This window comes from Chelon labrosus, assembly GCF_963514085.1.
Source record: "Chelon labrosus genome assembly, chromosome: 19".
In the NCBI taxonomy this organism is placed as follows: Eukaryota; Metazoa; Chordata; class Actinopteri; order Mugiliformes; family Mugilidae; genus Chelon; species Chelon labrosus.
The window spans coordinates 10,936,805-11,008,893 of record NC_140352.1 but is presented as its reverse complement, the minus strand read 5'-3'; the positions used below and the strand labels follow the sequence as shown (position 1 = coordinate 11,008,893).

General features: G+C 44.5%; 2 protein-coding genes across 2 annotated transcripts; both read right to left on the bottom strand.

Annotated features, from left to right (window-relative positions):
* Nucleotides 1-42,811: 42,811 nt before the first annotated feature.
* pmp22b (peripheral myelin protein 22b) lies at nucleotides 42,812-50,031 on the bottom strand. Its single transcript, XM_084566823.1, has 5 exons — nucleotides 49,905-50,031; nucleotides 49,163-49,253; nucleotides 48,836-48,926; nucleotides 45,888-46,028; nucleotides 42,812-45,092 (listed from the first exon to the last, which is right to left on the bottom strand). The coding sequence occupies exons 2-5, from the start codon at nucleotides 49,238-49,240 to the stop codon at nucleotides 44,932-44,934; spliced, it is 471 nt and encodes a 156-aa protein (XP_084422949.1). The 5' UTR covers nucleotides 49,241-49,253; nucleotides 49,905-50,031; the 3' UTR covers nucleotides 42,812-44,931.
* Nucleotides 50,032-58,205: 8,174 nt separating this feature from the next.
* tekt3 (tektin 3) lies at nucleotides 58,206-63,885 on the bottom strand (the record flags this gene model as incomplete). Its single annotated transcript, XM_084566939.1, has 7 exons — nucleotides 58,206-58,618; nucleotides 60,185-60,339; nucleotides 61,154-61,376; nucleotides 62,199-62,342; nucleotides 62,430-62,500; nucleotides 62,609-62,692; nucleotides 63,316-63,885. 7 exons carry the CDS (start codon nucleotides 63,883-63,885, stop codon nucleotides 58,402-58,404), a joined length of 1,464 nt encoding a protein of 487 aa, XP_084423065.1. The 3' UTR covers nucleotides 58,206-58,401.
* Nucleotides 63,886-72,089: the final 8,204 nt, after the last annotated feature.

Below are 72,089 nucleotides of genomic sequence, written 5' to 3'. Positions count from 1 at the left end.
TGAAGAGATGGAGCTGGGAAAAATCACAATGGAAGCCCGGTTCTCCTGCTTCACTGAATTCTTTCATTTCCTGGATTAAATGGAATCAGTTTTCCAGGTCTTAACGTGCCTTATGTTATCTATATTTAAAAGTAGGACACCAAATAATATGTTCTGATTTAGGCGGAATAAAGAGGTGAGAGGGGGAAATGTGTGAACTATGATGTGAATTGCTTCGTCTCACCACACATGTTACTCAACAAAGTTTTCTGATGATTGGTGTAGGCCAGTAGACAGAAACCAGAAGATGAAATGACTTAACATTACATAGTTTGAAGGCCAACAAACGTGTTAACTCCTGCTGTCGAAGTTGGTTGGTAGTGATTCTCATGCTGAATCAAGACTTCTCTGGTGCAGTTTGTCTTGGTTTAGAACGGGGTCAACCATAATGTCAGTGTCTCATCTGATCAGAAGTATGAGGCTGTCAAGTTTAATTTAATCCCTGACTCTGTGATCCAAAGATATTGGTGACTTGCAGCCTTCTGGGGTCTTCAGGTCTCCGGCCTCTGGCGAAACAAGGGTCAATATGGGGTTATGGCCCAGGCTAAAGAGAGGGCAAAGAACAGTGAGGGGTTAGCACACTCCAACCTCAGTGTATCTTTCTTTTTTTTTTGTGTGTGCCCTCCGTCAAAGGCAGCCAGATGTATCAGGCTTCAAAGCATCTTCAGAGGGCTGCCCTGGGATCCGTGAAGAGGTGGGGGCGAAACCCGATCTTTTAATTTATCTTCTTCTGTTGCGCCCATAGCTTTGGCGTTCGACGAGTGATGCAACCGAAGAAACTGCGCGGCTTGTGAACCTGCACCGTTTCAACAAGTGCACGTAAAACACACAAACATCCCCCCCAGACGCTTTGATAGCCGGGGCACTCAGAAATGCGGCTGCTTGCTCAAGGGGGCCTCCACGCCCCCAGAATGCGACGGCTCCCTCCGAATCTCTGACAGTGATGAGAAATGTGTCGCTGTTCGCTGGCTGACCCCAGAGCAGCCCCTGCCAGGAGGCGCAGCGGCCCCTCCGATGGCGGCAGTCATGTGCTGCGCGTCAGACGGAGCCGGTCCCCCCTCCTTTGAGCCGCGGCGATGTGATGAGTAGTGGCAGTAATCAGCCCGATAGCTGGTCATTCCTGTCCAATTAGGCCGAGCATTACCTAGCTTAGCTGACCCGGGCCGCACGCTCACCTCAAAATTAAAGCCACTGAGAAATGTGGACCACGTGGATCATATGATAGCGTCAACTCTTTGGGTAATCCACCGCAGGGCATAGAAGGGTCAAAACTTAAATTGCTGCCGAGATAGAATCACCAGGCATAATCTGTGTTTGTCCTGGTCTGAACCCTTTAAAGGCAGACATAGAACGGGGCAAAAGATTTTAAGATTTTAAGATAAGAAGCGCTCAAGTTCGGGTGCCATAATTGTTTCAAATCTTTGTTTTTCCCTAATAGAATGTAAATTTCTGGGCCTGTGTTTTACGTCCCTTTGTGCACCTATGTCCCAGTTGTCATGAATAATTTCAGGCTGTCTTTATTTCCCCACGTTTGCCTGTCAGGGACTTTAAAGGTTTTTGGCTAATAAGTCTCATTTCACTTCATTAACTTCTGGCTTGGGGGTCTATTCAGGCTGAGATGATATATTACCCGGCACCACACACACACACACACACACACACACACACACACACACACACACAAGTGAGCATGTGTACGCACACATTTTTTCTCCTCACACACACACACACACACTCTCTCCTGGGTAGCCTGAGGTGCGGTGGTTCGCCTGGCTCGTATGAGTGCGAGGAGACACACACAGGAAGCGAATGAGGGCCTGGGTAATCTGCAGTAATGGTGGTAATTGATGCTGGTACTCCAGGAGTTCTTTTCAGGCTGTGTCCGCGGTTTGCTGCTTTCCTCCTTACAAGCTGTGGGCCCCGCCTACAGCTACATCACAGCCTGGCTGCCTGCTCCTGGCTAGCCTTCCTGTCATATTATTTTATTGAAAGTTCAGTAAGTTTACCTCAAAATTAACCATCGGCCTCGTTTGGAAAGGAGTTTGGAAGGGTTGCCTAGAACGCACAAAGCTCTTTATTGCATTAGCGCTGCTCCCTGCAGGGTACAACGAGCTTCCCTTGTATTATTTGTGTTTTTTTCCGGCACCGGTTGTTATTGTTTGCCTTTTATCACCTTTTAAGACTCGCAGCATTTTTTTTTTTCCCTCCTGAGGAAAGGGATGTTGTTCGCTGCGGTAATCTGTAATCGGCAAACTAGATCTCCATTAAACGCAGTTGTTTCCTTGATAAGTGTAGCAGGGGAAATGAAGCTGTGGTTAATGCATGGGTTGTTTTGCCTCCAAGTGAGAAGCTGTGTTTGTGATCGTTGGTCTCGCTGCAACGAGGGAGGTGTCGAGGAACAGATAAGACTGAAGCTGCAGTGGACGCTCGGTTTCATTGGATCCAGATATCAAGGCGAGTGCCAGAACGGCACGACTCATTACTTTACTTAATGGTGACTCACCGCGTGTGTGTGTGTGTGTGTGCATGTTTGTGTGTGTGTTTGTTCTCATCGGGCACATTTTCGATCCAAACAATGAGTATTAAGTGACAGGACAGCCAATTAAACGGTGCGGTGACGGATTCGAAACTTTAATGTGCACATTTATTATGGAACAAGTTATTATCAAAGAAACAACAAAAACATATCCTGCAAAACAACCCCATCCCTCCAGCCAAAACAAAATCTGTCAAACAAATCATAGTTTTGTGTAACCTTTATAAAGATTCATAGATTTATATGCCAAGGTACAACATCTGCTGTGTTGCCTTCTGTTAGTGCAATCTGATTTTGTTGCCGTCGACCCTGGTGGTGTGGATGAGTGAGTCGATGTCTCGCTGACTCCTAGCATACAGCTTGACGTCATCCACAGAGAGGAGGTGGCTGATGGTTGCGCCATTCCTTCTCTGGGTTTAGGCCTACATAGAACACCAGTGGAAGCATCTCCTAGGTACAGTATATGTCGTCCTTCTCATCAGATTGCCCTGGTTCCCCAATGGAGACCTTGTTAAGCCGGTGATGTCTGAGCCGTTTTTGACTTGTGTGGCTCTCGTCGTTATTAATAATAAGGTAGGCAGATGGTAAGTTGCACTGAGGACTTTGCCTGAGGGCCAGTCTTGGCTCCCCCGCCCTTCCGTACCAAAGTCTGTTGCATTAACCAGTGAGCTAACCAGACGATTTGTCTGATATTGCATTTTTTATTTTATTTTTTTGGTACTTACTTCTACTTACTTCTCACATTCAGTGTCTGTGATCTTATCTGCATTGCAGAAAACCACCAGCCTATTTTTATACTGACCACGAGAAAGTTGCTGCTGCTGCTGCTGCTGTCTACACAAACTGTATTTTTGGAGTATCTCTCTACTGTTGTAGAATATAGGCCATCAGTATGTTTACTGGGTTAATTTAGCAGTCGGTCTAGATCATACAATGAAATATTGGTGTGTTTGATTTGAAACAGCAGTGCCTTGTTGGAATAACTCACCAAGCAAGTAAGTGCGGAGCGTACTACGTGGAAGTTTACTAATTTAAGTGAGAAAACTGAAATTTAAGGACTTCTTTTCAAAGCTGTATCCTCCTCTTCTGTGACCTATTTGGCCTCTCGTGGCGAACTGGAAACCCCAGAAGCGTGAGTGGCAGCTGGGACTGTTTGGGACATTGTTTCTTGAAGGAAATACAGCCGTGCCGGAATTCCTGGGATGCCCCGGTTGCATTTATATCATCTGCTAAGGAATATGAAATTGGAGCCCGTCACTGAAGACAGCTTCATAATGTCAGTTGTACATATAATCTGGAGCTCGGTTAAGGCTAAATGAGCACCACTACTTCCTGAAGCTGAATGAGCTGGCAAGGAAGTTTTGTAAACAGTGATGTCTCCTTCCAGCTTAAGGCCTAGTGCAAATACAATAAACACGGCAACGGAGAATATTCTGAAAGGACTGCCATCGCAGATAAAATACCAGTTGAAAGTAAACTACAAATGCCTTTCACAAATGAGTCAACTTTACTCTTGGAAAATTAGTTTTCAGGCCAATATTGTTAAAAAAATTAGTCCTCAAACCACTTTAAGATAAAGCCATAAAGCCTCCACTGCAGTTTCAAAGGTTACAATTCTGTTAAGTTCACACTTCAAGACTAGGAAAGGAAACTTCTCCTCTTTATGAGCCTCTAAAATGGCACAGTAAAAGCTGTTTTTATTTATTGCACTCTCTGCTTGTAAATTAACTCACTCAGACTTTATGTTTGCAAAAGTGAATTGGCTTCAGCCACGTGCTGCATGCAGCTTTTACAGCGATTTGTAAATATTGAAGTGTTCTTTTACAGGCTAAGTGGGTTCAAATGTGCCAAAAGCTTCCTCAATGGGCTTTTCAGCGGCCTCCTCTCCCCTTCAGCTGCTTTGAAGATCAGAGTGTGGAGTGTTAGTCTGTTATTAGTATGTCTAAAAAAAAAAAAAGTGCCTAACCTTCATGGCGTGTGCGCGAGTGACTTTGTAATTGTGTGTGTGTGCGCGCTTGCATGGCTGCCGTTTCTTCCAGAAATCGGAGAAATCCTTTCAAGTAGGAGGGGAAAATGTGATTTTACAAGGGGAGGAGAGAGAACTCCCCGCCTCCTTAGAAGAGAGGACTTCATTGCAGGGAGCGTGGGCAAAAATTCATAGGGTTTTAGGACATTTTCACACAGAATATGCAGCGTCCGCAGCCGTTAAAAGGGAGCTAAAAGTGATTTAAGAAAGCATTGATGGCGCAAATAGTTGCTATTGATAAGGTTTGTAGTGCCGGTCAGCTTCGTCACCTATTCACCCCCGCAGTTGTGAAAGTAGCCAGCCATCCAGTCACTAATGTGCATCTCAAAGCACAAAAGGACAGAGGGATGGCCCCGCTCCTTGATGAGATTAATAATGAGATTTATAGGCCGACACCGACACCAAAACGAAAGAATGCAGCCTCCACCTACGCCCGTTGTTCTCGCGATGGCTGCCTCACTTCTAAAGACTTGATGTTTAACAGGGAAATCCAACGGCTCAGAACTAATTTGAGTCAATTCTTGGAGCTCCTGGTTGGTGTGAAATTTCGATGGCATGAAGGGTGAGGGAGCGAGGTTTGTGAGAATATCTTGAGCGTCTTGGGGTTTCTGGGAGAACTGTGGAAAAAGGCTTTAAAGGCAGAAATTCCACTCAGGGGCTCACTGTTGAGAGGGACCTGATGATATATGTGCTGCAGCTAGAGCCATTGTGTGAGGCCTGCTGCCTCAACGCTTGTTTGCCCCATGGAGGAAAAAAATGACTGTCGCCACTAATTTACCTGATGAAGACATTTCATTTTGTCGTGGGCTCAGCAGGTCCTTGTGATGCATTAGCTCAACTATTCCCTCTACCGCCGGGTTTCCTTTTTCTGAAACCGCAAAATCGTCCCACACAAACAAAGGCATGCCCGAAACGTGACAATGATGAAACGGCGCACATAAAACTGGGGCCATGTGAGAATTTCACGCAGAGTGGCATATGCTTGCATGTTCGGAAAATCGGGATTAGACCTTAAGCGAGAACTTCACAGGGTTAAAACAACTGCGTCTTTTTAACCCCGACGTTATGCCCTGGAGTAATGCACAGCCACACATGCTCAGTCAGAAATGACTGACCCTTTTGACTTTGCGCACTTGCAGTTCAGTACCAACTGTGGCGCATGCATGCGTGCGCTCCTGCCAACCTGTTCTAGTTTAGCCCTTTGACTCTCCACCTGCCTCCTGCCCTGCTGCACCCACCACGACTTCACGCAACAACCTGCTCCACATACTCTGCACTCCAGGCATGCTTGACCCTTGTGTACCTATTATCCCCAGGTCAGTTAGGGCACTGGTCACGCACACACTATCGGTGCATATGGACAAGCAATAAACAGACACTCCTGGGTCAGGGCGGTGCACACAGTTTCAGACGTGAACCCTAATATGGCTTTTGACAATCTAGACTAATCTTTAGATCTGACCTCAAAGTAACCAGCAAAGCAACAACAACCTTTAAGGTTAAATGTTATTGAAATTAGAATGTCATTTAGAGAGCAGCTTCTTGACTTTGTCGGCTATCAATAGGAACTGACAATTTAACCATTACCATGCCTTCACCATAGCTTTTATGTTTTTGCTGATATTTGGCAAAGTTTCTCTTCGCTTTCTTCTAATCTTTGCATTGAACTGTGTTCAAGTCATCATTTTTGGGGCATATTCTTCTGTTTATAACTGCACATGTGGCTACCATCGTGTGGAATATGGCAGCTTGTTCTCCTGGTGGTGTATTGTTTAGAGTAGCATGCTCTGTGGTTTGTCTGACCTAACCACATGTTATGTCTCAACAACCTTTCTGAGACCAGTGGAGGTAAAAAAAAAAAAAGAAAAAACATGGACTTTGTTCTCATTCTCTTTTGAAACAAACCAGATCTGTTGACATTCAAGCCGGCTGTATCAAGTTGTGCAACTTTTCATTGACAAGAAATGAAAGTTAGTTTGTCTAAAGTACGTTGGTGCCAAGAGTTATGGCCAACCCGAACATGGAAATGAAGTAAAGTCACACTCTGACTTAAAAAAGTCATCCTTTGCATAAACTCAAGCCGCGTTTCCATCTCAGGAACTTTACCTGGGACCTAGGAACCTTTGGAAGTAGGACCAGGCTCTAAACTTAGTTCTAGAGAAGTTAAAAGTTACTGCTTGCATGACAGTATCTTTCAAATGTTCTGGAACTTTAGGGGTGGGGTTTTCAGCGCTAAGCATTTTTGATTGGTCGAGTACTTGTAGCGTTGAATCTATTTTTCCAATGTCGATTGAGCCCAATGGCAAGTCAGTGGTTGCTTGTCCATCGCTTTATATAGAGTTTTTGTGTAATCTTCTGCATTACTGCCACCTACTGGACTGGAGTGAAGCATGTGGATGTGTTCAGTTATGCCAAAAAAAAAAAAAAAAAAGGATATGGAAAAACACTGTTTCTTTTTCATATATCAGCAGACTAATTTGCCTGATCTTCACAACTCTTCAGGCTGCAATTAAAACACTGACAACCAGCTGTCTGAAGGAATCGTTTAGTTCCTTTAAAAGAGTTCCTAGGACAAAATTCTGCCATGTTTTCACTGCACTTTTGCTGGGAAATAGGATCTTTTGGAAGTACTCACTGCCTTTACACTGCAGGGACCAGGCTCTAAACTAACTCCTGCTTGCGTGACAGTACCTGTCAAACATTTAGGGGTGTGGTTTGGTCAAGTACTTGTAGCAATGGGCTGTTTATATTCTGGGCAGTGTTGAATCTACCTTTATTAAGCTTTTTTAAGGTTTTTGTCCTGCATTACTACCACCTACTGGACTGGAGTGTTGCACGTAGTGGTGTAGTGGTTAGCCTGATATTCACAAGTCTTCAGGCTGCAATGGAAACACCGACAGTCAGCTGGCTCGAGGAACCTTTCTAGTTCCTTGAAAAAAGTTCTTCGGACAAAATGCACGCAGTAATTTGTGTGGAAATGCCACTACTAACATACAGTACTTCTTTTTGGAGTTGTAGTCATGTTGAATGTAGAATATGTGAGATTCAATTGTACTCCATAGCCTATGAAACAGATATCGGCAATGAAACACACAAAAAAAATTATTTTATGCAATTATTTATGCAATTACTTTTGAATTTTGTCCAGTATTGTTGCCCATGGGGAAAACATAGCTATATACAACAAAGAAAACCACCTTTGCCTTCTTGCAAGACTGAATCATTGTTGTACATGCTATATTCTCATGTGGTCAGGCTTATCCAAATGGGTGGAATGTTTTTATATATATATATTTAAATTACACTTGGAAGTATGCACAAAAATCAGATCACAAATGTTCAAAACCAGCTTAAACTACATGATATAGACTCAAGTTAGCTTATGCATTTTCTGAAAAAAACACCAATAAAAAGGAGCCAATAGAAACAAAAAGCTGAAGAACAGAGACGTCTATCACTCAGTTATAGCACTCAGCCCATTTTCCTCGCATTTAACGGGGTCTTACAGAGTGTATAGGATGCATTGGAATGCAAAAAAAGGATGAAAGGAAGCCTCTTCCTTGAGGCAGGGGTCCCCGAAAGGATACGCGCATAAACTAAAGTGGAGGATAAACCCCTTTACTCCACCGCCGTCACATGCACAAATGCAACAAACGTCCTACTCTCGCTCCCTCTTGCAAATATACACGCATATATATTAACCTCTCTCTTTCTTACCCCTCCCCTACTTCACACACTCGCATTCACAAACAAAGACACATACTATTTCGTACACAAAAACAACACGCACACACACACACACACACTCACAAACATCCCACCCCATTGAAACGGCGCCTCCGCACCGAGACTGGAGGAGAAAATAGGGGGTGGAATTAAAAGTGCTGAGTGAAAGAGAGAGGAGGAATGGGGGGAAGAAACAACAACAACAATACAAACTGGGAAAGGAAGTGAGGCTGAAAGGGGGGAGATGTGTTTGAAAAGAGGGAACAAGGAATGGGGAGTGCACGGAGGATGAGAAAAGGCAGCAAAGATGAGGCTGGAAATAGAAAATGTTTTTATTCCTCCTCTGAGAGTTGTTTGATTCTCTTGTGTGCATACATGGGTTCCTATTGGCTGCAGGAGTTCTTGATGTCTGTCTGCGGCTGTCTGGCAAATTCTTCCAATCAGTTTTTCCGATGCTTTATCGAAATCAGTTGAAAAAAGTCTGCAGAAACAACATAATCACAAAATCTCTCTCATTGATTCTTGATCATTGGTTTCATTGCATTTTGAAAGATGTCAGGGTCCAAATTTGCTTATCTCGACGCAACTCTTTGTAACGTATGTGTATAAGTGATGCATTACTGAGGAGCCTTGCTGATGGGCCAGGACGCTTTGTGAGGCCTAGTGAAAGGCTCCCTGAAAGGAGCCGCCAGTCCATGCCCGGCGGATTTAGGGGAGTGAGTTTAGGGGGTCAGCACGGTCACCCTGGGGATAAATGCCTCCCATTGTCTGTTCTAAGGAGATGCTCTCAGTAGGGAGTCTATAAAACCCCAGTGGCAACACTAACACCCAGAACTCGGGGGCTCCCCAGGGGAACACCCTGGGACCCCCAGCCAGGGACTGGATCACAGTCTGTGGGGGAGAGAAACAGCTGGGGCGACCCCTGTGTGGTTTGTTAGTCTGCTAGGTTCATTATCAGCCTGAGAGTTGGGACAGGGTTGGGTTCGTTGTATTTTTTTTCATATCGTCTCTTGAAGACATGGAACAGTAGGAACAGGTCAATAGGTGCATGAGAGTGTAACCATTCAGAACACACATAATGGTGAAAACAAAACAGAATGAAGCCTTTGTTTGTATTAAGTTGGCACAAATGTTTCTCTCCATGTTTGGGAGTAGAGAGGTTTAGCTAAGCATATGGGCGTGCATGCCTTTTTTCTGGTAATGTATGTTTGCACACATTTACCTAGCTATAAAGAGTACGTGTGCTATTATGTATATGTGATGTGAGAGTGTGCAGGAAGTGGAGGGGGCAGCGTCTCATGGGGTCCTTTGTGGAATGTCTCTGCTCGCCCCTTCTCAGATCCATGAGATGGGCAAACATGAAATCAAAGTGGAAAAGCCCCACAAAGCGGTGGAAGGAGGATGACTAGGGTCTGGAAGGGGGTATAAGAAGGAAGGAGGGGGTGGAGGAAGGGTGGCTTGTCCCTGCACCCCAGGCCCCAGAAAGCACCAGGCCTCACAGTTCCATGAAAAGAGCCCTTATGAGGACCTGGCTGTTCCGCCTGCATTGGATTAAAAGCACCAAACCCACAGGCTGCCAGCACAATATATCTATGTCCTATTTTATCACTCACTCTCTGAGCACAAGCAACCACTTCAGCATGTTTTCCTTTGTTTACTCGCACGTTAAATGTCTCGTACATGATGACACAGTGTTGTCAGAGTGTATAGCACTCAGCATTACACTCTTAAAGATTCTATAATCAAAATTTTATTGTATATTAAAAGATCTAGTGACCATGTTTGATGTTGCTCATAGTGATGAACACAGAATGAAGACCTGGCTCTGTGGAGAAAAATAGTGTTGAGTAGGGGCTGAACAACATTTTTATGTGGTGAAAGTCGAGTCGACGTTGACTAGTCGCCAACGCCATCACGCATAAAAACACAGTAAGTAATGCTTTGCAGCGATGAAATCTGTATTCTTGACCTGAATTTATTGTAGCGTTTCACACAAAGGAAGCTACGAAGGATTTTCTGCAAGTTTATTGGAGGTAGAACATGGGTTACTGTTGGCCGTAGCCCACGGCAACACCATAAACACACATCTAATATGACACTTCTCCGTACGTCTCATCTCCGCCATAACTTCCGTTTCTCGCATGGTGCATTCACTGACATCAAGGACAAAAAAACAAGCGGTATATCCCTGAAGCCTTTTCCGTGTATAGCAGCTAAAGGTCTAATTGTCACATGATCGGTGACTAGTCAGCTTCGTGATTAAAGCTTCACGGCACAGCAGTCGACTAGTCAACTAGTCGGTACAACCCCTACTGTTGAGAGACGAGAACAGAGCTAGAAGCAAAGTGAATCGTGGAATAAGATACGTAATGTGTCATCAGCTGGACATGTAAACAAGCATATGTTTGCCACAGTAATATGTCGGAAATTGCAGTTTCGCTGCAGTCAAGTCATATCAGCCAAACGGTGTCAGTTTTAGCAATAGCAATTTAATATATAATGGCTTTTAATGTTGTAATGGCTTTTTATTGTCTATTATTGTCAGTGGAGTCGTTTCCTGCACGGGATACACAGGAGGGATGTTGAGGATGACTTTCAAACATGAGTTATTACTCTGTCTTCAGTCTTCTTCATTAAACTGGTATGACGCAATGAATCCTCTCAACCCAAGAAAGAAACTTTAATTCTTTTAAATCGCCTGGGTAACTATATTTATTTTAAATGTTAAAGGATCCTTTCAAATTCGATTCAGCCATTAGTTTGTGTTTTGAATTAGATCATTACCATCGTCTTATTTGTACATTCTCCCTATGATCCTTCCGTCTTTCTCGCTGGCATGCCCACGTCAGCAGCAAACAGCGTCTCTTGCTAGCAGCGAGCTACGGAAACCGCCTCAAATGTTAAAACACTCGGCTACACTCTAGGCTACACACCGCTCTCACGTATAATTGACATGTCTGTTCTGCTAACTAAATGATTACGGATCTGACAAGCAGACACAGAGAGAGAGAGAGAGAGAGTTCCTGAAAGGGGCCATGCACTGGGTATCCGAGCAATTACACTGTAAGATGTGTACCACCTCGCTGAAAGGGCTTTTGTGGCTTCCGCCCGCAGGGCATTGTTCTCTAGTCTGATGCACTGTTAGAGAATTATAAATGTCTAAATGTCATCTTCATTTAGCATGCCCCTGAATAATACACACTACAGTATGCATATATTTAACTCGTTGTCAGCTTCTTAGGGCCGCTTCCAAGACTTGAATAATAGGCCTGTCTTTTTCTCACACACACATGTGACAGTGCACACACATTCCTTGAACCCCTGATTCCAGATCCTCCATTTTTTACAGAGGTAATGATGTATAGCTAATAATGGGGGGAAAAGCTAGCCGAGTGCATGTTGTTGGGGAGATTGATGCCATATGTAATTGCACAGTTATGAATAAAAACAGACTGAAACAATGTGAGAGTGTGGGAGAAGAAGCAAAAGAATAATTTATGGATTGTGGAGAAACGAAAGCATAACCTCCACCTTTTCTTTTTCTTTTTTTTATATCATGTTTTAGAGTCTGGGTTCCTGTCTGCTCATTCTGTGTATTGGTGCCTGAGTGTTAAGGACTTAGGGCAGATGTTTCAAAACCTTCCTCTCTCTCCTTGTCACCAGGGTGGGAACCTCATCTCGGAGCGGCGTCTGCTGGGAATAGGGAGGTGCGAGCCGAGGTGCACGTCGTCTAATCCTCCATCCCATAGCTGCTATGAAATAACCCCCCCTCCCTCGAGTATGTCGTTTGAGGTGGGGAGGAGGGATTCGACCGAATCTTCTTTGTTCCACGCTGCCTTTACCACATCAACCCGTGTGACATCCTCTGTGTAACATCTGTGTGCAAGTGCGTGTCTGGGTGTCTCTGTTCGTGTCTCCATTTGAGTCTCTGGCGCAGACGTGTTAGCAATTCAGAGAAGTCCAGACTTGTGGGTCATGACTCTACATATATGAATTTCTCGCTAAAACTTTATACATAAGGTTATAAAGTTATGTATAAAATGACAGCCTTGCAGTTTTTCATGACTACATGAACTAAGTACTCCATGCATATAAAATCTGTTTGTTCTCGTTCCTCGGGCTACGAGAACAAAATGACGTCATTTTGTTCTTCCAGCATGTTCTCGACAGATCAGCCAGTCAGAACTTTTTTCTTGTGTGGTGTCCGGGTTACTATTCCGTGATTGGTCAGAAATTGGAAGTGGGCGTGGTTAATGCGGAAAAGCGGAAATGCTAGCGGCCTCTCTGTGAGCTCCTGTGTGGCCGCTAATCTCTCCTGGGTAGAGATCGGCATACTGTGTGTGGCTGCATGCTGAATGAACGGCGTGATCCGACGGAGCCGGTCATCACAACGACTGGCCGATATACAAAAATAATAAGTAAAGTGCCTCTCGCATCGCCCGTCTCCCGCATCTCCCACAAGTAGTATAAAGAAGTATAAATTACTTGGCCACAAAGAATTTTTTTCTTGTTCTCGCATCCAAATTTCTCGCTTCTTGCGAAGTATGTATGTAACAAGCTTATGGGTGTCAGACTGAAGCTGCAATATATCTTTTAAGACACAACTACACTACTGTGCAGTTGTTAAGCCACACAGCCAATGTAGCCTGAAAAAATAATGCAAATTCAGGCAATTTGCACAGAAAATTAAGCTAAAAATTTACTTTTTAGTCTGAACCCACCTTACAGTAACCCCACGTAAAGAACAAATAAATGCAGGTGCATGAAGTCGACGAAGGACCGAGGCAGAAGGTGCCAAAGACGCCCTACCTCCCCTCGCCTACCTCCCCTGGACATATTTTCCTTGCGGACACCCCATTAGGTCACCGGCATGAGGTCACCCCTGTTTACTGTCCCCCTCCAACCACCCCGTTCAGCCAGTTCAGCATGGCCGAGGCGTATATATGTGTGCATCGCTGTGCACGTGTACACTGTGTGTGCCAATTAGTGTCCCACTCCAGACTGATTACCTGTTTATTCTGCTGCAGAGGGGGAAAAAAAGGGGGTCAGGCCGCACTCTGAAGAAAAAAAAATAAAATTACCTGCGAGTGTCTCTGTGTGAGTGTCGTGCACGGGTGTGTGCGTGCGCGTGTTTATCCTGCTGGGCCTGTGATGTCAGCGCTGTCTGGCGACAGGCTGATTAATGTCTGAATGTTTTCCAGCTATTTACCCCGGAGCCTGCACACTGGGCACTCACACTCTCGCAAGGAGAGAAGGGCAGAAAGAGGAAGCACGCAAGAAGTAGAGAGGAATAAGGATGAGGATGTAAGAAAATAAGTGGAAGAAAAAACAAAAAGTGATAAAGAACTATAAAAGGAAGGTGATAGATATGTGGGAAAGTATCTGCGTTTATTAAGATGGACATTGCAATCACCCTGGCTTCCGCTCACTTGATGACTAATCTAATGTCCAAAGTATCACTGATAGTGGGGCTGTCTTGAGTAGTTAGCCAGGGAACAGGGTGACGCCAGCGTTGCAGCAGCTTGTAATAGGACCATCTGACTCATGTGTAATAAGGGGAGCGTTGCAGTGACAGGATTTCTGCGCAATTATTAATGGACTCTCCAGGCCTTGCTCTTTGTGTGTCTTCGGCACTAGAACGCTCTTGAGCGTTTCTTTTTTGCGTGCTCTCTCGCACCCTCCCGATTATTTCCTCATCTCTTCCACCCTTCCTTCTTCGCTGTCTGTCTGTCTTCTTCTTTCATCCTTCCCCTCCGCTTCGAGATTAATTCCCGGCAGCCTCTGGAGGGAGGTTCATCATTATCGGGATTTGAAGGATCTTTGGGTTCCCGACACCCAGGAACCCAGATGAGCTGGTCGTGCTAAAGGTCTCGTTACAGCTCCTCTCAGGGCTAAGGGATCATTATGGCTAAGTGAACGTGCTGTCATGGTGGCGGGGATAGAGGGATGTGGCAGGATAGATGTGGTGGTGTAGAGAAAGGGGGGGACGTTTGTTCTGCGATTAGCCAGGAACTGGCTCTCGACTCCTCCGCTGTAGTCTGGAGTTAATTAGCGAAGCTATTATCAAGCCTTGTTCATCCGCGCAGATGAACAGACAGCAGCTCTAATCTAACCGCACTCTGACGTAGTCTGGGGATCTAATATATTAGATTTGTTAGCAAGCACTGCGCAGTGGTCGCACCCACCCTCCATCGAATAAGCATGTCATAGATTAAAGAGTTTAGGGAGAATGGTGCCAGAGTGCCGTTTTGTTGCCTCCAATGAGCTGCAGCTTTTATCTCCTAGAAGCATTTGATCTCCCTCCATATACATGTACGGCTGAATGGATCTAAAATGGGGGTGGAATAAATAGAGACGTCATTATTGGAGAGTTTCTTTCTCTCTCTCTCTCTCTCTCTCTCTCTCTCTCTCTCTCTCTCTCTCTCTCTCTCTCTCTCACTTTTCTCTCCTTTTTTTTTCTTTCCTCGACTGCCACATTAGCAACTGTCCTGATTGTGCCTCCCCGGACTCACAGACATCACAGCCACACCAAATCTCCTGGAAGCACGAGGCAAAGGGGGAAGAATTCAGCTTAGCTAAGAGACGGCATGGATATTGGGCCCCTACAGACTCCCCTCCTCCTCCTCCTCCTCCTCCCGTCTGTTTCTCTCTCTCTCTCTCTCCCCCTTGCGCTAACTTTTCATTCTGTGCCGTGGAAGATTTACTGTAATCTGGCAGATCAAAGGCAAGCATCGCAATCCTATTCCCCTAATCCAGTTTGATGGTGACTTTTGCACATGTAATAACACTGGCAAAAAGAGAGATCGTTTTTAAGCCACGTTTTTTTTTTTTTCCTCCTCTCCCTCTGTTGTCACAGTAATAATCATATTTATGAAAAACAGAGTCGAAGGCAAAGCTATTTTAGTCTTACTTTAATAATCATGTCAAAAATTGCTATTTTTCACTCGCTTATCCACAAAGCACGGGCGATATTATCATCTCCGCATTTTAATTTAAACTCCAACCGGATCTTTTGAGCCATTTCCGACCACCGGCGTTCCTCGTCTTTATCTGTTAATGTTCACATTTCTCCGCGGTGAGTCATCAAATGGCTTTTGGCACATGACGGCGTCGCAAAACATCGGGTTATTTAACAGAGAAAGGAATACACTTCCACCCTGGTTTCCAGTGACCCCTAAGGGATCTTTTAAACGTTTTAATCAGGTCCCTGTTTCTATCTGACGGCTTATAATCACGTTCAAAGATGTAACTCATTTGATTTGGCTAAATAGGAAACAATCAGGACTGACAATCCCTTCGAGGCGTTTTCTCGCTCCTCTCCTCCAGCGTTCACTCGTCTACTCGGCGAAAGCTCTTTGAAGGGGCAGATGGCAGGAGGAATCGGGCAACTCATTAATCTGTACCTATAATTTCTGTCGCTGAGAGGCGAAAACTATAGAAAATATGACACAGAAACACACCTTCTGATCAGTTAAAACCAAAGAGACAGTAGTGGATTTCTGGAGGTCCAGGCCCCATCTGCAGCCTGTAAGCATCAACGGGGAGTATGTAGAGGTGGTTTAGACCTATAAGTACCTTGGTCTACAGCCTGCTAGCATAGACTCGGTATACAAAAAAGGTCATCTCTATTTCCTCAGGAGGCTAGGGTCATTTAACATCCGCCGGAAGCTGCTGGACATGTTCTGCCCTCTTCTAAACTGTGGTGTGCTGGGGAGGCAGCGCCAAGAAGAAGGTTCACCTTGCAGCTGGACACACTGGTACAGAAGGCGGGCTCTGTGTTAGGGGCAGAGCTAGAGTCCCTGACATCGGTGGCAGAGGCAAGGACCTTGAACAAACTCCCGTCCATCATGAACAGCGTCCACCGCCCTCTACACGACGCCATAGTCAGGCAGAGAAGCTCGGTCAGTGACAGGCTGCTGTCTCTGTCCTGCTCCACGGACAGTTTGAGGAGGTCGTTTGTCCCCCAGGACATAAGACTCTACAATGCCTACCTGTGAGGAAACAACTGGACTGTGGTCATTGCTATATAACTATTAAATAACTTCTATTTATCTCAGTTCTTCTTGATCAACGATGACTTTTCATAAAGTTCTTATAAAGTCCCCCTTTTTAGCTTGGTTTTCCACCTCTTTTAACATCACAGGCTACTTTTACAGCAAAAAGAATGTGTGTTTCTTTCTGAATTCAGAAAAAAATAGATAGTTAAGCTCCAAATTCATATCAGCTTAGCTGGCTCTTCCCCAATCCAGTCTTTCTTTTCAGTAATTTGGATTCTTTCCCCCTAGCCTAGCCTCTCGTCTCCTTGTGAATCACTTCTTGCCGATATTGTCGCAAACAAACCCACACATTCTCGTGAGCTGCGATTGTTGCACTCACTGCCACAACCGGGTGCACATCTCAACAACGAAACCTGCACCACATTACCTGTGCCTGTAATGTGCATCCAGTCGCAGAAAACATCAAGGGGCGCAATTTGCTCTCTGGACGGTTTTCGCCCGGCAATTGTTGTCCCGTTTGATGAAAAAGAAAAATACACATACATCCCTCACTTTTCACACGGGAATCAAAAGCAGCTGAACGGCGGGGTCGTGTGGAAAGCTGCGGTCGTTCCGCCTAAAATTCCAAAATTGTCTCTGTTCGACTTTCATTCACTCCAAACTTTGATGGTTCCATTAGTGAAAGGCGTACAGCTGGTTTAATTCACGCCCTGTAATATGTTCGGCCTCTAATCCTTTGTCATGAGAAAGTGGCTGTGCTGACTGGAGCTCTGCTTTCCAGAGGAGAAACCTGTGGAGTAGGCAGCCCCTAGTGGTGGCTTCGGTGATAGCACCTTTATTAACTTGGGTCAGACTAGAAGAGTTTATTTTACTAAAACTGCTGTATCTTTTTAAATCTATAGACCTCATTAAAGGGTAAATAATTTTTTAGTAGTCACATGAAAGGAAACTTGAAGGTTTTTAAATAGAAGCCGCTTTCTTAAAGTCTACAAACATCTATATAAACACAGTCTCTGCTTTAAGAATTTGTGGCAGTTGTCCTTAAACCGAATCTGGAGCTGTTTGCAGTATTTTTGCATGCAAACTCAAGCCAGAGCAAAATATGATGCATTTAAAGACCAAAACCTCCATTAAAGGCGTCTCTTCAGCGAATAACGCGGGTCTGTGAAAGTGTCCTCGCTGAAAAACCGTGGTTTACTGTTTCGAATTTCTGTTTTGTTTTCACGTCATTCCACGGTTTATACAGCGTTTCAGCCTCAGTTTATTTTCCTTTGGAGCGATACTGAAAGGCGGAGAAAGGAATGAAAGCAGATTTGATGAATCGCGAGTGGTCGCCATCGCTTATCAAAGAGAGAAGATGGATGGATAAGACAGACAGTCGCGGAAGATGGATTACTCGGATGGATGGGCGCGTGGGCGCGACGATCATTGGGCATGTTTCGGTAAAATCGGGGCGTACTCCTCCAGTGCATGTGGCAACTGGGGCGGAGTTTTTTGTGTGTGTGTGTCGCAGAGGTCCTGTCGGTGAACGGGAATGATTAATGGGTTTCTGCCACAGACTAAACCCAGCAGCCTGAACTGGATAGCATAGCATGCCGCACCTCTTCCTCCTTCCTCCATTCTTCGCTCCTCATCCTTCTTTTGTGCGTCCCTTCCTCTTTGCCATTTGCTTGTTTTCACACCTGCTCTTGAAGCCGGGGAGCTGTTTTTCCTGCAAGCTGTGCATCTGCAGGTTGGTGAGACTGGGCGGCACCACGGAGAATCGGCAGCTAAAGGGGAAGGAAAAGGAACTGGGGAAATGCAACAGAGGAAAGTGTTAAAATCATTGTGGGTGCAATACGATGGAGTGTATGGGTGCTCAGTTGGCCAGTTGTCTCTATTTGAAAGTAGGTCAGAGTTTTGAATGACTGTACGTAGGTGTATCGGTGACGCAGGGATATTTCAGTAACTCCACAGCAGTGTGTGGTAGGCGTCCTATACGCCAGAGAAGTGACGATGACAACCGGTAGTCTGAGTCACTCTTGGGCAGACTGGCACTGCGTGTCTCACCTGACACAAGTGATTGATGAGAATTTAGTTGAACGTAGACAGGCATGGAAGTCTGTGACAGATTAGCACCGTAGACCCCTGTCTCTCCATTCTGTGCACACACAATGTGAAAAAAGTGGTGCCAGAGGTGCACCTGTGTTTTCTGTTTCTCTAGGGCAGTTCTGCTGATGTGTCAGCTGCTGGTATTCATTTATATACAGTCTAATCAGGAAGCGGTGAGACTGCAGTTCCCGTTGCTTGGACCAGCAACCAGACGACGGCCTGCAGACTAAATAATCAGCATAAACCCGGTGAACCGGGATGTTAACCAACGGGGTGCGGATTGACGACGGATCTCAGCTTAAGTGAGAAACAGTGGCTACATTTACATGGAGGATATTTCTTTAACACAATTAAAGTAGGAGGTTCCAACTTAAGTTGGATGCTGATGAGACATACACCGATCAGCCACAACATTAAGACCACTGACAGGAGAAGTAAAGACCATCTTGTGACCATACAATGTTGCTTAGACATGTACCACCCACCTAGACCAGACCAGGCACCCCCACCCCATAGCAATGACACTCCTTGATGGCAGCAGCCATCCCCAGCAGGATGCAGTCTGACACAGGAACGCACACACAAAAGCAATTTAAAGCACCTCCGTCTGCCTGAAAAGTCCCTAATGATAAGGCCAGTCTGTTATTAATGGCATCCCAGTGTCTATGAGACGTCAGCAAGTGGCGTTGTCTTTTCCCTTTAAGTGAACACTCCTGTGCCATATTTAAATTTGAGCTTCTGCAGGTGCATTCTATTTGGAACTAGAGCTAATGCATTTTCAATATCACTTTTTTTTCTCCTTTGCGCAATTAGCACTCTATCAAGCCTAATTCCATGGATTGCTGGGGACTGTGCTATCGAGACACTCATCTTGCCACCTTATTTTATTACTTATTATTTGCTTTTTCACTTTTTCAATTCTATTTTATAATTGCTTTCACAGTATCCACCCATGCCCAGGCAGCCTCTCTGTGCCAACTGCGCACCGTAAATCTGAATGCAAATAACTTTCCCTGCATATCCTCTGACCTCACTTCTGAACTTGCGTGCATGACTCCAAGTCTAGCTCTCTGCTGTAAAGTGTACATTGTTTATAGTTTCCACGTGCAGCATGCGTGCATTTACGTCCCACCTCCGTTCCTCTACGTGAACCTCTATGACTGCATGTCTCCTTCTTCCAGTCCAGAGTGTTGAGGCCTGGCTTTTTGAGCAGGGCTGATAAGCGCGCGCGCAGAAATGTGAAGGGCTGGAGCTCATTGCCCTTGCACAAACAGCTTCCCTCCTTCATATCCACTTTGTAAATTTATTGAATCAGCCTTAAGATAACCGCTGTTATTGGTTTGCTAGTGCTGGAGTCAGCCCATGCAATTAGCGTCCAGTAGGGCAAATGAAAGTTGTAGCCAGATCCTCTTCTGTTTCAGCAAATTAGAATTTTCCCGGGCTTCTTTTATTTAATTTGGCATTGTATGATCTGAAACTTTATTGGAATTCAGAAAATCACTTGAATCCAGTTTAAAGAACTGATGCAAGCTAGACCGCCCTGACATTGTCTGTCGTAGTAATGTCGTGTCTGTATTCGGTTGCAACCTTGTGCTAATGATTATGTACATGATGTCACAGTGAAATTTCACACATAATGTAACTCGAGCGGGCCCAAAGGTCACAAACACAACACACGCACTCTTCTCAGGATACGGTGTCCATCTCTGGTCCGCGCTCAGAAAATGAGCTCATGGGGTCGTAGCGGCGCTGGCACACCGCAGCGCGTGCCATTCCTATCCTCTGATGGAGCGAGCTTTATTTTAAGGGAGGTGGGCTCATAATCGCAGAGCCCCTCCCCCCCTTTGCCCGCTTGTTATCCCGCCGCCACCACTGACAAGCCCAATCCCACCTGGGCCCTGCCAGGTCACTTCTGCTCCTCCCCAGCTGGCATTAGAAGGAACGGTTTCGGCAAAAGCGATAAACGGGAAGGAGAGAGAAATTAAGAGCGGCCAGGAACATTTGAGGTAATGGGTAGCAAGAGAGAGAAAGAGAGGGAAGCGGATGAGAATTTAATTTGGAGATACACGCGTCATGTGGCTATTTCTGGCTAGAGACAGTGAACAGTCCTGGTAGCCTGCAGGCTGGGGTTTCTCTTATCTCCAGTGCAGTACACTCTGCAGCGATAATGGCCTCTCATTACAGAGCTGCAGCCCTGGGGAGACTTTGGATAAGTTACCAGCTTTAGCCACCACATCACAGAACGCTATCACCCATCGCACAGTGGGAGAGTAGTAGATGGGAGGCCCATTTCCATACGTATTTGCTCGCCTGTGTGCAGATATCCGTAATTGGAAATGAGCACACGGTCGAGTCAAACAGTAACCGACCCACTGACTAAACAAATATTAGCACGGGGGACAAAAAAGCACACCCACGCATGCAGTTTTACTGGACGCCTGAGTGTCTGGGGCAGAGCAGGCAGGAACAGCTGTGCGGCCAGTCCAGCCCGGGTCCACAACAAGTACCCGCAAAGAGACAGACAGTGCCCCCTGCTTAGCCCCATAATCTGGCGTAATGCCTTCGCTGAAACTCAAGCTCTCATGTACGGGGATGGACACGCAGCCAATTCCCATTCAGTCCCATCTTCTGCTCCTCCCCAGCTGGCAAGATCTTCCACCTTGCCGGTAGTTAACACATTTCATCCGCGCCAAAGCGCCATAAAACATGCCACAGACGAATGTATCCGCAGTGTGACCGAATGCTTGCGCCGCCTCGCTGACGATGACTAAAGGCACCTGTCGTCGTACCCGTAAGACTGGCATGTGCAGTGACACAAAAAAAGTTCGCTCATGTCGTGCAATCGAGTGCAGATCAGCACAGGAGGAGGGAAGGCTTTCCAAAAAACCTTCGTGCACACGCAGTTTTCTAATAGTCCTCAATCAGGGCTAATCAGATGCGTGTTTATGAAGCGGCTTTGAAAGCTGCTCAGCCCTCGACTGGAAAAGGTTATCTCCTGCTCACCAATTGCAGAAATGTGAGCTGAAATGGATCTTTTTTTTTTTTTTGCAAGGCAGAGATGCACCTGTCCCACACAGCAAGCAGCATCAACCTGAGCAAAGGGCATGCTCAAGTATAAACACCACGAGGTCATAAACGTGCACACACACATACGCGCACACACTGTGCAAATACCGACATACTGCATACGGCTTTTATTTGGTTTACCTACAGCCCGCCTACGCGCATGTGGCACAAGACTAGCCCGCTGAAATAAGAGTTGCGCCCTCCTCGTCTCAAAACAGGTTCTTGTTGTTTTCCTGACAGGCCTCCCTTACCACCGCCAAGCTGTCCCGCTGAGATAAGCTGGCTGGCATTTTCATCATTCCGGCCATACTGATTGGACCATTATCATAAGAAAGAGGCAGAGAATCCAGGAGGCCTCCCCCCCCTCCCGGATGCTGATTCATGTTCAAAGTTGGGATTAGCAATCTCGCCCCTCAAATCCCCTCAAACAAGGCAGGGCTGAGCGGGCAAATGAAGCAAACATTCAACAGATAAAGAAGAAGACTGTCACGGCTCAGAGGATGGATGGATGGATGGATGGATGGATAGTTAGTGACAACACCTTAGAGAGAGCCAGGGGTAAAACTTTGCTGTAATATACAGCTACATCCAATCACATGCCGAAAAGTGGGTTAAGCACTATTAATCATATTTATAGTACTTACTTTGAATTGCACCATAAAGGCCCCATACTGGAAACGAAGCATTTCAATCCGTACTGCTGAGCAGTTTTCCTGGACGTCAAAATAAAAGCATTGGTGGTTTTCATCAAACCTTTCAGAACCTCTTTGCAAACGTCTGTTGGGACGTAGGCTACAGTGGTTGCTAGCTTCATTTAGCCCACTGAATAGCAGCACACTGTGATATTTGCACCGCGGTGAGTGGCAAGGAGGCTAATGAGATCGCTTACATTCTACAAGTCTGATTAATGGGTGCTTTTAGATGGCGTTCTTTTCACAGGAGGGATTCAGTTTTTCGGCCCTGCGATAGACAGGTGACCTGCTAGACAGGGTGTACCCGGCCTCTCGCCCGATGACAGCTTGGATAGGCTCCAGCGCCACCACGACCCTTCACAGGACAAGCGGTTACAGAAGATGAATGAACGATTCAGTTTTTCATTTTGTTTGACAATGTACAGCGTCTGTCACTCATTCTGTAACTGTGTTGTTACAGTCCACATCCACAATGAAGCCACAAAAGCTGCCGTGTGTGCACAATTCACACAATGTAGCAGACATTCTGTTGTGTGATTAGCATTCACATGTAAATGGTAAAGGTCTAGCACATACATAACGCTTTTCTGTTTTACTGTTGCAACAACACGTCTACTCGCCGGTTCACACATTCACACCGTGTGGCACAAGGACACTACGACATACGGTCCATGCACCTTGGATTCAAACCGCTAACCCTCTGATTTGTGGACACCTCTGTTCTGTCTTCTTTTTTTTTTTTTATCACAAAAACACAACAATTTTATACCCTGGACAGGTCACCAGTCTATCGCAGGGCTAACAGAGTACAGAGTACCTGGACAGAACCAGAACCACAGAAAGGGCCCGGTCGGCCAGGATTTGAACCCGGAACCTTCTTGCTGTGAGGCATCAGTCCTAACCACCACGGCACTGTGCCTCCATCAGAGTTTCTGTGTCAAAACTGTGCCCCCTGTCCTCACTACCTGCCTTTTTCCCTTTAAGGGGAATCAAGGGCATCACCAGACATGAGTAGGCCTCTTATAATGTCGTTTGGATTCACATTTCACAACATGTTACATTATTCTTTTTATAATTTATCGTCGTTGGGAGAATTGAGTGCCGTTTACTCAAATTTCTACTGGCGACTACGGAATTGCATAGTTATTTATACAACTAAGAACCATATTAGAGTGTAATTTTGGACATGGAAACTTTCATTTTTTTTATTCTATATGCTTGTTAACAAATTGTAAGCAAGTGGACGCTAGAAAGCAGCGTTACCATAAATACATTAGTACATTATTGGTCATTATTGGTTATTTTTTGAAACTCGGCAGGCTCTGGCAAATCAGGCAAAACTCTCTGTAATCCAATCCACTGCTGTCTGGATGTTTTCTGTTATGATGCTCGCGCATAACTTTGCAGTGCAGCGAGTTTTCCATCAGTTTTCTCTTTAAAGAGTTCCCACACTTGTTATGATCGGGTTTAGACATTTTGAGGATAAAGTCTCATGTCCAGACTGATCAACAGCTGGAGCCACCATTACCGGAGATGAACCCGAACAGTCTGACACATCAAGGAACCAAGATGCGACGCGCCGAATCCTCTCCGTCCTTCTGGCTCCAATGTAAACACAGTGTGCCTGCTTTTAGTTTGCTATCCCCCAGTGGCCGATACAAGTTTTCTGCAGACACTGGTTCCGTTGCAGTCCGTAAGCAGTACTAGGTAGCATTTTGTATAAGACTCTTCCAGCACTGTTTGCTGTATTAAACACATCATTGCATCCATTTTTGGAAAGTTTTAATCATGTCTAGTGACAACAGTTTATGATGTAACTACAAACTGGGAGGTTTCTGTGCTGCACGGATGAATGGAAGGAGGAAGAGAGTGCACAAAGGAGACGGATTTGTGTATCCCGAAGTGGAGATGCTATGTGGGTAAGTCATGACTCCTTTTTTTTTTTATCTCTCTTTCTTTACAGCATTTTCTTCATCCCAACTTTCTCTCCCCCCACCCAACCTCATCATAAAGCTTTAGGGATGTTTAGTGCTGCCTTCCTGCCGCGTGCCGGTGCGGTAAAACTGCAGCGTTAACAGTTTCACCGTGAGACAAACCTTATCATTCTCCGCCAGTGTTTATTATAGACTCCCTGTCTCTGCTGATTACAGAAGTCGAACAACCAGGGGGCTACAATTCACGGACCGGGGGGGCCTGTGTGCGCTGCCATTCAGTCGGTTTTTATTTTTCAAACTTATCAAATAGATCCAAAATAATGACAAAAAACAGTTTCCTGGCAAGCGCGCCGCACATAACTGCAGATTTTTCTGTGCAAAACATCGATTGAAGTCTTGTTTTGATTTAGCACAATAGACGTGCTGAGAGAAGCCTGCATCGCATTTCTTTTGAAAAACGAGCAGTCATGACGACTTTCAGCTTTCAACTCGAGTCTGTTTAGTCTTTGCTTTGTGTCATCTGACGTGATCACTGTCTCTAAATCTGTGTCTGAAAATAAAGGCAGCGCTCTTAAAAGTCTGCAAATGCTAGAGGGAGAGGATATCGACTTATCTTCAGAGGGCCGTTTGATCTCTCTGTGAGCATATCTCCTCATGTGAGATGTGCGCTCTATATTTGCATGTTTCCATTGTTACAGAATAGGTGGTTTTGTCTGAAATGCAAATAACACGAGTCCAAGCAAATGCCAGAAACATTCTCTAAACATTCTTCCCCTCTAAGGAGATGCAGCGCTGGGCTTGAGGAAACTCGGCCTTTTGCAATCGGCACTCGCCTCCTCTTCCACGCCGACATGAAAACGCTCTGTGATATCAACCGAGAACAAAGCACGGCCCTCTCCAGGTAGCTAAGTGATAGATTATTTAAATTCCAGCCCCATAACTCACACAGAAGAGGTTAGATATCTGGGAACATTGTAATTACACTCTCACTGGGGGAGCTTTGGCTCATCAGCCCCCGCAGCGCTGAGGTTCAAAGTGAAGCGATTCTTGGACCAGGTTAATAAAAGGACAAACGCTGTGAATCTCATATAACCAGACGACTTTCCGTTTCCCTTCGGGTATGCAAAGTCATTCTAAGAAAAGTTTTTAAAGAAGCGTTTCACCACAGCGTTATAATTTCAGTATTAATTACTCAATCTGGCGGCTTGAAATACCCAATGAAAATGCAGTCACACTTGTAAGCCTTCGGGGAGAACGGAGCTTCTGAAAGACTGTAGCCACCGACTGGATACTCAAAGTGCTAAATGAAATTATAATATGAGTAAAAAGTCCATCTTTATTGACTAGCTTTAAGCAATTCCTGCACATATGTATGAATACTGTACGTCTGCATTGGATCTACAGCGTAGGCAGGCCGTAGTTCAGTACCCTGCAACGTAATATACATGTCGCAGTCACGCAACACAACGACTGTAACTGGTCGAAAACGCTCTTACAAATTGATGGTATGCATGCTCCGATCAGGCATAACATTATGACCACCTTCCTAATATTGTGTAGGTCACCCTTGTGCCTCCAAAGCAGTTGTGACTCATCAGGGAATGGACATGGGCCTTCTGAGGGTGTCCTGTGGTGCCTGGTAACAAAATGTTGTTTTTTTTGGGGGGGGGGGGGGGCTTTGGGTCCTATGGATTGAGGGGAGGGGCCTCTGTGGATCATCCCACAGATACTTGATTGGTTTGGGATCTAGTGAATTTGGAGGCCAGGTCAACACCTTGTGCTTCCTCTCCTGTCAGTGGTTTTAATGTTGTGGCTGATCGGTGTATGTTATTTTCTCCTGGTAAAACATTTTTTTTTCTTCCTGGATGAATAAAAGATATCCAAACCATTATAATTCTTTTGTTCAAAATGATCAAAATTAAAATGATTATTATTTTTGTTAATCTCTGGACTAGCTGCCCAATCCTCCTTAAACATATCCACAAAAACAGAAAACCGTGACATATTACAGTTTGTGAAAACACACACCAAACCACAGATTAGGCTGAATTATGTCCTTAGAGCACACTTTAATCAGTGTAGTCTTGTCTCAAGTAAGATTGCAATTAAGATCACAGAAAACTGACAAATCCAGTAAACACAGTGGAAACGGTTCAAACTGTTTGCATATTAACGTTTATTTTTTTGCCAGCAAAGGTAGCTCAAGAGACCAGATGCAAACAATGCAAGAATAAAAACTTCCAAAACAATCTTTTTGCAAATCTATCACGCGGTAAGTAAATTTATTCACCGTGCGTGACCTTTTATCTTGTTTAGTTTCAGTCAACACTGCGCAGGGTTGTAACGGCCAAAGCCACAGTGGCCATTAATCCCGCCACAGAATGTGATTTAATATTTTCATTTGAGAGAAACAACACAATATTGATTCCTGAGTTGTTAGCACGTAATCAACACTATAATCACTCAGTTAACATGTTTATTTATTTATTTATTTTTAGCTCCAGCAAAACCAACGAGCAAATCCTGGTGCTATTCAGAATAAAACACCAAATTAATTATATTAACGAATGGAACAGCTTGCAGCATGACAGTAATTAAAGCCAGAGAAGGAATATATGATTAACATTTAGTGGAGGAAAATGAATATGATTATTCATTCTGAGTTCATTAAAAACCATGTAATCCAAGGGGGATATCAATATTGAGTGATAATGCAAATGCAAATGGAACAAGGGAGTGTGCTCAATTATAGCTGAACGCGTGAAAAAAAAATACGACAGTGAGCAAAGCTTAGCTTGGAGTACAAGTAGTAACTTAGAGAATTAACAGTTACGATTTATGAAGAGGAATTAAGTGACTTGATTGAAGACAACTCGTGTAAAGAATTTGATCTTGTGCATATGCATAAATATTTGTTTTCAAGCCAATCTGGAAAAAAAAGAACCCTGCTACATGCAAGTTCTCCACTAGTGGTGGAATAATTCACCCTTTTCTGGAAAAGGTTGCTATTGCAATCTTGCAATCTTGCAATCGTGCAAATCCAAAACCTTGTTTCAATGCATCCCACAGATACTTGATCAGTTTTGGATCTAGTGATTTTGGAGGCCAGGTCAACACCTTGTGCTGTTCTTCATGTTTTTTCGTCTGCCTGGTCTGGTCTAGGTGGGTGGTGCATGTCAACAAAGTTTCACAGCATAACGTTGTATTGTTACAGGATGGTCAGTGTTATTTACTTCTCCTGTCAGTGGTCATAATGTTATGGCTGATCGGTGTATACATATCCAAAGAATGCTTTCAAATCCTGAATGGTATCAACTTATCTCATGTGCCTAAATTGAAAAATGCTGCCTTCATGTTAACCAAACAGAACATGCTGTTTATATGACCTGTATCAAATTTGAAATATCACTCAATAGTGGAATATTAATATCCATGTAAACATACTCTCTTTTTTTTTTTTTTTTTGGCATATGTGTGTGTGTGTTTCTGCCTATCTGACTCTGCCTGCTCGACTATTCTCTTTAAATCAATCCAGATGAGCGTAGTTGCGACCCCGGCGTACAGCAGCTGTTTTGTATTGGTGATTTATCATTTGATTAACTAGAACAAGGCGCCCTAACATATGGCAGTGCTGCCTTTAAGTACACCAGCACACTTAAAAACACATTAAACCAAAACAGTAAATAAGAAACACTTGGGTTTATTGTTTCATATTGTTCCCCAATCAGCGGGGAAGTTAAATCCTCTTGCTCTCCTCTTTTCATGGGAGGCGGCTCCCTTGAATGAGAAGAAAGGAGATTGCACCTGATCCATATTAATGTGCAACGGTTTTTGGGCAAAGCTTATCTTTTAATGTTTGCCTCCCCCTCGTTTTGCAGTCGCATTAAGAGGCTCTGAAAGCCTCTACACGATGTTTGCATTACGGTTGCACATAAGAAAGTATCGAATGGGCACGGATTAGAGTTAAGTGGAGGCTTAACCCATACCTGGATCACATTAGACATGGCATAGCAGCCTGGGATCACATGACATTTCGAAGCAGAATTATTTACACGTTAGTCCGTTCAAAGAACAGGTGGGACGCTGTACATTGCCAAAATGGCGATTATTAAAACAACACCAGCATAATATGCACATGTGCATCGTGTAGTGGTGGTCTTCAAAGTAAAAGTGATACTTTAGAAGCTTGCAAATCCTTATAAAGTCAAGGTTTCTTTACACGTGCAGAGCAACGTACAAAAAACTGTCTTTCTGTATGTGTGTGTGATTACTGTTGCTCAGTGTAATCAAAATGTAACCCAAAAATCCTTCAGCAAAAACAGAACCGACACTGATGATGTGTTTTTGCAGCTGGTTGGGTGTTGAGTAACCTGACGGGTGAAATCGTTTATAGAAAATGTTTGGAGGAAAACAGGCACTTCCAATGGAAGACAAAAGAAGACGATTAGCGGTCTGCATGGCTTTGAAAGAAGCTAGCAAGCAGTCATTGTTGCTAGCTGTGTTGGCAGTGTGTCCATAAAGGATTTACCGTTGTCAACACCTAGAAACTTGCCAATAGTTCCTCGTGGGAATGTGATTGGGCTTCACCTTAATAGATCTGTCACAAATGCATCACTGGGAACCTGGCAAAATGTTTTATGTTGTGTGTGTGTCTTGCGAAAATCTTACGAAATTCGCTGCCTCACCAAGAAAAGTGTCTAATCCTCTCTCATGAAACAAACCGGTTGTTTGTGTCAACCAAACTAGATTCGATTTGATATCAAATGTTCCTGCTATGGTATGCCAAAACGGCATACCATAGCAGGAAGTGTACAGTTGTAAAGGGTGGTATTAAAACGAATGCTTTCCATTTTAGTGAGCCAACTCCCGGATCCTATTGCTGTGATTGCTGGCTCACATGGTTTTGCCTTTGTTATTCTTCCTATGTCAATTCAGAATGTCTTTGAAATAGGTCTACTGGAAATTACCCAAAGGAAGTTTCAACATATTGGTTAGATACCGTAATCTGAGAAAAATATCCATAACATTAGGCGGTGTTGGCTCCCCACACACTCAGGACTTTGAAGTCCTACACACATGTATAGATCCTCCTCCATCTTAATCAAAGCTTTACCGCTGATGTGTGCAAGAGTGTCCAATCACTTTTATGATCTTCCAGTTTTAACATCCTTTGTGTAGTCACTTGTGCTCCACTTGTTAAAACCCTAGTCCTCCTCCTTTCTTGGTGAATGGCGCCATCACCACCTGGTCTCCATTCACTTATTGATTGCCGCGGGCTATGGTGATCAGCTGGGTCCGGCTTGGTAGTTAGCATTTATAATGCCCCTGTGTTTCAAAAGAGGCCTCCATAAAACACTGCCAACCTTTTCTGCACCCCCCAAAATATCTGCATGATCCTCCATCAGCATTCACAAGAGATCAAGTTAACCCACAGGAGAAAAGGCCAAGCAGCACATAAGGTAGCTCTAGAGGGATTACTTTCTTTATCATTATGATTATGCATCAACACTATGCCCTTTGCACTCTTTCCTTTTGGGATCAGCCCATTTAGGTGTAGCCTAGTTATTCCTGCCTTCACTCTTGACAGTTTGCATATCCAGAGTTGCCAATCAAGCCTATGGAACTCTCTACGGTCCTCATTTTCTTCCTAGGCGCCAGAATCCATCACTCATTGCTCACAAGGACAAAAGGGGGCTGTACTGCTGGAGGGTAGTTGGTCTGTTGGGGAAGATGGTGTATGAGGTGTATGGGGCAGGGTGTTACGGTGGAACTACCCCATTCTCTCGCTTCCAGAGCCGAGCTGAAGGGTTAATGACGGGATGAATGGTTCTCTGCCCCTTCTTCTGAGCTTGTGTTATAGCTTGAGATAGGGCTTCCTTTGTTTCCTTGTGTCAAAGTGCACTTAGACAATGAGAACCTCAAAGTTCGGGGCTTTACCTCAGTTTTTCATGTGCAATGGGGTGTGCTGGCACTCCAGGTCTGTTCAATGCACTCTTTGATTCTGCTCTGGGTTGCGGGGACAAAGGAAGAGAGAGTGAGTGTGCATGTGGGAGGAGATGGGGATTAGGGCAGGCATCAATCTTTAACCTATGTACCGTGAACCCCAAACACAGCTGAACTCTGACAGCGGATCACTCTGCCCTGTTTGTCTCCAATAAGGCTAAAGACGGGGGGTTAACAAATTTTTTTAGCAAACCTACGCTTTTGCTTTGCTTGTTGCACTTTCCTGAGCATAGCTTGTTTCCCCCAAAAAAGCAACTCAATGATATAAAGCTGTTTTAATGACAATTAAATATCATCTGGAGTTTGCCAGCATTTGTAGAAATCCTGTACTAATAGCACCACTGCTGTGCCAGAGTATCATTCTGTTTCTTTATTTTAGTATCAGTCATAATTGGCAGTTTTCCGTAGCCAGTTGGTAATGGTTTAAAGCATTGAGTGGCGTTGAGGCTTACCTTCAGAAATAACAATCGGTCTGCAGCCTTTGCAGCGCTTAATCAAATCCTCATGGTAATAAATTTTACACTGCAAGGCCCATTACTTCTAATCGGGGCCTAATTTGTCAAATATACATCATGACTGACGTTTGCTAGTTTGACTTTTAGGCAAAGGTGCAACTGAATAATTAATTTGGCTGGTGTCTCTTCCTCCAGTCAAGCACATCTTTAGCGGTTGTCTTCTCATCTGGAGCTAAAAGTACTTGCCGCAGACAAACAAACCCAAGGGAATACCACCTTTGTATGGCGTGTACCTGCTTGCAGGAGTTTTATACCCGTTTAATGATCCTCATTTGTTTTTTTTCCCCTTGCTCCCGTCAACCAGAGTGTGCTGACATCTGATAAGTGCAAATTGTTTGTTCTCTTTTATGGCCATGCCAAGTTTCGGCATTTTGACAGGCAATGATTGATGCGGCTCTAAACACATTCAGCCAGCGTTTGAATACGAGCAAAGGGCCCTTAATGTTAGTCTGTCTGTGGGTTGAGGGAAAAGATGACAGGCACTCACGGCCCTCCTTTCAGCCGTACCCATTTCTCCTTTTACAAGTACATACATTTTAATTTATGTGGCTCTTACTTTAATGCTCACTTTCAAGAGTAATTGCTGGTGAATGAAACACAAATGTATTGTTGGCTGCTGAGCCAAGTAAGGCTCTTACATTGTTGACATGTAAAAGCAATTTCCTACTTCACTTAATGAGCACAGAGGACAGAGAAAAATTGCAAAATATTGTCAGAAAAGTACGGCAGGTAAAGAATTAGTCTATTAGACCTTATCAATCTGCCATTAACCTCTTTTTACTGGCAATTTATATGGCAAGGAACTGAGTAGGCCCAGGTCAGAGTGTATACTTAACGCTATTGTCTCTGCGGCCCTGCTACAAATCCATCCGTCCTGAAAATTACCCAGAAGATTCACTAGAGTCACCAGAAGGTCCTGTGTCTCATCCTTTAAGAGGCAAATAGCCCAATTATTTTTCTTCTTGCGCGCCCTAATTGGAGCCCATGCAGGCTCGGATGGCTGTGCCAGTGCAGACCTGAAGAGGAGGTGGAGGAGGGAGGAGTCCGTTGTGAAGAGAGTCCTTTACAGCGAAAGTTTCCTGTCAGTGGGAATTTCTTATCCCACTCGCCCCCGCCGCCCCTCATTCCCACTGGCAAAGACAATGTGTTTTTACAGCACCTCATTAATGACAGAATGACTGATTTGAAGGGACTTTGAAAGGAAGCCGAGTCCCATTGTCGGAGTAGCTGTCTCCAGTGGAAAGTTGGTTCATTTTGAGGGGATTGTTGTGGATTAGGGTACTTGTGGCCTTTCAGAGTTGGGGATAACCTCTTTCATTCTCCTTATTAGCATTAGCATTCAAATATCCTCAAGTGATTTACTGGATGTCTCTTAAAGACATTACCTGTCATTTGCATTTGACTCGTGGTAACTCCAACACAGCGACTAGCGCCCGCTCCTCTGTTTAGAAGCAAATAACATTACCACAGTGTAAGTGTTTTTCAATATAATAAATCTCTCAAATTCTTTTGCATCTCAATCTAAAATTAATAAAAAGTTACACATGGGTCCCAAATAAAGCTAAAATTCTTTCAATCTCTGAAATGTTAAAGCATGACTTGTTATGAATTAAACACAAGAGCTCTTAATCTCAAATTACACTTTCAAAATCACAGAAATGCATCCTAAATAACATGCATACACAATTTGCTTACCCCTGAAAGTCCATACTTCATGCATATTTTAGAAGAATAGTATTTCACTTCTTTATTTTAACACTTAAAGCAACTGGGGACATTTATTTAAGGTTTTTTTCCCATTTATTTTGTGTATATCAGTGTGTATTCTTTTGACTCAGTTTTTTTTTTTATGTTGTTTTGTTCACTATTCAACTTTTAAATGAGACCGGGATTGCAATAGGTTTTCCTTTACATTAAATAAACAAACTTTCATATATAGCCTATTATGAATCAGCTATGAAATGGGCGTAAAGGGAGATTTAATTACTTGTAGTTGTACAACAGATTAGTTCCTGATGGTTTATTTGATGTTTTTCTTTTCAAGCCTGTAGGTCTGAACCAGGTAAAGTGACCCCTCCGTGGTGGTAATCTCGGGGTCATGACTCGTGGAGCTGGGACACAGCTGGTGCCCATGGACAGATGAAGGAGATGCGGTGATGGGACAGGAACCAAACGGCCCTGCTGTCCACCTGCTACCTATAGAACTCATCCCGGTACCAGAGCACTCCTGCTGAGCTGCGCCATGGCAACCGAAGAGTTCCCCACTGATTGGCCAAGCTGTTGCAAATTAGCACATCGGACAGCTTCATAGAGTCATTAGCATATAAAGAGGTGAGCTGAGGGCACAGAGGGGAGATCATGTGGGGTGTCCCCCTGCAGTGCTCCCGGTCCCGTATAATGACCACTGAGCGACGTGACAGGCTCCCTGAACACAGACAACAAGGTGCTTGCTCTGTCAGTCATTTGTCACTACTACCTGCAGGCTATGGTGGGTCACTGGGGACGAGGGAACTGCGTCTAGGAAGGCATGGACTGGGCCTGTGGGATCAGCTGGGAGACAGCGCCCCAGGGCGAAGCGAGGGCAAAGAGTGCAACTTCCAAATCTTCACTTTCGCCATCATCATCATCACCCATTAGCTGCATCTCCAGCCTTCCCCCTCCTGAACTTATCATTATAATCCTTACCCCTTTCCACCTCCGCCATCTTCTCCTCCCCGCTTGCTTCATGTGTGGGCCGACAGAGACGGATGCAAAGCGGCCGACCTCGCGCGAAAACCGCTCCGGCAGGCTTACAGTTTAACCACTGTAACTCTGGGTGCAGAGGTCAAGCAGCTGGGCAAGGGGCAGAAGGGAGGGGGATCAATTCTTATCATCAGTCTTAATGAGGGAGGACATCATTAAAAGCTAGTTGCCGTTAATGAGAAGCACTTCCCAGGGTCCCGCTGCATTCGGCTCAATAGTGAATGAGCTCTCATTGATTCCCCACAAATGAAGAACATGAGCGCCATTGATGATTCCTGATCCTGTCAGTAATGACTCTCTGCGAACGCGTAGAGGGATTATCGATAACAGTTGCCAGAACGGAAGAACTCTGTTCATGTTACGTGGAGAACTGGAAAAAAAAAAGAAATGGAAAGAAAGACTAGAAAGAAGACAGTTTTGTTGTAATCCACAGAAGCCAGAACATATGTGGTGCCCGAGGCAGAGTGTGAGCTATTACATGGTAATACGAGGTGTGGTACCACTTGCATCCCTTTCCTCTCTCTACTTTCCTGAGAATTAATGACTGTACCATGTTGATTCTATTTCCCTTCTATTATGTGGTGATTTGCTGAAGGCCCAGTGAGCAACATGTAACAGATCGCCGGCATTGCGGACCCTGTCTGTATGTGGGTGCATCCCATTCAAAGGTTGCGTTAAAGGGCAACTACTGTTTTTTACATCCTGGACCTTATTTCTGGCATAAAATACGGTCGTTTACTCACCCATATAACTTTTGTGTAATTTCTATTCCTTCGGGAGATATTTAGATCTGCGTATATCCATATAGTGGGAGTGACTGGGGCAACGAAATGCAGCCTCTCAATAACACATTATCTGCTGCGAAACTCGTTCATTTCACCAATATTTTGTTATCGTACGCTAGTGCTATTCCCCGTTGAGTCCGGAGTTAGCTGTCATCATCATCCGGGGTCTGTAGGTCAATCAGTAGCAAATTACAGGTAAACAAGCCGACTGTCGCGGGTGCACGTGGCACTCAGAGATGACATCATCCAGGTCAGAAGACATCATCTGGGGTCTGTAGGTCAATCTACGATGATACAACGATAACAGGTAACTCCGGACTCAACGGGGAATAGCGCTAGCGTACGATAACAAAGTTTCGCGGCAGATAATGTGTTATTTAGAGGCTGCGTTTCGGTGCCCCAGTCACTCCCACTATATGGATATACGCTGATCTAATTACCCGAAGGAATACAAATTACACAAAAGTTATATGGGTGAGTAAATGACCATATTTTATGCCAGAAATAAGGTCCAGGTTGTAAAAAACAGTAGTTAACCTTTAAATTTAAATCTAGGGTTATAAATACCTAAACTAGTTCAAATACTTCCTCACAGACTTCGACCAATTGCTTTATCGGGTTACTATGTGATGCCATTTTCTTGATTCTTCAATTATGAGAGTGGGAGATGCAGCAGCCACTGAACAATAGCCCCCAGTGACTGCACCCTCCCATGGTGCAATTAGCTCTGGATGCAACATCCTGGTGTGCCCTGCACCTGAGACTAACGACTCTGCAATCTGTTATCAATTATCACTCCTTCAGCTCTCACATCCTCTCCATCCCCTCCTGTCCTTCAGCGTCCCATCCTCCCTTGCGCTGCTCTGGCAAGCTTCCTCGTCATTTGATTAACGCCCTCCTTCCCTTTGACTCAGTAAACACGCACTTTTATCTCTCAATTCATCCTCTGGGTCTTAAACATCTCACCGCGGGCTCTGTTTACTTCCTGCGCTATCCTTCATCCTGAGCATGGAGTCCACCCCGGGGCTCCGCAGAGAACACTTTCAAGTGTTTCAAGTAGTTTAAGGCAGCTCCCTCTTCACTTCTCTCTGTCTTTTCTCTTTTCTCTTGCACTGGCCTCTGCGCTCACTGGCAAAGGCCGTATCATGTTCATTCAAGGACACTTGTTTTCTATTTGGTGTGGAATGTTTCTCTTGATCCTTCGCCCTCCACCAGAAGCTGTTTGCATATCTGAACACAGAAAGATGCTTTCAAAAGAGAATGTCAAGAGGAATTGGAGAATATTTTTGGAATGATTGCCCCCGGGGAATAGTGACTAATGACATGTAATCATTTCCGTCTTCCCAAATTATTAAGTAGACCATAGAATTTCTTAATAGATGGCCCGTCATGCTTACTGACAAGTGGTTTGTGAGAGAGCATTTAATCTTCCACAGTGCCGAATATGCTTTATGATAATCATCACCAGTTACAATCAGCTCCTAGTTTTCTCAGCTAAGCACTTTTTCTGGCCTGTTCTACGGTTTAGTTTCTCCTTTCTTTCTTTCTGCCTCTGTTTTTTTTTTCTTTTCGTTTCCCCACTGCAGCCGCCCGCTTCATCACCCCTCCGCACAGTGACCCCTCAAAGTGAAGGAGGAAGTTTCCACATGGTTTAGCACTTGTCAGGGTGACTCCACTGACCCCAGATACTGTCCAGATGCAGGTCAACGTCGGGGTGCAAGCTGCTGTCCAAGTGACTTACAACATGCCGTAAAAAGCCACTATGGAACGAAAGGAAGGGCTAAACTCTAAACTCCACCTTGCAGATTGAGCCAAATAGGCATGAAATGCCTTAAAGATTGAGTTTCTTATAACAGTGTTTAGTTTTTGGTCTAATGTTGTGGCAGCTCGTTTTTGAGAAAGCTGACACGTTAGTCCGAGGGCTGTCACCAGAGGTTCTGTTCTGGATCAGCGGGAAGCATTAAGTGGCAAGTTAAGGTTTCCAAACGCTGCTGAGTTATTGCTCCCCACCAGCAAAGGAAAACACGGCTGCAAATATGTTAACACCTCTGCTGTGTTTTAACTTTGGTGGCACTTTGCTGTCTTTGCCGCTCAAATACTGCGGCCCATTAACTTTTGAATTACCTTTATGCAAGCTTATTTAACAGAAGTCCCAAAGTCACTTTCATGAATGATGGAGACACTTCATGCAGAATGTAATCAGTTTTTGTTTGGTCATTTGATAACTGCTGAATCTCCCGTCGAAGCGCAATTAGCTCCAGTGAAGTGATCAAATGACGCATAAATGGACCGATGCCCGGGGAGCAAGGGCGGAAGAAATCGGCAGCGGCGTGCCATCCACTTTGCTGTAAAACACGTCATGTGCTTATGTTTTCTTTCCTAATTAACTGGGGTTGTTTGAATGGTCCCAGAGTGCCTAGTGTCTGGACTAATAGAAATAAAGGCTCCCTAATGGACTGAGGGCAGACTATATTATTTTGCCCTTCAAGCTGGCCCCCCGGAACACCCCTCAACTACGGCCCATTCTTTAAGCAACAGCCATAAAAGCCAATGAACCGTAGGAATATGTTTGCCATATGGCCTTTGATTGTTAGGGGGAGAACTGGAAGGAGAAAGCAAGAAAGCATAAAGTGGCTGTGAGGTTTGTGTGCGAGCGTGTACCGAGGTGGATGTTCTCAAAGGCCCCAGTGCAGCACGGGGTTACGGCAAAGCCCGCGGCGTGAGCATCGGTGGCGGCAGCGTGAACACTATCCAGACGCGCTCGTATTTGCGCGCGCGGGTGTGATTTACAGCGCTGAACTGCGAGTGCAGCAGTGTTTCTAGGGATGAAGGGTGAGAGGTTTCATGCGGCCTCGGAGGGTCGGGGCAACAGGGGGCTACACAAACCGACATTCCTGCGCCGAACCATTCAGACTCGGATACATATGGAGGCGCATATACCTGACTGAGGCCCATCAACATGTCTTTTTGACAAATTATCCGCTATAAAATTTAGTTTTTGGGAGACAAATTAAAATGGTGAATGAGTTTTTGTGCGTCCGCCTGTGGGCTCTGACTGAAACGGCATTGCGGTTATTAATCCTTGCCTTTTATAAGACAGCGTTATGCAGAGTTTATTTTGCAGTTTTCATTGGTCCTAAATCTGGATCTAATTCTTCTTGTGATTAAAACAAGAACATGACATGTAACTGTATCTGACAAAGCCATCACCCCTTCATCTGCTCTACTTAGGACATGGAGTGTGTATTACCCGGGTCCCAATCAAGTCAGGGTTACATTTAAAATGATGGGAGACCCTCTTGTTTTCGTCAAAGGTTGTTTTAAGTCATGGCGTCCTCAGCAGGCCTTTGTCATGTGGGATCCCGACACAACGGTGTTCAATTTTTGTCGTCAGTGGGCCTTTTCTGGATACTGCATGCACCCGAATGATGCACAGGCTTTGGCACGGTGAGGGGACGCAACTACGTCGTTGGCAGCAACCAAAACATCCCCACCAAAGGATGTCGTAACAGTTTGCTGCCAGAGTGGGTTGAGCGGTACTTTGAGAAAGCTGCAAGCCCGAAACCAGCACATTCTGAACAGACACGAGCTCTGTACTGGTTAATATGAACATATTTTGGACATAGGTGCTACTAAAAGTGAATCAGCAAGGCGTGTCTGCAGATAGGTGATAATGGAAACACTGTTTAGCTTGATAGTTTTCACATAAACAACACAGACTGCATTTCAATGCCGCCTATCTTTGAGTAGGCTTGTCGATTGTGTACTGCATCCATATACAGTCTTGCTATACGTTTCCTCTTTGTTCTTCGTTCCATGCATGCGTAATGCAGCATGGCATTCGCCGTGGATATTCAGGCCGCTTGCTTATCTTCTCCTTTGTCCCTAGATTCCACAGCTTCCAAACTACACGAGCACTCACCAGCTCGACCGTCCCCTCGCTATCATCCCGGGCCCGCTATCTCCTGACGGGCCACGGCAGACACTCCACCGAGAGAAGATTACAGCGTTTCGCCTTTGTTCTACTAATCACCCAGCCTCTGTTCCACATACATGAATGGCGATTTCGCAACATGCGAAAGCTTGGAAAGTAGCTGACTAATTAGGTTTCACTAATCGTAGTTTCATTAGCCTTTAGGTCCCTATTCTTCTGTGTGTGCGTGGACAGTGAGATCTTTCCTTTTTCTTTTTGGTCAGCTCGATTACTGTAAAGAAAGGAGAGTGATATCATAATTAGGGGGTTGTATACAGGCCTTTCAGAGATGTAAATAAATCATTTCGGTATTCATCTCAGGGTGCCCTTTAAGAGTTCTAGGACATGCTTTGTTCGGGCTCCTGATGCCATTTTGTCACTGCAAAAAAAGGCATTTGGTGCCGTCATACACACTGTCCAGATAGTATGTTAATAATAGCAGCATTAATATAGTGAAGAGACAGCCCAGACAGGTTGCTACAATAGCTTCCTGACAAGGCGTTATTCTATCTCCAGTGTCTCCAAGCTTGCTGGCTGTGAAGGCAGCGACCATTTTGCTGAACTTTGCAGAGTCAGAGTCGTGTGGGACTATGCAGGAGAATACACGCCGGGAGGAATTTGATCTTCTAATTCTACATCATCCCAGGACTGTTACAACATTTCTGTATATCTCTGGCTCATAAAGCTGTCTGCTCCTGCTCCATCTGCCTGATTTAAACTTGCTGCACTGTTGATTCCAGTGTTGTGGTTGCTCGATGTTATTACCTACATTCCTACATCTTAAAGTGTTCGCATCTGTGCGCGCACAAAGAAAGTATCTACACGACACTAAAACGATGGAGGCTCTCAAATCCCCCCCTGTTTAAAATGCAGCATAGCTGCAAAATAACTTGCTGCTGAGTATTCCATTCCCATAGGAGGCCCTGTTATTGCCCGGGGAATTTATGAGGCTTCATTGACACCATTCAGGCTGCTTTTACTGCCGTCCATCTGACCAGAATGAGGCTTTACTGGACCTCATAAGAGCCGTCTGTGTGTCTGTCTGCGGAGATTAAAAGCAGCCTTGTTCCCTCGCTTAATTCCAGGCCTGAAACTTTTTGTCTTCTCCAACTTTCGTTCTCCTCTGTGTGCCTTTGTATACAAGTATAGAGCGCGTATTACACGCTATAATTACAATGACATATTGCCTGTGTTATTTCCTCCATATAGAGCTGAGAGATTCCTGTCATGCCTCTTTCAGCGCTGGGTATGAAAGTCCAGCGCGGGCCCATGCCTTTGCCATATTGTGTGGCATGTGCACACGTTGGGCCTCGGCCATTAATGTTACGATACCTAGCATATGACAAACGCTGCAGATGCTCTGCCGTCAAGGTAACTGATCTGATTTGTGTGTGGCTCCACTTCCCCATCAATGCAAGTGTTACAAGCACTACTTCAGTTTCACAAGGCAGAAAGTGAGCCCTTTTGTTGGCTATCGTATGTTGTGTGACGTTCCCCAGCTGCTTAAGGGGCGTTCACTGCTGCTAAAGTCATGGTCTAACCATATTTACGGACCAAGAGGCGTAACGTCCTTCCGCCACAAAGCTCCCGGACATCTGATTGTGCCACATCAAGCACGCCGCTTCATCCTCGCTGCTCTTTTATTGTTGATAAAATGATTAGGCCCTCAGCGTGAGTGCGTGTTGGCGTAAGTGATTTTGATGTATGGTGCAAGCTGAAGTTGATTTAGTCCCTGACTACATCAGCTGCCAATCTTTGCTTTATGTCCTCAGCGTGATGGACGCCCACGGGGTCACGGGTCAGCTATGTGTGCTGATGACCTTGACCCAGTCTTGACCTTGGGGAAACGGGTTGGTACGGTGGGTATTGGAAAGTGTTAGGTCTGTAGGCTCAATACGGTCCTGTGCTTCCACATGACAAATGAATGGCTGTGTCATTGGGGAGAATGAAAAAAAAAAAAAACACACAGTGTCCACTTTGACCCCTTCAAACAGAGCTCCAGGGAGAGCTGGGGAACCTGAATCTGCTTTCTGGGTTATGGCGTGGCCTCCAGCGGCCCGGGATCATGTTCCAAAATAACCTCCAGACGTCCTCAGGGATTTATAGGGACCCAGTGGGCCGGGAGTACACCTTGGATAAGGGTCAACTTTGATGGAGTATAGGCAAGTATTGTGCAGAGGTTTGGGCGTGAGTCTGACCGCACGTGTGCGTTTGCCTGCATGTGTAGCTCGCATGCGAACGTGCAAGCGTGTTTATGCCCGCGCTGAAGTGTAAGAGGTCAGATCTCCGTGTGATCCGAAAAGCTAATCTAAATGTAATCTCAGCCAGCTGCATGTCCTCGGCCCCTCCAGCCTCATCTCCTTCTTTCTTCTCCAGCTGAGGGAGAAATTATTAAAGCTACAAATTACCCAGACCCAGAGGTTCTTCCACTGGCGGTGATGGCAAGCAGATGGCAGCAAAGCCAGGGCGAGCCCGAGCCCTCTTCCCCCGCGCTGCCGCCGCCCTCCCCTCCCCCCGCCCCAGACCCCCTTACATAAAGCACCATTTGCATTTCATGAGCCTTAATTGCGTCTGTTACCCTCCTCCCCACCGGCTCTGCGATTTTGTGCCTGTCACCGTGCACCCCTGCACCCTTGAAGGAGCCGTGATAGATTAAGGTGGGCCTTCTGTTTGCAGCCCCCTCATTGTGTTCCAGAAATTAGAAAATATTATCTCAGAGTCGGCTCAAAGTCACAAAAAAAAAAAAAAAAAAAAAAAGGGGGCGGCTGGGGGTGGGAGTGCAGGGCGTGATAGTGACATTGGGTGTGATGGGACAAGACAGGGGGGAATTTTTAGGGCATTAATGAGAAAAGTGATTATTTTAAAAGCCCATCCTTGACCCAGTGATGGCAAAACAATGATGTGCGGATTCCCCAGACACCTATAAAGCCCAGAGGTAATGAACCCTATCAGTCAATACTCGATAGACACAAAACAATGATTTGGTGCTTTGCTGCTTTTACACGTCCAGCAATTAAAATGTGGGCAAAAATACTGGACGGAGGGCTTGTGAAAGGGCCAAAAAAAAAAAAAAAAACAGATGGTGGCTACATCAAAGCTATGTCATCATCTGAACACTTAATATGACAGAGACAGGACTGTTCGTTTCAAACCGGTGTCGGCTCAGCACGACGTGACAAATTTATCCGTCTGCTCCGTTCTTACAGACGTCTGCGGACGTTTTTCAGTGTAGACAAGAAGGGGCATGTATGTGGTGGTAAAATTTAGGCATCAGTGAAAGTAAAAAAGGAGAAAATAAGTAATTATTTAGCTCCATCCTATGCATTACACTTGTGTTTTCTTACATTTATCTGATTCATTCTGGACAATATGCTCCAAAGACATGGTTCACAGCTAGTTTAGGACTATTCTGATGGTAAAATTAATAACACTGAGCACAGTGCAATCAGTTGAAGTAAGTCTGACACTTCAGTAAAGAAGAAATTAATCCAAAACACTGAATAAATGAATAGAATAGAAGCAGCTTGAATCTTAAACCTGTAAACTACCACCAGAGGGGTTGATTTTGTGTTGCACTTTGCAGAAAAGAGGAAATCAGTGCCCAGCAATGTGCATAATATGATATATATATCTCATTTAGACGTACATCTAAAAGGGAATCGGTAACATGTTTTGGTAAGAAACACTTCAACCCTGCACTATTAACGCTTATTTTATTTTGTGACATGTTCAACTTTCATCTGATTTTTTTATTTATTTTTTTTTCTTTTCAAAAAAAAAAAAGATATATATAAGTAATCAAAGCCGAAAAAGTCATTTGTCTCCCGTCTTTACCTCTAATGATGTGTTTTGTCATAAGATCCCTCATAATGGCTCTGGAGGAGGAGGAGGAGCACTCATTAGACTGTCTGAAGGGTAATAGAGAGTAGACAAGTAGGAGAAATCACCTCTCTTCGTCCTGTGTGCATGCTAATGGCAGAGATGCACCCTGGCAAACAAGCTGAGTCCTGCACAACGCTTAATGATCATATATGGAGTTAATGAGGTTTAGGACACTTCAGTTAGAAAAAAATAAATAAAAAATGATCTGCTAAACCCAAGGGAGACATTCTTGAGTCTTTTTAATCCCTTTTGGGTGAATTTAAGTGCAGTGCTCGTATTTCGCCACACAGGGGCAGTGTTCTCTAATCTAGTGTGACACATATGGAGCTGGTCTGTTACTCTGTGCCACCACCAGGTGGTGCTGTTGCACAGCAGCTGATGTTACTTAAAAAGTTTGCATATTTAGATATTAGGAGATCGATATACACGTGGTACAACTTGCAAACAACGTGGCGACATAAAATACAGCGATACAGCCGCAGCACAACCACACAAACAGACCAGAATGCAGTGTCCCCGTTTCACCCAGTGCTAGAATGTCAGAGGAGGAGGGAGTAGGAGGCTGTGACCTCTTGGGCCTGCAACAAGAATCCTCCTTCTGAGCATACTCTAATCAGTGCAGAAGTGCTGCTAGTGGAATGCATTTTAAAAGGAATAGGTTCATTATAACGCATTAGCTAAAACCCTGTACACATAAGATGTGCACAAGTGTTTTGTCGTGAGCAGTTTCATGCAGATTGATTGTGTGTGTGTGCGCGCTGCAGCTGAAGGACACAAACAAATCCGTCATGGTGGTAAGAAACATCCTTTAATGAGTAAAGTCCAAGTGTTAATATCATTCGGAAGTTTAGGTGTAAACAGACAACTTGAAGGCTGTAGCGTTTCACAAAAAGGGCAGTTGTCATTAGAGGCGCTCTCTTCTAACTGAACCCTAAGACGAGCGTCGTGCTAAAAACCTACAGCGGATTAGCTTGTTCGAGCTCTGAATTAAATGTTTTATTCCACCACAACGTAGCCGTGCTTTGGGAGGGGAGAGGGTCTCACGGGGGTGGAGGAGTGTCAAGCGGAGGACAGGCGCTTCACAGAGCAAAGCAGCGTTTAAAACACGCCCCAGTCCTCTCATTTCTAATGCCACGAGAGACACTGTTGACACTGAAACGCTAGCCGCGTGTTTTGAATAATTGGCACCGGGCGCCGGGCCTTTGCCCCAGTGTGGGCGACGTGCACGCAGCTTCTGCAGCCACATGCACAAGGAAGCTCATCTGATCTAGTGGAAGAGCATTAACACGTACTGTAAGGCAGATTGGATTGGCTGGACTGCGCACAGAAATGTTGGGTGCTGGATTTCACTTGCTCTCACGGCCTATCAGCAAGCATCAGCAAGTTGTCTTTTCTATCAGTTCCCATTTATCGGCAGGTTATCCACACTACGGTTTTTGTCGAGCTTAGTAACGGACCACACAACATCCAGTCAAGTGCATCGAGCGTTAAGTGTGAATCCATTCCCTTGTTAACAGCGGAACACACGGCATCACGTAATGTGTGAGTAGTTTTATTTAGTGAGAGAGTTCTGGGCTAGATTGTCATGGACATCCGTTATGCACAACATATAAACAGTGTTTTATACAGTAGAAGAGAGAAACAACATCAGAGGGCAGAGACTGCAGCATGTCAAACTTCAAGTATGTGAAACAGACATTTGTATTATCACTGCAAACCTCTCTGTCCTTCTTCCCCCCACACTTACAGTTAATACTAAATATCCTATCTGGTGTCTTATTATATGGCTTCAACTCGGTGGCATTTATTTCTAGTAATGTTAAATGCTTTTTCTTTTTTAAATCTCCTTCGGCTTTGACGCCCCACAGTGTTGTTTTCTTTAAGGTGTTCGACTGAAAAGGCAATTTGGTTTCTTGAGTCCTACACACAAACATCAAAATCGATGAGATTTTTAAGGCAGGCAGAGCGAACTCGCAGAATAATACTGACATTCCAAGTGACTTTTGATTTCACCAAGGCACCACTTCAACCTTAATTAGTGTACAGTAGCTGATGAACCTTAAAAACAACAAAAAAAAAAATTTAAAAAATCAGACACCGCAAAGTTAAATAAGGCTGTGTTCCCTAAAGAAGCAGTCAGGCACCGTCTCGGCGTGCCTCTGTCTGATTCTCACTTTAATTAAAAGGCAAAAAAAGCTGTTTGACTTGAAAGTATCTCCGCTGTAAATGTTTGCTGTCAGTAATAGGAATGATAAATACATAGCACCATCTCTTGTTGAAAATAAGAAATAGAAAAGAAAAAAAAAAAACACATAAAAACACTTAAACTTGCAAATTCACAAACAGAACAGAGGACCAAATTTAACGGCTGCGCTGCTACGTCCGCGGATGACGCCACTCCTTCCGTATAAAGCAAGCCCTTCACTGAAGCCTTTACTTCTGTTTCTATACATGCACTTTGGTTAATATACTTCAAGAAACGTTTTTTGTTTTTTTTCCTTTTCTTTTTTGGCTAAACTTTGGCGAAACAAAAAAAAAATAAAATGGCAAGAAACACAACAGAACAGTGTGTAATTAACTTCATCATTACAAACAAAGACTGAGGCACTTAATCAGCTAAAACAAAGCTCATAGTATCCGTTGACAGAGCAACACAAAAACTATGTACATATATGTAAAAAGTGTTATAAATAGGTTTTAAACCGTAGATACTATATACATCTTTTAACTGAGACAGTATTGGTGTTTTTGTGTTGGTTGCTTTTTGCTATTACTCCTCCCTCGCCGTGATCTGGGTGTCTCGGCCTTGTGGCTCCACTGACCGCTTGTACGCATACACTTTAGAGGGGGGCTGATAACACTTGCAGTTGGGCAGGGGGGCGGGGGGGGGGGTGTTACTGGGAGCACCGGGGTGGAGTGACGTCTCATTCTCGCTTCCTCAAGATGACGTAGATGAGTCCGCTGATCAGCGCCAACGGGAAGGCCACCCACGCCAGGATGTAGGAGTAGCCGAAGACGTCCGTCTCCGGCACCCAGGTCGGACTCATCACCGTGTAGATGATGGCTCCGCTCATCACAAACAAACCTGCAGGGGTAGAGGGGGAAAGTGAGCACTAAATAATGCTTTTCAATTATCAGATCATGTTTCCCTGCAGTATTGCTGCTCTCTGTCTTGTGTCCCGGGGTGAACTCTGTCTGGCCGTGGAGGCGGAGAGGCCAGCCTTTCCCAGAAGAAGGCACCCCAGTCTGGTCGGCCTCTGCAGGCCTTCCCACCCCCCGCCCACCACCCTAGCCTGACACAGCATGATCTGTTTGTCAGACCCCCGCACCGCCCGGCCTCCCTGACATTTAAAACTGCCCGACTGGCAGCGTTCCCAGCGTCATTCCCGATCGGCTGAGTGGGCACCTGGGTGCCAGGCAATGCGCTGGAGCAGTATAGAAAGCGAAACCTGGGATTCTGCAAAGGGCTGCCAAGAGGAGAGAACACAATGGACTGGCAGTTGGGCTGCTCCCTAGCCAAAGGGCACCGAGCACAATGGACAAGAGGAGCATTAAAACCATTAGTAACTGGCTCGGACTCGACTCTCCTAATTTAATTCTCTGCAGCAGAAGATTTTGCAGAGAGAATGCTTTGTCACTGTCGGTGGAATATTTCTGTCTGTGGTGTATTTTAAGACATCTAAAATGTTTTTGTATGATTTAAACAAAGCAAATTCTTATGCGTCTGATACAAATCTGAACTGAACACTGAATCTGTGCAAAATAACGGCGCATTTTTGCATTGTGTGTTCTAATACACCCATGTAGCATCTCTTTTTGATCTCCTTAATGTCTACCGTTCCTGTCGTTGGTGGATTCGTGTAAAAATGTGCAAACTCACTGGCAAGGATCTGGAAGGTTCCAGTGAGGAAGAAGCGTCCGCCCTTCTGCAAAGTGAAGAGCTGGCAGAAGAAGAGGATGAGCGACAGGCAGCTGAAGATGATGGAAAGGATCATGAGGGCCTGGACTGCCTGGATCCACTCTGCAGGAGACAAGGGGGGGGAAAGCAAAGAGAGTGCTGTCAATAACTGAAACTTGGTCATCATTAGCCAGAGCTTAAGTAATCTGTTTATACATATATAGAGAGATAAGATTGACTTAGTGAGTGCACAAGAAGATGAGAGGAGACAAGTTAAAAAATCAAATACCAGAGTGTGCTCCGACTAGCCCTGCCCCTGCCGAGTTTAAGCATCCTCGCAAATAGAACGTAATGAGCTGGACCCGGCCATGTTTACTTCTGGGAATGTGTAATGGATCCACGGCAACGAGACCTGGGTATCTTGTTCCTAAAAGCTCTGCGCACCCCTCACAGCTGGACCTATGACTAAATGCACCGCATCGATCGCTAACTGCTAGCCCTCCAAGGCCGGGCCCGCCAGAAGCCATTAACCCATTAGACACCTGTATTGACGAGGAACACCGAGCACCAATCTCCTGTGTCCGTGCCGTCTGTCTGAGCGCGTGATTGACCGTGCGTTTCATCTATGGCGCCATTGCCGGGAATCCTAGGATTTCCAATCACCGTCTTGTTGTTATTGTGCCCGCTGTGTGTTTACTACGCCCATTTCTACCATGCCATATCACTAGGCGCTTGACCATAAAGGATTGCAGTCATTGCATAACCCTCTCCCCTGGCTTCTATCCTGTCCTGATGCAACAAACACTGGCTTCTATCAAAGTTCAATCTGCGCCCCGCCGCCGCTCTGAAAAGACGCGTCTACTTCAACATTCTCGCTTGTTTGCGGCTTATTGATTGACGCTTATTGCATTACGTGAATCAGACAGATGTTGTGGTTTTAACGGAGGAGCACTTAAAACATTGGTGGAGAAAAATGCGCAGTGCATTATTTATTACGTCTCAAGAACATAAGCGATCATTAAATGACAAGACGGCTTACTTTGCGTGACTAACCGCATTTTGACCCTAGTCACTCAGACTTCAATCTGAGAATGAGAGGCTAGTGTGCAAAGTTTACAAAGGCCCGTGCAGTTCTCCTGGAGAAACACTCTTGCATCTCTCTTATAGATCCAAAGAGAAACTGTATTCTGACTGATTGAACGGGGTTGCCTGTGTGGAGTCGGGTTACATACAGTAACGGGGCCCTGATGAGCACAGGCCTCGGGGATGGGATATGGGAAAGAAACATGACACACTGCAAATCTCCCTTCCACAAAATGTAGCCGGCGCAAAACCACACCAGAGCTGCAATTAGATTCCACAGCGATGATCTCTGTGTAACGCGGGGACAGCTCTGAGAAACATGTAACGACAATGAGTCGCTGCTTTCTGATAAACAGACATCTCGCTCTCCCTCTTTCCTTCCCTGGGCGCCAGTAGGAAACAGTGACATCGGGCATTTCCTGGCGTGAGGCGCGCCTCGGGGCCTCGGCATATCACGGAAGAGCAAGTATGACTCGCATTCAGAAAAATTGTACATGATTGTTTATTGTCGCTGGAGTACAATGCGGAAAGCTGAAGAACTAACACTGTTATTCCAAACGGGGAAATGACAATGACGTTTGCCGTCTTTCTGGTTACTGTTCTGCCGCTCTGCCGCGCTGGAGAGCAGTGAACAAACTGTAGTATTTACTTCTCTGTGTTTATGTACTGTGGGCCTCTTTGGGAGCAGAACAAATTCCTCCACGACAGCTAATTTTAGCCCAAGAAGATTCTGTTAAGTCATTTTCCTGGCTATATGGAAGTGACGTTTAACCCCCCCCCCAGCATGTGATAACTGTGAGGCATGACTACCTCTCACCCAGGCGTCATAAAAACCAAATGCAATATTTCTGTAACCAAGGCGACAAGTTCCAGATAACCCTAAAAATAACTGAATATCGCCGAGGTTATGAGTCACTTTGATTGCTCAGCAAAGCCTCATGCAAGGGCCCCGGTGTGAGACTCTCTTCCATCTCCCGACGCAGGAACAGGAACAGCACATGCGCCTTCTTAACTAAACACCCTGCGTCAGCGCGCTAATGAAAGCAAGTCAAACAAACTGGCTGCGCCGTCAAACTACCTGGCAGAGTGTGCAGGCGCTGCTGCCCTGACAAAACACACACCGGCTGAGCGTGGCTCATTCTAGTCAAATGACATCACCCCTCTGCAGCCAGCAGCTCCTGCACCGCAGTGGCGGCAAACACACACAGCTGATCTCACTTTGACTCGTTTCTACACGATTGGTTTTACGGCAGTGGAAATTATGCTATATTTAGGCTTTTAAAAACGGTGCAATGTCTATATTCAGCGCGTGGTCTGACTTTGAGGGCATAAATCACTTAACGCTGCAGCTGCTGCCTTAAATTGTCCTAATGATCCCTGCAAACTAACACTGGACGCTATGATCTGACACTGGGCGTGACACGGCATCAGCTATGTCCTGCACGAGGTGCTTCCAAGGTCTCCCTGCTTTCAAACAGGTTTAAAACTTTAAATACTCCGTGCGGGCCCCACCCCGATCATCCGCGGCTCCCTCGCTCCCTGTCGCTATGGACTCCCAACGCCGGACCTGAATATGGACATCACACCACGACTATTTATACAGTGGCAGCCTATCAGCTCTCCCTCCGAAACAGCACTGCCACATTCTCTGCCCTAGATGGCACCAGAGTCCCAGAGGAGCTGCGACACACCCACACCAGCAGCAAGGTAGAAATGTTGGGATTCCAGCTAGTCCCTTTTCTAAAGTTCAGATCTGTGGAATGGCAGGCATTAGCCATTGTACTGCAGATGCAAGTGAGTCAAGTGGATCTTATTAAAAGCAAACAAATAAATGTGACATGTCTGACCTCCGGCTGATGCTGGGTCACAGTATCCTCCACTGAGAATAGAACAGTTTCTCCAGAGGTCTGAAGTGTGGCTGTCACTTGACGTCCATACCTGGTGACAATAACAAAAAAAAAATAATTAAAAAATCAGCAACAACTGGGTTAGGAAAAAAAAGCCATATTCAAATTTGTAAGATACAAACCTATGAAGCCCAATACAAAAAGTGCAGGTGTAACAACCCCTCAAAGCTATGCAGGGTCAGTTATTTAATCATCTAAGATACTATTCAGTCAGGATATTGAGTGCATGCCATTCTAATTGCTCTGTTGGCAAACAGTTCTACTCACGCTGACAATTGTTGACACAAACAGGAGAACCAGTGCAGCGACGTGCAGGAGGATGATTCCCAGTAGTAGGAGCAGCATCTTTTCAGGCGGACTGGAAAGTAACGAGGAGAGGAAGACAGCCTGTCAGTATCTGTGCGTGTGTGTGTGGGGTTGTTGGGATGTCAGATTGGTGGGACATGGGTGTGTCGCTGCAGCGCGGACAGTCGTGAGGAGAAACTTTATATGAATCTCTTTAGTGGCACCAGTTTCGGAGAATCTGGGTGGTTTTTGAAATCTGCAGTCTCAGACACATTCAGAAAGTTTTCCGCATCTTTGCTGTCATTTGCACACACACACACACACACACAAAAAAAATCTGCCTGAAAATCGAAGGCGAGCCATGCGCAATTACGCTTAAAATTGAAAAGTGCGCACTTTGTTTTCCCTTTTTAAGACGAAGAAATGGCATTATAATTGCTTTATAATGCCGGAATGTAACATCTAGAAAACACGAATCGTTTCAACAGCTGATGCGCTTAAAAGAAAGAAAAAGAAGGAGAAAACAAATCACTATTTCGCCTTATTGTGCGTTTTTATCTGTAAAAATGAACTACTAGCGACCAGTTCATCTCAATGCCAAGCTTTTAAGAATGACAGCTCAGTCCTTCTGCCTGTGTGCGTCCGAGCCAAAAGCGCGTTTCCGTCTTTTAATCTGACTCTGAGATTAAAGGCAAGTTTAGATAAGAGGGAAAAGTCCACTTACTTCGAGCAGAGAGCTTGTATTTCCACAAACAAAAAATATATATATAAAATGTTAGACTTGCAAAAAGCAAACGCAAGTTTTCCCAGAAAGAGTCCAACAGCGGTAGTCCTCCGTCCTTACAGTCGCTCGTAGACTAGATTGATGCCAGGGGCTGACGTGCTGTTATAAAGCGTCTCATTATGGAAGAACAACGCCCTGCGTGCGTCGCTGCGTCATGGAGTGACCCTCCAGTGCACGGCCAGGATTCCCAATATAGACGCACCATGCGTAATAGCGCATGTGTTGCCGTAGTTACTAAACTGTATGTGTAGTGAAGTGGGGGATCATTGTTTTGCTGTCGTGGTAACTAAAAGCAGCTATCTGCTTTCGAGGATTTTGTTTCGCCTCTGCAACTCTGTCACCGGCTTTAATTGCACTTATGTCCAGTTATAAGTGGACGTGCTTTGGAAATCCACTTTGTTTATTAAGCAAGAGCATATTTCACGTGAACATGTAGCAGTCTCGGGGCATTTAGCTGGATTTGGACTCATCTGGAAGGGATTTGGCAGCTGGCTTTTGTTCATTTAAGCTAATTTGTTGTTTTAGCCAACCAGAAACAATCTTGTCAGGCCGTGAGATTAATTGCTTTGTTTGCAGAACGGTATAAATAGTTTTGGACTTCTCATACAATGTCACATTGCTCTGTAAACTCAGCTTCCCGTTGCCGTGGCAATTAGAATGACAAACGTTGCTGTAGTGCTCAGTTGTGTGTGGGTCTTTCCCCTGATTCTTCCCTCATGCAGTCAGCCTCGTGACTCATGCGTGTGAAAGTGTGGATGGGCATGCCTGCCCTGCCACCAGTGAGAGATAGCATCTGGGGCTCTCCTCTGTTTGACATGACTCATTTCCAGAGGGAGTGAGACGTTGTTCCACCCCGCGCAGTGACTACGGCCCCTGATGATACGAGTATGCACCCTTTCTGGTCGCATAAACATGGATGTAGCAATAAATGGAATTCAAGGAAATATATTCAGGGAGTAAAGGGAGTGGTTAAAAAAAAGTAAATATTTTAAAGTTTGAATTGACTGCCTCACCTCTTCCTCCTTCCTCCCTCTGCATTTTTCTTCCCACAGGGATAAGAACTATCTGCTGTCAGTGATCATTTAGCAGGAGCTGGTCTGATTTTGCCATGCGTGTTAAAGGCATGCGAATGCCAAAAATTGCTTTTGCATCCTCCGCGGCCTCCTCGGAACGGGCAGCCAGCGCATTATCAAACACTTTGTTCGCATTAGCGGCCCGGTGTGAGAGCTCGGGATGTGTCCGACCTCAGATAACCCCTGTCAACATCCACTTTCTTTTCTTCGCCACTTAGCTTCCACTTCCCGAATGCCGCTGCGTGTGCTTCTCACACACACGCGAGAAACTGCAGGCCCTTCTGCATCGCTTCAAGTTCACGCTCGCACTTACGAAACCAGATCACGGGCATGAAAGTGTCGAGACTGGGACATTATCTAGCCTGAGCTGCACAGAAGTGCCTCTTTGCTCGTTGTTAACGCCGTATCTGTTGCGCACTCGACCAAGTGCAACTCTGAATTATCAGACCTGAACTCCGATGAGCCGTGAACTGGTCAAAAGTTTACAGTGACATGTGGAGGAGAGTTATTACAGTAGCCTAGCTGTGCAGGCACTCCTCATTCCCATCCCTTATATGTCAATGTTTGTAAAAGACTGACAATCAGTGGGCTGTGTAGACATGGGAGTGTTAAGTTTACTCCGTTTGCGAAGCCGGGGTTGAAGCCAACCTCTCTGGGGAGCGTCGCATAACTGACATTCAGACCCAGATACTGAATAATGTTGCATCTGGAACGGCGTCTAGCGCTCCGTCTCTGCCGCTAAGATGGCATGGCGTACCGTCACGTCGGTCCGGTGGAGGCTCAGGGGTGCATATAGATAGGACTGCGGCCAAGAGGTGTGAATCTGGAGAGCGGATACTGTGCGACTGAGTTGCAGCAACTCAATCTGCATGCCGTCACAGGAGAGGAGAGTGTTAAAGCAGATGTGAACAAAAAAGATATGACCTTTACCTTGTGCACTGTCCTTCCTTTTGATATTAGACAATCTGACAGGCCACTTTCTTTCCCTTTATTGCATCCCATTATGTGCAGTTTGTCCTATCTTGCCTCAAATCACTATCTATTTCCTTTGAGGAAAAAAAAAAACGGCTCATACTCACAGCAGATATTTTTCAGAGCGACCGAGAGACAGTGGGTCCAGCTGATGCTCCTCTCAGGTCAGGTCAGGGTGAAGGCCTCTCTGCGTCACTGACTGACCACGGGGGGAGCTGGCCTTCTGCCTTTTGTTTCTGTTTGTGGCAACTGTCGGTCAAAGGTGGCCCACTCCTCTTGTCCTGTGATCAGCATGTGAAGTGGCACTGTCTGCCCACCCGGCGAGATGCAGCAGTCGAAATGCTCCCCTCCTTCTGCAGCCGCACCGGAGTCGGGACTGCCCCCTCTCTCCACTCAGAGTCACGGTTTTAGTAGGTGCTTACAGACCCCGCTAGTCGGATTCGAGAGACCACACATAAACGAATTTACATGAGCGTTATAAAGCGTCAGATGAGCTTACATGGTGCAATAGAATACAGCAATGTTAACCATGCAAATCCTACATGAGTGGGTAGGAGTTAAAGAGTATTCAGACGGGCAGACGGGCTGAGTGGGAGCTGAACACAAAGGGGCCAAACAAGTGTGGGAGACAGACAGGCTGAAAGAGTGATGAGAGGTAAATACAGTCTGTTTGTTTGTGTGCCGATAAGTTTTTTGAGCTACTCACTCACAACCCCTGTCTTGTCATCACACTTTAATCAGACCGGGGAGATGACAACAAAGGGAGCAAAACGAGCCCGGCCCCTTAAAATACGACTAAATGCAAAACGGGGCCAAGTTCAGTTAAACCAGATTTACTATGAGATGTGGAAAAGTGAATAATAAAAACACCAAAGTATCTTGTTGTTCTTATACGGCATGTTAACTCTGTTTAGATCCATCAGATAAAAAGAAAATTGCACATTGCATTACTGAATTTCTCACTTTGAATCTTTTTTTTAATCTCTTAAAAAAATACACCAAGCCAACGGGATGGTCGGCTGTGCGTAGTTTTGGCAGTGTGTCCAAAAACCTTTGGCACCAGCTGGACCCCTGTCTGAGGAAAAATCGGTTGGTGAGTGAGATCTCTCTGATAACTTGTTCAGCTTAGCGAAGAACAGTAGAAGAGATCAGCATGACTCGGGACAGGCCAGCTGTGTACGGAGGTTTATAGTTATCCCTAGCTTCCTAGCCCCCCTGGCCCATTGGAGCTCTTTCTGTCTCCCCTTTTGAATCCGGAAAACAAGCTACTGCCACATGCTGGCGTGGAGAGTTATCTCTTTTTGCGCAAGTGAAGAACAAATACGGATGTGGACATGGGCCTTCTGAGGGTGTCCTGTGGTGTCTGGCAGCAGAATGTTGTTAGTGGGGGGCCTTTGGGTCCTATGGGTTGAGGAGACGGACCTCTGTGGATCATCCCACAGATACTTGATCATTTTGGGATCTGGGGAATTTGGAGGCCAGGTCAACACCTTGTGCTGTTCTTCATATTTTTTTGAGTTGTTCCTAAAGCATTTTTGTGTGTGTGTTAGGCTGCATCCTGCTGGGGATGGCTGCTGCCATCAAGGAGTGTCATTGCTATGGGGTGGGGGTGCCTGGTCTGGTCTAGGTGGGTGCTACATGTCTAAGTATCATCCACATGAATACAAGATCCAAAAGTCTCCCAGCAGAACATTGAATTATCACAAGATGGTCAGTGTTATTTATTTAGTGGTTTTAATGTCGTAACTGAACAGTGTATACTTCGCGGTGTGTTCGAGCGCAACTTTTTGGTCTTGACACAGGCGACGCCGACGTGAGGCAACAGTTGGCCTCCGTTGCTGGTAGTTCTTTGATAACGGTTTGGTGTGTCTGTACCTGTAAATTAATTCAGACTTTAAAACGTAATCATCATTCCTCGTCCCACCTCATTATGGTTCATAAACGTTGTAAAAATCAGTATGTATGAACACTGTTTCCAATCACGCCTCACTCCCTTGGAATCAGTTTTATAAACAAATAAAAAATTGAATTAATGTGGTTTTATGGCTGACTCGGCTGCGTTACTCCCAGTCATCATCAGCCCACTGTGATTCAGAAGGAAAGACTGCAGCACTGTATCTTGACCTTCGTCCCTCTGCCGTCCGCACATTCCTGTTTCTATCGAGAATGTGAAGAATTGAACTCACAGATCGATGTCATGGATTGCTCCAGAAAGCCACTCAATAACTTTAAACGACCCACAGGACTCTTGTCTCCTCCACGTTGTGCTGAGAGAACCAGTCCTTGCGGTAGATTCCTGAACTTTGTTTGGCAGTTGGGGCTCCTTCTGTCTTATCACGACCCCCTCTCCCCACCCCCCGCCCCCCTCGGAGGAACTGTTGCGTTCAGAATGCCGGGGGAAGATAACGTTGATTGAAAGTTGAAAAGAAAAAGTAGAGATTTCTCATGTGAGCAAGATCAGCCGACAGTCACACATAACCACAGAGGCACAGTACGTGGGGCTGGCAGTCAAGATGAAAACCACATGGAATATTGCACGTCTTATCAGTCTGGCTCAAGCTTCCTTCAGCTCGTAACAGTTACGAGAACTATAATTTAACCAATTCCGTCTCCGTTTCTTGTTTTAAACCAGCTTATGTTAATAGACAAACTTCATAGCCCAGTGATTGAGTAGCTAACTAGCCTCATGAGAAAACTCCACAGTTTTGGCGTCGATCCAAAAGCCGCAGGAAGCGCTGGTTCCCATGAACGTTTAGTTTTCTTTTAAAACCGAGCTCCCTGGCGGTTTGAGACAAATGAAGACAAACTGGTTAAGGTTGTTGTAGTCATCCAGCTTCAGGGATTTAAACGGCACTTCCTTGTAGAAAGCAGGATCCACTGACAATAGTTTTTAAAACAATTATGACCCAGGCCTAGTTTTAATTGTTGATTAGTTTCTTATGCTGGTTAGAGGTCAGATATCTTATAAAATGTCGCCAATCCTACTCTAATTATGACAAGATAGCATACCAGTGTCATTCTGGCAACATAATGTTCTGCAAAAACACCCTTTAAAGTCTTCACTACAAATAAAACTGCAACTTCAATAGTGGTATAACGAGGGACACCCGTGCAAGGAATTAATTCTAGGTTTTTATTACCTCAGAAGAAAAAAAAATAAAACAAAAAAACACCAATATGGCTATTTTGTTGCTCCTTCTGGCTGTAGGTCTATCCAACTGCCTCAAGAAACATTTGGGTTCATTGATAAACCCCTTTGGACATCAAAAAGTTAAGAGGTTCCTGACTTTTGCATCGTCGTGTTTCTTTATCTTCTTTGTCTGTCTATATTAGGGGATTATCCACTAGGTGAACAATTATTGGATAACTTTTTAAAATGAATCTGGCTTATTTCAGCCCATTGGTTTGGTGTAAGACCTTTAATATTTACTGTTTTGTTCACCTACTGCTATTTTCAAAAGCAAACGAAATGCAAGCTGGCGACAAACCTGATGACAAAGCCAGACAGCTAGCAACATAATGAACCGGTCAACTGTTAGCAGTCACCAAAAAGCCTGGTGGAAGAAGAATGGCAGAGAGAAGGAAGATAATATTGATTTTATTTTATTTTTTCACTGAGACACAAAAGAGACCTTCTGTTAACGCTTTAACTATAAAACTGTTTTAAAATAGTGTTTGTGTTTTTGGATTTTGCCCCTAGTGGCCAACAATGATTCTAAATCACCAATAATCTGATCAAACAATCGGGATATTAGCATGTTTTTGTCAGAATTAAAAGGAAGAATCAAGCAGCAGCAGCATAGTAACAAAGGTCATTTATTGTTAACTTGAACAGAAATACGGCTGTGATAGTCATGCAGGCCATGGTGGATCTACAAATAAAGATTGGAAGACTTTCCGGCTCTTGTCCAAGTGGCTTCTTCAGTTCTGGAATAAAAATAAAACAAATAGTCTCCATGCCATCCGCTACCACTTCTTCTTCAATGATACTATCTCATTCCAGCTCTGTAATTACAGCAGAGTAAAAAAAAAAAAAAAAAAGCCTCCGTGACTGACACCAGTCTCAGGCGTTCCTCAATCAGCTCTTTAGTGTGGTATGACGGTATGTAAGAAACATAAAATAACACAGGGCACGGGGCATCTATAACGGGATGCCGTGGTAAAAATAAACTGCCAATATGTTTGGACCGCCGGGAGAATTCCAGAGTACATTCCTCATATGCGGGGGCGGCAGAATAGGTCAAATAAGAAGACCTATTTGCGTCCCGTTCAGAGAGGGAAGCGTAACCTCAAAGAGTGCTGGCGAATTCCGCTTTTCGTAGGTGCCGCTATCGTGTATTTCTGAGCCTCGAACGTGGGAGTCGGAAAGGGAAAGATGGGGGGGGGGGGGGATAAGCGCCAAGGCTTTACTATCTGACAGTGTGTTTTAATGGCAAGGTGATGAGAGCAGGGAGACTTCTGAGGTAAGCTAGACAACAGGGTGGCTTTCTTTTGCAAAGCTGGGGCTTAGGAATGCGGCTGGGCACAGAGAGAGACTAAACACACACAAACACACACATACACAAACTTGCATTTTAAACACACATACGTGCACAAAACCGTGGCAGAGACCGCTTCCTATTGACTTGCTCCTGAGGGTTGTACTCAAACACTGTACTGTTTGCAGAGGAGAGAGAGCACCTTGGCTCACTGAGATTTATATAGAGTTGTAAAATATTACACCTAAATCAAAGTGCAAGTTACACACATGTTCCAGGTGGTTTATCTTTATGATCACCCCTCCCCATGGTCAGGAATCTGCGTAGTGAAACTCCTCTCTATTTAGAGTACACGTGGTGCGTCTCTACATTTTTACTCTGAGGCCACGAGAAGGATTTCAGTGGACATTGTTATCGCGACGTGACTGAGCTAACGTTTAGCTGTTTCTGGTACGTCTGATTACTATGCTGCTCCAGTCAGCCCTCTAGCTTCCCACTCGCTTTGTCTGCAGTCAAACATATTTTGATTTCAAAGCACTCGCCTTCTTCCCACTGATGCAATGGGATAGCAAGTATGCGCGCGTTAAATAATGAATGCGCAGATCAGCAGAGTTTTCAGAAAATACAGGTCTGATTGGTAACGATCGGAGACCATGTGTCTACTTGCACGGACGATGTTAAATCTCCGTTGCCGGTGTTTACATTCCTCGGGAAAGCCAAAGGTTATGCAGGAAGTGCAGTGGTTGATGGGTTGGGTCAGGGAGTGTGGTTGTGTTTACAGTATGTGTATGTGAGTGTGTGTCCATAGTTTGCTCTGGCTCTGAAAGGTGTTGGCTGAATCAACTCAACGAAATGAAACTGATACTCGAGAGGGACGAAAGCCAGGGTTAGTTAACTCTTTACATGGAGCCGCTCCCTGTCCTGGACCGAAGGGTGGGGGGAGAAGAATGGCGAAAGAAAGAGGCTGACGACACGTTAATGGTACGGGGCCCAAGCCTTATAGGATGGGTGTGGGGCTTTAAAAGTTGCGCCACCTTCGGGTAAGGGGATGAGTAATGGACCATATCCGCCATTAAATACGGATGGTAAAGATATGGATGTCCTTTAAAATTCATATTTTTATTTCAACTGGGGGTGTATGCTTGAAGTCTCAGTGTCAATCCCTCAGTCACGCCCTGTTACATGCTGCTGAACAGTTTAATTTGTGAGATCATAGTGAGCTTTTTAAAGATGTCTGTGTTTGTCATCATCTATGACTGCGTTACCTAGCTAATCCCTGTTATTTGTTTTGAGATTATCTCCATGTGCTACCAGGATCATTGTTTCCACTGGACAGTGACTTATTAAATGTTTGAGAGGCAAAAATGGAATTGAGAATTTTTGTTTAAGGTGTTTGGTTGACAAATGTGGGTTGTTGCCGACAGGTTATATTCATATGCAAATATCTGTTTGAGAGGGATTGTATTATAAATCAGGGCCTCACTTTCAAGATTATCAGAAAATATGTGTCATTCTGGACACTGTCAGAACATTTTACGTAATTCTTTTGTAATCATGGCAGCGCTTCTCTTTCAGTGTTGAGGTCATTCCTTTTTTGCACAACAGTAAGAAACTACTGATAACAACTGGTGATTAGTTTTGATGAGCAACAGAGCTTTAATATATAACTTTTACAGGTGAATACATTTTTGACATTTTAGCAATTGTTTTATTGTGTAAAATGCAATTAAAGTACCAGCTGTATTTTCCCTTTTCATAAATCCATCACAATACCTTATAATCACTTTTTAATATCTTTGTTTATGAAGTTCTTTACATTCAAATGACCCACAATATTGTCTAAACCACGCACAAACCCAACATTAAAACCTTAATTATAATGGTCCTCCCGGGCCCTCGCTCTAAAGACTTGATTCAGGTGTAGCCCACCAGACGGGGCATGCTGGGAAAGCTCTTGCGCATGCTCATGCACTTCTCCTGGTCCAGGAAGAGTGAGTTGGCCTTGATGGACAGGTCATGTTCCAGGGTTACTTTGGTCTTGACCAGCGTCTGCAGCGTGTTCTCGGCCTCCATCAGCCTTTCCTGAAGTTTGTGAATGGTATCCTCGATCTCTCTCACCTCACTCACGAGTCTGAACAGTTAAAGACAAATATAGACAGCTTTGCGTGACGTTTAGATCTATAGGCTACAATATAATGTTATAATATAAACCACACTGTTGGCAGAGAAAGGCAAAATTAATTTATATCCATTGTGTCACAATAGGTCAGTGCTGCATACATTTTGTCACTGGCTATGGACAATGCTTCTTTTACCCAAGCAAAATTATTCTGAATAAAAGTTCCAACTTCAAGGGGAATTACCGTTTTTTACAACCTGGACCATATTTCTGGCATAAAATCCAAACTTTAGTGTCATTTGGAGTCGTTCAGACGATATTTAGATCCAGTGGAGCGCCACGTATATCCATATAGTGGGAGTGACTGGGGCACCGAAACGCAGCCTCTAAATAACACATTATCTGCCACGAAACTTGTTCATTTCACCAATATTTTGTTATGGTACACTAGTGCTATTCCCCGTTGAGTCCGGAGTTACCTGTTATCATCATCTGGGGTCTGTAGATTGACCTACTAACCTCTGACCTGGATGATGTCATCTCTGAGCACCGCACGCACCCGGTACTGATGGACATCCTTACCGTTTTGAGCCAGAGTATACAGATGAGGAGCTCGTTGAAAGGAAGATGCGGAGGCAGAGAGAGGAACAGCTGGCCAAAGAACAACAAACCGCAGCACGTCCGCAAATAGATAACAAGTAACTCCTGACTCAACGGGGAATAGCACTAGCGTATCATAACAAAATATTGGTGAAATGAACGAGTTTCGCGGCAGATAATGCGTTATTTAGAAGCTGCGTTTCGGTGCCCCAGTCACTCCCACTATATGGATATACGCGGCACTCCACTGGATCTAAATATCGTCCGAACGACTCCAAATGACACCACAGTTATATGGGTAAGTAAACGATTGTATTTTATGCCAGAAATAAGGTCCAGGTTGTAAAACACAGTAATTCCCCTTTAACCTTTTTCATGGACACCATACAGTATGTGTTTACGTGCTCCAAAAACATCATTCAGAACAGAACTTTTTGACATGTCAAAAGGAGTTTTGAGAAATATACAAATGCATACATAATGAAATAAATGGTCTATTCCGACAATATAGATTAGCAAAGGTTTACACCACGCATCTCAATCCGACTTAAACATTTTTTTCCAGTCTGTTCCAGCTGAGGTGGGCACGTAAGGCAATAGTAAAATACTATTGTCCATGTAAACACAGCAGCTGACCAACACATCTAATAAATGATGGTTCACTAAAATCTTCAAATCTAGATTAAAGTGAAAAATACGAATTGTAGAGTTAATTGGCGTTTTACAATCCTGTGCACTTTAATATGCACATTGGAAACTGTGTTTTGTTTGTTATCGCTGTTAATTAAACTTGTTTTAATGTTAAATTTGCACATGATTGCAGATTATCACAGAGGAACCAAGCTTACAGTAAGAGAAAGCGCATTTTCACTGAGCAGACTTGTCTTCAGGTGATGTTCAATGAATGGAATCTGCTACTGCCCAACTAGCTCTCTCAGTCTTGGTTCACTAGCTAAACAATACTTGTTGCACAGCTACCTGTGGTGCGGGTTGTCCCTGCAGAGCTCCACATTAGGCCTGCGGGTCCTCTCCTCCAGCCTGGTTTGAGCCACCTTCAGTGGACACTCCTTGTCTCTGAGGGCTTTCTTCAGGGACTCAGTCAGCATCTCAGTCTGGAAGATCTCCTGAAGAGTCTGGATGAAAAGGCAACGCACGTTACTTTGACAGTGAATTTTGTATTAGCTGTGTAACATACAGCAGGTTAGCTAAGGTACAGCAGAGTGCAGTAAGCAAAGAGAACGGAGGACGGACGGACAGACAAAGATTTCAGGATCTTACTAGAATAGACAACAATGAATTAAAAAGCTGCACACTGCAGACTTCAAATCACAATGGCCTGCTTTGTCTAAACCCATTTGATGTAATTTAATTCCAGAGAATCACTACTCCTCACAGCTGACAGGGACTGAGGTTTATTGAGGACGGTGTGCCTCACATCACAGCTGCTGTCAGCGTTCAAACTCATCCAACAGCTGATGTGTAGCCCCTAGCAATTAACCCGACAAGAATGTGATCCAGTGTTGAATACGAAACAAGTAATGGACAATCTACTACCATTCCTTTCTTTGACGGGGACGTTTTATTGTAAACGTGCAATGCACATATTCCACTACAGAGGGCAAATGTCCCCTCCGGCAGCAACTAAACAAATATCTTCCACTTTCTGTAAACAGTTTTTGCAGACGCTGCTGTATATAGCACAGACACTGTTGTGTGTTGGTAGAAAAGGAAAGAGGACACATGATATCTTCCAGATAAGTGGTAAATTTAGTCAACCACTGACTGAAGCAAATAAAAGGATTTTGACCTATTTCTTTACGTAAAGCCACATGATTGTCTCTTTGAAGCATTTTGAATAATCCAGGTTGGTTTTAATTTGCTTTGTGAAATGATCAGAACAGAACTCGGACAGATGATGATTAAAAAGAATTAGTAGAAGGTCATAACCTTAGCCAGGTGTGTTTGCAGACTGTTCTTGGCATCAGCAGTTTCTGATATGCGGTTGGTGAAGGCTACATTAACATTGTTGAACTGGTTCCACATTTCGTTGGACGTGGTGCTCAGCAAGATCTCTATCTCATCTCTGAGCTTGTGGGAGGCAGCGCGCTCGCTCTGGGAGAGCAGGATGTTGTCATCTGTGAACTTTGACCAGGAGTCAGGCAGAGAGATTCTGACAGAGGATAAAGAATGACATGCATTTAGACTCCCACTGATTTTGTACACACTGCATGTGGAGAAGATGTATTCTGACATGTTTTGCCATTCTGGCCATATGGAGATGTTAGTTGTTCCTTCCGTTGCTTTGGTGTCTTACTTGCAAATCGACTGCCATTAAATGTGTCAAAGCCATTCATGGTTCCCAGATGATTCATACCAGAGGCAGATTGGTGATCCCCAGACCTGTGTTCTATCATCTTGAACAAACTTTTGGAAAACACTTTCATATCTCCCTCAGGAGGAATTCTTATAAATTTGGCGATCCCTAAAAGTTTGATCTAGTGTGATATTCCTCTTAAATCTAATAACATTCAGCCTAAGCTGTGGAATCCTTTCATGCTAGCACAACAATCTAAGAGGGTGAATATGGGAAACAGTTACAAACAGTCTTGAACCTTGTGATGACAGAGGAAGCTGCAGATGAAACTGTCATCAGGGTAGCAAACAGAAGCCATCAGTAGGTTTCTTGGGTCTTTATCAATCTTTACTGATTTGGTACTGGTAATGCGGCTGCTAGTTTTGGCTTGGTAGGTCAGAAACATTGGATTTGAAACAACGCTACCATGCTGAAATCCATGCACTATGCAAGTAAGTACAGTGTACCAACAGAACTATCCTAAATAAGACATCCAGCGAATCCCTACTGTATATTGTGGTAAACACAATATACAGTAGGCCAGAAGATTCCAAGCTGGTTTAAACAAACGCAAGTGTCTGCAGCTATCCTATTTAATAAAATGAAACCGTTAATATTTGTTCATGTAACTGTACTCACGAAGGGTCTAGTCGGTCAATCCCTCTGTAATAGCCGATACCATCCGACGTGTTCCTCAAATGGTGACACCTGTCATCTATCCTCTGAGCTCTCACTTTGTCACTCATGTCTCTTTCCAACTCATGCTGGACTGCTCGGTTCGACCTGAGGAGCCCCACGAAGGAATACAGACTCAAAAAAGATGAAAGATTAAAAAAAAAGTTGTTAAGTACTCGATTTAAACAGACTTACGCCAGCTGAGCAATGGCTCTGTCCAGGTGTCGCCTCATCCTCTCCTGACACGACTTTATAACTTCCACTTCCTTGTTGTTGCACAGGCAGAAAAGATTAACTTGTTCATTTCTGCACTCAGGTTGGTATCAGAAGACAGAACACATAAAGTGTCTGCAGTATGACCACGTTCATTTTACCTTTATGAGGTCTTTCTCAACATCATCATGAACAAGATCGATGGACATCCGCTTCTCTCTGTGGTACAAACACTCTTGAGACACCTATAGACAAAATGTATGTACGTTTATCAGCACTCACTCATAGCCAACTTAATTCAACATTTGAGCATATGTTATAAGCATGTACGTCAAGTACATGTCCCTGCATGCATACAATGTATGTATCCAACGTGTCAAGTGCATACTCCAGTTTCAGTTACCTGGAGAAGCCTCTAAGAAAACCTTGTGCCATACGATATTTGCCTAGCAAGGCGTCCCTGTCATCAGATCTCCAGCCAGATCAAGTTGACTCTCTCTGGGTGACCAGTGGTGCTCTAAGAGGGCACTAAGGTGACCTAGTTAACAGTCTGACCCCCACAACAGCACTGCTGCGTTATACAGTGTTGTGAAGGATGAGACAGATACTGTTGCTACAACTAAACACTCAAAACTGTTTCACCACATATACAGTGACGCACCGTGACACACGATATACATGAATAATAATCTGCATGCACTCAACGGTGGTCAGGTGTTAAGATTAGAAACGAAATGGAAATATTTCATGCAAAATAATCTAATACCACAACTGAAAATCTGTTTAGTACAAAAAAAATCTATGTACAAAAGTCCAAATATTTAAAGTAGCATATACATTCATTGATGTATATTCCATCTACTCTCACCTGAAGTGGCCCCTCAGTCTCTGCCAAGGCTCTCTCCAGCCTCCTCTTGACCTCATTGACAGCTGCTATCTCTGTCACCATGTTGTCAATCTCATGGCTCAGCTCAGACCTCCAGAAGACAATGTCGTTGAGCCTCTCGCCAATGTTCTTGCTGGTATTTTCCTGGGTCCGTCTAGTCTGCTGCTCTTTATCCTGCATCAGCCTGATGGTGTCTTGTCTCAGCCTCTCCGCGCTTTTCCGGGACGACTCAGACTCCCTGTAGTTGCTGTAGTTGGACTTGTACCAGTCGTCCGGGGTGTAGCGGGTGCTCAGCGCACTCCTGTTGGATGGGTAGAACATGGTCTTGGCTCGAACCAGGTCTAAGTTCTCTCGTTGTATGGAAGACAGGGATGGGACAGTGGTGCTGCTCTTGAAGTAGCTGTTGGTCCTCCACAGATTGGCGTTGGGATTCATGGTCAGGGCTGGCTGGGTGTTGCGATAGCTGGATGCCATGGTGGAGATGGCAGGGAGGAAGTGGCTGGTTTTTGGCCGAGCATACGTGGCTGTCAGAGTGGATCCAATCAGCTCCATTTTTGACTCCTCTTTGGATGACAATGGTCCAGTTAAAAAATAAAAACTACTATTCACAACAGTAAGTATTTACAGATTCTTATATTTAATGCAGCTATTTAACCTTTGTCAATATAGGAAATGTAGATACGTCTTTTAGGCATTCACTACAGTATGAAAAGAAGTAGTACAGAAAAAATGCCACACTCAAAGGGTAGGGATTAAGTGTACTGCAATTAGACTTAAAAGGCAAAAGAATTAAACAAAGAAAGGACTTACCAAGATAAGAACTTATCCTTTGGTACACAGTATCTTCCGACCTACCTCTCAGCCGTGTTTACCTGAGAATGAGCTCAAGAACACACTAAAGGTAAACTGGCATGCATAATAGATAGACAAGTTTGCAAGTCATTCATTCAGCCAGCCAATGGTGGTGCACAGCCCCGGACTGCAGGAGCTGGCCTTGTCCAAGATTTCTGTTGACACAGAAGCGGTTGCCATAGGTAACTGCAACACTGTGCACAGGAGTTTCAGATTAATGGCGACCAGGTGCTTTTACTTTGTACCAATAAATGTGTTGGTATTACAAAGTGTCCCTACAGTGTAGATAATATTTATCTGTTTGTAATTTATCTTTTCTTGTTATTGTATTTCTTGATTTGTGCTTGTTGGCCCTCTGCAGCACTACATTTATTTATTGTACTTAGATAAATACATCTTACTTTGCACAAGAGTGAAATACAATCAGCATGAGACTTCAATAGGATTTCTGTGATGCAAATCCTTGGTGCGTTAATCCTCCATAAATCCTGTGATTTTTGTTTCGATAGCTGCTCCACGTTCTCTACTTTCATTATTAAAGGTCAAAGTGGCTTAAAATATAAACTTGAACTTTGGGATTTAAAAAAATCTTGTTAAATTCACATTTTTAGGTCATCTACCTTTGAATTCCTTGCTACACAGTAAAGAATCTGGGCTTTGTTTCGAAGCAGAGGATTTCAGTTGATCTCCACGCAGCATCAGATAGCTCGCTGTCACCCTGAGAACCTAGCGGTCTGTATGGATTACAGTCACCTCTTTAATGATTTATGCCACAGGAAGAGTCCACACAAACCCCTGGTAGCACAGAATAATAATCTGTGTTGTGTTACCTACCATTGGAAATGAGGATCGTTTACACTAATCTGTACCGAGGGGGTAGGGCTGGACAGATGATAGCCTGGTTTCCACTACAGAGACAAGCAAAGCTGTAGCCAGGAGTTACTCAGCTGGTTTACTTTGCCCAGAGCAAAATATATACAGATGATTGCACTGGTGTTTGACAGCATTGGTATTTTGTCATTTCAACTTTCGAATTTAAATTAGCTTGTGCTTATAATACCCATAATATATCGTCTTCATGTCTTGTTATGTTTTGAAATCACATTGTTGTGGTTATGACAGGTGAGGGGAGCATTATATTCAGTGTACATGTACATATACCAAACGTCAACCACCAGGGATGAAAGATGAAGACAATGTGAGGTGCCAAAAACTGCAGTACCGCTAATGTCCACTTGAGGCTCACTCCAAAAATTTGTCAATCCCCGTAGACCTCTATGTTAAAAGGGAATTACTGTTCTTTTACAACCTGGACCTTATTTCTGACAGAAAATACGATCGTTTACTCACCCATATAACTTTGGTGTCATTTGGAGTTGTTCAGACAATTGTTAAGGTCCAGGTTGTAAAAAACGGTAATTCACCTTTAAGGAGACGTTTACATCCTTGTACCATAAAGTGTTTGTCGCTATAGCTAATTTTTCAGTTCATAAGAATTTTTGTGCAATTCGCTGGATTAAATTATATCAAGACTTAATGTTATGCATGCTTTCGCCCTCTAGGTAAGGCCCTGCCAAGATGGCGACAACCGGCGGCACCAGCATTGGGCTTCAAAACCGGTCTTCAGAAAACCTATGGCTGAAGTTGCAAAAGGTTAATCCATCTATATATGCTTTATTATTTCGGTTCAATTAACTTCCATTTCCTTAACATCTTTATCCTAGCTGAGAGGCAGGACTGGTTGACAGTCCATCCCAGAGTGACCAACCAACCATTGCACTCACATGTACATTATTCATGTACATGTGATTAATTATTATTCATTTAGAACCCATCAACCCTAACAATAAATTGACTAATGGTGTTTCTTGGCAAATAATTTACATAACAAATCTCACCAAAAACTATTAGTCCTAATTACTATCAATAAAACAACAAATAAAACAACAATATTTTAAAGTAAATGTCAAAAATTCATTAAATTGCGCCTTTTGTTCAAAACACACCATGTAATCTCACGCTTACTAACGACTGGCTGGCAGTTTTATGTGTCTTGCCCTGAAACCTCCACTGTGTCCGGTGTTTACAAGGGCAGTACTCGGCAGTGCCGCTGTTTTGCAGCTTGCACTATTGTCATAAACGTGGAGGCTTAGATTTAGAACGGAATGGCGCGCCGGTGCTCCGCCCCTACGACGTGCAGCATCGCTTAACATGGCCAGGTTGAAGAAGGCCACCCCACATGCCTCCGCTGCCCTGACCTCAGCCGCTATAAATACGCCCCAGAAAAATATGAAAAGCCAGCCCTCGTATGAGGATAGAGCTGCAAGTGTCTGCTAGAAAAGTGCTTCCTTGTCAATCTCCCCACTGGCCTGCGATCATGAAGGAAATGCTAGAGCTGCCTATATATACTCCTGCCTTGTGGCCCGTGAGAGTATGTTGTGAATTACTGCATAGTAGAAATGTCTTAGGGAGCAAGCATGCTGTCCACTCCACTTAGAACAGTGGAGCTGACGTCTGTAATGCTCGTTGGAGAAAAAAAAAAAAAAACTCAGTGAAAGTGGCTTTTAAATTAAATGTTGGCTTGAAATGCACAAGAAATGATTTCCTTCCCTTATGTGGTATCGTAGCCACTTAGCAGTCAGTCTGTATTGTTTGTGGATGAAAAGTGGCTCGGGCAGGAAAGTAGAAGTATCATAATTTCTGTAATTTATGTCATGGGGTTTGGCAGAGGTGTTTGGCCCTTGGAGTTTTCTCTCATTTCTTGGCTTGGTTCAGAAATGCAGTGAATTCTCAGTTTGGACAGAAGAGGCAAAATAAATGATATACTCAACCTCAAGTCAGCATTCTCGGGTGACAGTGGCTCGTATTTCATCGATTACCGAGCTTGTGCTGCCTCGGACATATGTTCTGTCTTTTGCAACATAAATACTGGAAGACATTCAGATGTGTCATGTCTAGAAGCTCAGTGATCGGTTTTAATTAGCGGCACGGCGGCTGCCAATAGCTGCAGACACATAGTAAGTATTTAAGCCTTTTTTCTTGGATGACTCAAACACCAGCAGCCCCTGGCTGTCAGTCCACAAAGACAGTACAAACAAGAGCAATTGTTGCATTATAACTGAGCTGCCAGACGCTGTTAACCAGAGGCCGATGCTTTGCAACATTAAGCTGGATTTATACTATTGCACTGGCCCTACGCAGAGTCAACGTTGCAGCCTATGTCATTGTAAGCATTTATACTTGGTGTGTCAGCATCATTCTGCAATAGCATCACTTGTTAGTCGATAGATAGTTTCTATGTGTAATGCCAATTGGAAGCGGACCGTGTTGCAGTTTGAGCTAATAAATGCCAATCAACAGTTAATTTTATTGTAATCACTGCAACACAGGAAGGAGAGAAGACTAGTGTCTAGTGTGATTAATCGAGTAGTTAGTGTGTAGTATAAGGTGGCTGAGAGAGCTCAACACACTGCAGCTTGAGAAAACACATGCAAATAGACTAGATGCAAGTAAATTAAAAAGAAGTTTTGATCCATTTGACAACAGGTGCACTGCAAATACTCACAACACTAGCAAACACAAAAACGCACTGCAAAAAGCGCGAACGACATTAGAGCTGTTTCCAGAACCCTATGGAGTGATGAATTGCCCATAACTAGAAGCACTTGTTGTTCAGAGTTTTATGACTTTTGGAGTTGTTGACGTTTGCTACTGGTACTGGTGAGTGGAAATGAGCAGAAACACAAGCTGTTTTTCTGCTTATTATTATTACAGTATTTTGTGTTTGCTGGTGTTGTGAGTTTTTACAGTGCATTTGTGTGTTTGCAGGTGTTGTGAGTTTTTACAGTGCATTTGTGTGATTGCAGGTGATGTGAGTTTTACAGCGCATTTGTGTGTTTGCAAGTATTGTGAGTTTCTACAGTGGATTTGTGTGTTTTCTGGCGATATGAGTTTTTATAGTGCATTTGTGTGTTTGCATGTGATGTGAGTTTTTACAGTGCATTTATGTGTTTGCAGGTGTTATGACTTTTTACAGTGCATTTGTGTGTTTGCGAGCAGTGTGAGTTTTTTACAGTGGATTTGTGTGTTTTCTGGTGATATGAGTTTTTATAGTGCATTTGTGTGTTTGCATGTGATGTGAGTTTTTACAGTGCATTTATGTGTTTGCAGGTGTTATGACTTTTTGCAGCGCTTTTGTGTGTTTGCAGGTGATGTGTGTTCTTGCAGCTCATTTTTGTTCTTGGTTGTGCTGTAAGTACTAGCAGTGCACCTGTTGTCAGATGTTTTCTTAATTTGCACGTGTTTTCCCAGGTTGCTGTGCGCCCTTGGCCCCGGTGGTAGAAGGCCGAAGGAGGAATCATTTTCTGTATTTGTCCAGCCACTGAGAGACATGAATGAGACATTTTGGACCAATTGTTCTGCTTTACCATGAAGAGCAGTTACATTTCTGGGCCCTAGACCTGACCCAGAAGCATAAATCTCGCGTTAGTAAGGAACTGCTGTGATAGTTGCAATATTAAAGAAGTCATCTCAACCCAGGGATTACATTACGTTCTCACGGTTGATAGAGGCATACAGCATAACTGACCTGTCAACAGTTCTGTTCTTTCAATACTGTATGACGCAATACACACACACACCAACACACTCCCCAAGGCCTTGACACATCCTTCACTTTTCACCGCTGGCCTTGGGCTTATCAGGTAAGAATAGACAGAGGAGGAGGTCAGAGGTGTTTTCTAAACATTCCCACCCAGAGAAAACAAGGCCTCATCTGTTCCCGCCCTGGGTGTTTTTTTTTTACTTCTACAACCTGGCACGTTTCCTGTTCAGTCCAGCGCTCTGGTCACACCACAGCTTCCTCTTTCTTAAAAAAGATTCTTATCAAGAGTCTCGCTGTTTTCAACGGTGGATTGTCACTTCCTAATTCCCAATTGTATCACTGGGCAGCACACATCCACAAAATTTCGTTTTGGTTCAAATCAGTGGATCTGCCGTTGTGTAACTTAGAGGCGCAGACATGTGTTTCATCTTCCCTGACTGCTTTACTTACCTCTTCTATTCCATTCAGCCTCTCTGACTTTACAAATAACCATTGCACACTTAAAATTTGGTATCAATTTAGGAGCCACTTCAAATTTAAGTCAGCATTTACTGGTCCCAAGATGAGATCCTTCTTCACTGGAAGTCAACTAAAGCTCCCTTAATGTAAATTTGACATCGGTTCCTGTTCTAATATGCCTTACCTCCTAATAAAAACATATATATATATAAAAAAAGAGTCCCACTGTGCTTTGGTTTGCTCCTCTAACTGCATGGTTCGACGGGCAGTGTACAGGCCATTACAATGGCATCAGTTTCCTCTCATGAATTGTAGATGGAGCCTTCTATGAGGAGGGCGGCCACACCTGGAGAGGAACACGGGAGGGGAAATGAACCATTAAATCGGATGACAGTATTAGCGATCCCCCGCTGAGGTAATGGAGCATCCAGAAGGGAAAATCACAGGAGCCTCCGGGGCTCATCTTAAGTCGGCAACAGTTGCCAGACACGGGGCTGGTGGTGTGTGGTCTGACTGTAGCCAGGATACGCCTCTTCATTTGCTCCTACATAACCCAGGCTTTCTTCTGTAGCAACCAAGCATGGTGTTGACTGAAATTTGTTGTGGTGATAGGTGAACTTTTGGCGAAGCGAAGTGGGCAGGTATCAAGGTGGACCAATCTCTGCCACTGTAGACAGCTGTGGGTCAAATTGTAGGGGAGGCGGTCCGCTAATAGCAGGCCAACCAAAGTGTCCTTGGATAAAACGCTGAAAATGAAGTTGCTCCCAATGGTGCCTTGGTCCCACCACCAAATTCACCATGCCGACAGAAAAATGAAAAAGGAAATTTGGGTCGCCTCGGCAACCAGAGCCTGGAATGTCCACTAGCGAACTGTGCGCTACAAAGAGATGGATACTGCTAGCTATAGTGTATGGAGTTTTAGGTTTTGTTGTCCTTTTCTTTTTTCGTGGTATCCTCAGATAAATTATGTGTGTTGTTGTATTCTGTACTTATGTCATTGTCAACCAATCCAATGACAAGACCAGCTAGCAGAAAAATGTAGTGTACTCTACGAGCAGGTGGCTGCTTTGAGCAGAGCCGCATTCATACGACATGCGTACATCTGTGCACATCTGCTATGTTCCTATCAAGAACATACAGCTCATGTTGCGCGGCAATGTAAACCAGTTAAGATGCTTGCATGCTTTGTGCGTGTTTGTGTGGGGTTGCATGGTAACTGCCCACTGTGTTTGCAGATTTATGTCCAAAGGTTGAGTGGAAAAGCCTCTGACGGTGCCATGGTGTACTCTATAGGCTCTTCACAAAGAAAGGAAATTGATTCCTGCATTGGGTACACAGAAGAGGAAGAAGGATGTGGACAGACAGTCAGGCAGCAATTGATGTTTCGTGGCCGTCTGTGAGACAGAACTGAAAACATTTTAGCTTTCCTTAATTTTGTTCTCCACATTACGAGCAATCTCTGCCTTTAAACGTAATTGATGATGGGATGCCGGTAGTTAAATAGCGGCACAGGATGAATTTGGCCTCTTGCCTCCTGTTTCACTTCCAAAGCGCATGGATAATTATTCTTTCGTTTTCCCAGGGACATCAAATCAAACACGTTCTGCTTATTGAATCAGCTAAGCAGAAACATCCCACACGGCTTGTGATTGTTTAAAAGATTAACAAGAAGAGTTCAGCCTCAGTGTTTGTGTCTGGCGCCTGCCGTATCTGAAACAGGCACCACAACGAGCGCTACTGTAAAATAAATAAAATGCAGTAGAGAGAGATTAGGCTGATGTAGTGGCTGGCTGTCATGCGTCGGAGCAGGGGAGGGGAGGGCAACGCGTGTCTGACAGGACAGGCGAGGGGTGGATGGACTTTGGCCATCCCCCACCCTGTGATCAAGGCTCCCAGTCGCAAACTTCCAGAGTGGGACGAGGGGCCATGAATGCAGGGCTTTGTCCAGTCCGTGGTCATCACATTCCACTGGAGCCACTCTGCGGCGTGCAGCAGAGCGGAGGAGAGGGCAGGCCGGGGCAGAGAGAAGGGAGGCCTGGATGAGAGACACTAAACAGACTGTCTGCCTGTCACATCGCCACGAAGCATGAAGATCATATCAAAGATGTTTGTGATTCTGTGCCTTTTATGCAGAGGAAGTGATCCTTGTTGTTGTTTTTTTTTTTAATTGCTGTTGATTCCTCCTCTCTGTGCATCTCTCTGCAACTTAGTTTCTGCCCAGACCGCCAATGGTGGAAATCTCTCCTTCTGCAAAACCCCTTATCTTCATTTCCTGCGCAACAGCTCCTCTAGTGGTCAGCCAGAAAATGTGTTCTACCAGCTTGTGGAGCAAAAGGAGATTCTCTTGCAGAAATGGATGCAGAAATCATGTTTAAATCTCTGGCTCGGTTAGATGGTATGAGTCACAGAGCTGCAGCCTATTTATACTGCACAGAATAGTTGAACGATTACTTTCCACCTCTCTTGACGTGCCTGTCAATACTGGTCTTTTCATTTGAAACATAACAATATGTCTTTTTATGCTTTAATGCGAGTTGTTTTGAGCCTTTAAGCAGTTCCAGCGGCTATTAACGGAGTTAACAATGTGCCTTGAGGTTACAACTGGTCTGGCGCTTGTAATTCTAGTTATTTTTGGCCGAACGTTTATAAAGGGGAAAGAGGTCTAATGTTTCCGTGCTGACTCAGGAGTTGAATTATTCACCCTGGGCGTGTGTTTCACTCTCACACTCAGACCTCCACCCCAAATTAGGAAAAATGCAGCCTGTGCTTGTCATCCAGGCAAGACAGGAAGGGAACATGAATGATAGAAACCTCGGATGATTGCGCCGTGACTCACGATCAC

Excerpts from the sequence above, each read along its gene's own strand:
- pmp22b (XM_084566823.1), bottom strand. The coding sequence starts at position 49,240 with ATGCTGCTCCTACTACTGGGAATCATCCTCCTGCACGTCGCTGCACTG. Across the intron at positions 48,927-49,162 it reads TTGTGTCAACAATTGTCAGC|GTATGGACGTCAAGTGACAG; the intron begins GTGAGTAGAACT and ends TATTGTCACCAG. Across the intron at positions 46,029-48,835 it reads TGACCCAGCATCAGCCGGAG|AGTGGATCCAGGCAGTCCAG; the intron begins GTCAGACATGTC and ends TGTCTCCTGCAG.